Source organism: Populus trichocarpa, chromosome 14 (assembly GCF_000002775.5).
Source record: "Populus trichocarpa isolate Nisqually-1 chromosome 14, P.trichocarpa_v4.1, whole genome shotgun sequence".
Lineage (NCBI taxonomy): Eukaryota > Viridiplantae > Streptophyta > Magnoliopsida > Malpighiales > Salicaceae > Populus > Populus trichocarpa.
Window position 1 is genome coordinate 9,690,798 of NC_037298.2, and position 58,916 is coordinate 9,749,713.

The 58,916-nt window shown below is 32.3% G+C and overlaps 4 protein-coding genes across 12 annotated transcripts; 3 read left to right on the forward strand and 1 right to left on the reverse strand.

Annotated features, from left to right (window-relative positions):
* Window positions 1-14,292: 14,292 nt before the first annotated feature.
* Window positions 14,293-16,836, forward strand: LOC7466297 (F-box protein MAX2). The gene has a single exon (XM_002320376.3). The coding sequence runs from the start codon at window positions 14,617-14,619 to the stop codon at window positions 16,720-16,722; it is 2,106 nt and encodes a 701-aa protein (XP_002320412.2). The 5' UTR covers window positions 14,293-14,616; the 3' UTR covers window positions 16,723-16,836.
* Window positions 16,837-17,103: 267 nt separating this feature from the next.
* LOC7466298 (serine/threonine-protein kinase EDR1) lies at window positions 17,104-33,951 on the reverse strand. 6 transcript variants are annotated; one of them, XM_052446882.1, is made up of 17 exons: window positions 33,717-33,950; window positions 32,666-33,067; window positions 31,570-31,773; window positions 30,845-31,033; window positions 30,459-30,718; window positions 30,227-30,349; window positions 29,970-30,059; window positions 28,751-28,846; window positions 28,350-28,442; window positions 24,084-24,204; window positions 23,002-23,302; window positions 21,528-21,651; window positions 21,414-21,433; window positions 19,112-19,265; window positions 18,220-18,508; window positions 17,885-17,957; window positions 17,104-17,387 (listed from the first exon to the last, which is right to left on the reverse strand). In XM_052446882.1, the coding sequence occupies exons 2-17, from the start codon at window positions 32,912-32,914 to the stop codon at window positions 17,305-17,307; spliced, it is 2,469 nt and encodes an 822-aa protein (XP_052302842.1). In that variant the 5' UTR covers window positions 32,915-33,067; window positions 33,717-33,950; the 3' UTR covers window positions 17,104-17,304. The 6 variants fall into 6 exon arrangements, with proteins under 6 accessions (XP_052302842.1, XP_052302843.1, XP_024441052.1 ...); XM_052446883.1 differs by having other exon boundaries at window positions 32,666-33,075; XM_024585284.2 differs by having other exon boundaries at window positions 28,350-28,436; window positions 32,666-33,093.
* A 12,288-nt stretch (window positions 33,952-46,239) lies between these two features.
* On the forward strand, window positions 46,240-49,855 carry LOC7458007 (uncharacterized). Of its 3 annotated transcripts, none has more exons than XM_002320377.4 (4): window positions 46,240-46,553; window positions 47,101-48,148; window positions 48,269-49,315; window positions 49,401-49,855. In XM_002320377.4, exons 2-4 carry the CDS (start codon window positions 47,129-47,131, stop codon window positions 49,428-49,430), a joined length of 2,097 nt encoding a protein of 698 aa, XP_002320413.4. In that variant the 5' UTR covers window positions 46,240-46,553; window positions 47,101-47,128; the 3' UTR covers window positions 49,431-49,855. The 3 variants fall into 3 exon arrangements, with proteins under 3 accessions (XP_002320413.4, XP_024441288.2, XP_024441290.2); XM_024585520.2 differs by having other exon boundaries at window positions 46,241-46,553; window positions 48,263-49,315; XM_024585522.2 differs by lacking the exon at window positions 46,240-46,553 and adding an exon at window positions 46,586-47,001 and having other exon boundaries at window positions 48,263-49,315.
* A 3,865-nt stretch (window positions 49,856-53,720) lies between these two features.
* On the forward strand, window positions 53,721-58,584 carry LOC7466299 (sec1 family domain-containing protein MIP3). Of its 2 annotated transcripts, XM_024585612.2 has the most exons (7): window positions 53,722-53,997; window positions 54,123-54,266; window positions 54,789-54,938; window positions 55,073-55,573; window positions 56,361-57,899; window positions 57,983-58,051; window positions 58,331-58,584. In XM_024585612.2, the coding sequence occupies exons 1-7, from the start codon at window positions 53,950-53,952 to the stop codon at window positions 58,457-58,459; spliced, it is 2,580 nt and encodes an 859-aa protein (XP_024441380.1). In that variant the 5' UTR covers window positions 53,722-53,949; the 3' UTR covers window positions 58,460-58,584. The 2 variants fall into 2 exon arrangements, with proteins under 2 accessions (XP_024441381.1, XP_024441380.1); XM_024585613.2 differs by lacking the exon at window positions 54,789-54,938 and having other exon boundaries at window positions 53,721-53,997.
* Window positions 58,585-58,916: the final 332 nt, after the last annotated feature.

The window sequence follows — 58,916 nt, forward strand, 5'->3', positions numbered from 1 at the left end:
AAATATATAATGTACTTTTTAAATAGGATTTTACAATACAAACACTAATTTATTTTTCACAAATTAAATGGATAGTTTACAAACACACGCACATACATGGCAAAATTAGGTATTGAAATTACTTAATATACTTCAGCGTAGCCTCTACATTTAATTACATGAACACAAAAAATTAAGTCTTAGATAAATTTATGATGTGAAGAATTGACTAATACATAAATTATTTATCAAATAAAATAAGCCCTCATGAACTAAATGTAAATAAATCATTTTTTTTTAAAAAATAAACTAAATAAATCTATCTTATTTTAAGGTTCGAATTAGAAAAAACTCTTTTATATATTGAGTTGTAAATAAAAAATTAGCATGAAGGAAAACTAATATGTTCTTAGTCATGGTTTTCTTTTTCTTTAAAGTTTTTGTATCCTTTATTTACATAATTAATTGATCATCATAGCCAATTGTATATGTAATTAACTTTTTCAACTTTGTTATATAATCAGTCACTTATTTCCTTGATTCACTTTATTATTTTTATTAGATGATATTTCATCATTTACCTCAAATACACAACTTTTGATAAATTCTTTAATTAATTAGTAGGTTAAATAATATTTATGTACAAATCATATATAAAATATATCATCATAACCAATGGGGGGTTTAATTAATTTATTTAACGTTAAGAGTTTATCACGTATCATGTACACATAATATTCTACAGTGTTATTCGATTAGACTAGTATAATGTATTTTAACTTTCTTGTAGTAAAAATATTAAATCGTTCATTGATTTTTTTATCATATTATTAGCCATTATTCTAAACATCAATTTCAAAAAAATATTATATGCAATTTAAATTTACTTTCTTAGAAATATGTTGCAACAATTAGGATAGTGATTACCGGTAAATAAAGAAGTTTCCTTCCCTCTGAGCTGATCAGGGCCAGCATAATACAATATTCATATAAATAATTTGTTTTTAATTAATTTTTATTTTATGTTCTAGATTACTAAAAAAATACTTTCTTTTCCTGTTTAATTCCAATCTGGAGTTGAAATTTTTTTTTATCTTGTTATTAGAGGAAATATAAAAACAAATAATAGAAGCAAGGTATTCTTAAAAAATATCAAGATATTATTATATTCTATTTTTTCTTGCAGTCCAATGGACGATTTTAGTGGAAACTAGAAAGATGTCCTGTGCAACGTTGCGGGCTGGATCAATTTTTTAATCACATAGAAAAATGATGTTTAGATACTTCTACCTTATTTTTTTTAAAAGAAAAATATCACAACTCGATTTATAGACTGATCAATTGGGTTCAATAAAATGATTATAATTTAATTATATGATAGAAAAACAACAACATAAAATAGATTGAATTTTAAAAGAAAATGTGATAACAATGACCAAAATAAAAAGAATGCCTATCAAAAGGGAAAAAAATTACAAAATTGAATTCCAAAATAACTTAATATTAAAGGATAAAATTGAAAAAAAAATGATAAAACAAAGCATCTTGAGTCAACTCGAACTAACATTATAAACTCACAACTCAGGTCATGAGGACGGGCCAACGAATGATCAAAGATAAATATTGTAAACAAATCAAAATTTGACAAAAGAATCGAGAACAAAAATTAGAAATAAAAAGATAAGGACCAAAGTTAAAATATCAGTAAATGAGAGGACAATTGTGAAAGTTTGAATGGTCAGCGTGAATTTTGAGAGGAGAAGAAAGAAGAGGAAAAGAAAAAAGAAGAGGTCGCCTACGACATGCCATCCCATAAATGATGACGCGCGCTGCCCCGCACATCGTCAGAAGACCGCAAACACCTTCCACCTACTAGCACTAGTGCACGCAACGAATGTGCTAGCCAACTTTAGTTTTTAAATTATATTTTATAAATTAAAATACTAAATTTTTCCTAAGTCAACTTGATTATAGTTAAAAAAACCAGGATAAAAATACAAAAAAGTCTCTGAACGCCAATTAAAGAAGTTTTTTCTTTGAATAATAATTTAGTCATTTAGTTGTGCTTTAGAAATATAGAAAAACCGAGTTGTTCCTGATTAATCTGATAATGACTAATGGACCCTATAAAAAGATTATACTACCCTCAATTTCTAGTTCACCGATTTTTTAGGAAGGGTAAAATGATCATTACATTGTTCTAATTAACAGTGAATTCTCTCATAATAAACAATATTTAATTTCCTTTCCCAATTAACTTTTGTTAATAAAACAGTAAAATGAAAAAAAAAATGAAAAATGAAAAATGAAAAATGAAAAATTAAAATGATATCAATAAAATATAAAACGCATCCCTATCTTTTAGGAATTAAATAAATAACTAACAAGTAGCTCTTTAGTGTTAGTACTAGATCAATCGCTGCGACACGTTGCAAGTCAATTGAATTGTTTTTAACATATAAAAAATGTCTAAGCGTTATTAACATGCATGTTTTATAGTTAAAAAATATTAAATAGTATAAGAGAGTTAACCCTATGTAACTCTGTTGGCTTGGAAGGTTAAAATGCAACTCAAACAACCTATAAAAACATATTTTAGATAAAAAAAAATTAAGACGACATGTTTTTTTTTAAATATTGATATGGTAAAATATTAGATCGACTCAGATTATCCTGCTAAATTCGTGATCCAAGTTATGAGATATTGATAACCCTATAAAATGTAAATTGAAACTAATTATGAAACTCAATTTCTAATTAACCCAATATTGAAGGATGAAATTAAAAAAAATATAAAAAAAAATAAACTCAAGTCAACACGGGTTAACCTGCTAAACTCATGACTCAGGTCATGAAACTAGGATAACCCCATAAAAAGCAAATTAAAATAAGTTATGAATTCCAATTCTTAATCAATTCAATGTTGAAGGATGAGATTGAAAAAAAAAATTATTACAAAAAGACTAGAATTAACTCGAGTTAATCTGCCAAACATGCGATCTAGGTTATGGGATCAAGATAATTTCATAGAAATTAAATTGAAACAAATTATAAAACTCAATGTTCAATAAATCTAATATTAAATAATAAAATTAAAAAAATATCATTCTAATAAACAATACTTTATGAGAATGAGAGCACATTAAATTCACAATCTCTTTTAACTTTTGTTAATTAGAAAAGATCTAAGGCAGGATTTAGGACAAAGAATAATAAAACTAAACAAACAGGAAAATGAATCTAAGCTAAAGGAAAGTTAAAAAAAAAAATAGAACCAAAAAAATAATAACGAGTCTATTCACTCATTAAACTCCGATATAAAATTATCAAACTTATCTTCATATATATATATATAATTAAAGGAGTGTTTCTTTTCCAAACAATTAAATTATATATAAATTTGGATTCTAATAAATGTTTTTTTTTTCTTTTCAAAACAAGAACGAAACATGCTGAAAAGTAAATTGAAGGGGACAATTAATATAGTCTAGTCAAAAGTTTACTCTCCTAACTGTACTTTTTATTATATATAAGATTAAATGTGGATATGTTCTAGCTCTTTGAGCAGACATATCACTAAATTGTGCAATATAAAAAACATTATCTCATTTTACAAGTTTAATTTGTTAAATAATTCTTCACATGTGATTTTGTATTACTCTCTTACATAACAGTAGTCTATGCAAACCCCGTTTGTGCGTATGTCAAGGTCGCAAATAGTCTAGGCGCACAGGCCACACAAGATCATATTTTTTCTTTCCTGGATAATTTTAAGAGTACATCCTTTATTAATTATTAATCTAGTAATTCAGAGAAATTTAATAAAGGATGCTAGCCACAATATTCGAATCTAAGAATCTTCTGTATGTTACTGTTGGTTGATTAAGAATAAAGTAGATGGTTGAAAAGTAAAATCTCTAATTCTATCAAGAGATTTCTTGCCAAAATGAAAAGAAATAGATACTTATCATCAATTTCATTTAGTGTTTGTTTGGTATTTTATTAGCAATTGCTTTTCAAAATACTTTTTGTTTAGAAAGGAAAAAAAATCAGCTCTGTCTATTGACTTAAAAAAAATTCAAAATTTTATGTTGCTCAAAATATTTTTATTGATGTTGACTTTGAGAAGTTAAAAGATGTATTGAGAACCTGTAGACATATAGAAATCGATGAAGATGATGATATCGACGACCATCAATTCAATGAAGAAAATTATGATGGATATAACGATGATGAAATTGAATAAGAAGAAGAAGAAGACAATTCTAATTATATTATAAAACGTCAATGTGTAATGAAATTGAGTTTAATGTAATCTTTTTGGTTATTTCTTTACAATGAGCTGTTGTTAACACCGATGGAACAATTATTGTTGTGATTTTATTATTATGATTAGACATGGTGTTATTTATAGTTTGGATAGATAGGTAAAACAATAACACCTAGAAAAAAAATTGTTTTATACCGATAGACTAAGTCCCTTAAAGAGTTCTAGAGAGTGGAAAAAAATTACATGACTTTGTCACTAACCATTACAAACAGAATTACCGACAAACTTCATCAGAGAGTTTTAGAGAGTTGGAAAAAAAATATGAAATGTCATTGACCATTACAAACAGAATTACCAACGGATTAAGTCCATCGAAAAGTTTCAAAGAGTTGAAAAATATTACATAAAATGCCACTAACCATTATAGACAGAATTACCGACGAGCTAAGTCCATAAGAGAGTTCCAAAGAATTGGGAAAAAAAGTTACATGAATTTGTCACTAACCATTACAAACAGAATTACCGACAAACTCCATCAGAGAGTTTTAGAGAGTTGGAAAAAAAATATGAAATGTCATTGACCATTACAAACAGAATTATCAACGGATTAAGTTCATTGAAAAGTTTCAAATAGTTGAAAAATATTACATAAAATGCCACTAACCATTATAGACAGAATTACCGACGAGCTAAGTCCATAAGAGAGTTCCAAAGATTGGGAAAAAAGTTACATGAATTTGTCATTGACCATTACAGATGGACTAAAAATTCATCTGAGAATTATGGGGGTCTTCGATAAATTTTGGGTTTAATTGAAAATTGTAAGTTTTAGTTACTGATAGATGTTTAAAAAATATAAATATTTAATTGTTCATCGATAATTCTGTTGGTAAAAAGACCAAAATCTGTAATTTCATAAGAAAATAACATATCTCTTCCTTTCTTCTTTCTTTGGCAAAAATTTATTTTCTCTCTCCTTCTCTTCCCCTCAACTTCTTCATCCTCCATGCCTCTACACCTCCACGACTTTATCAGGTAAATATCTTGTCACTTTTAGGTTTTCAAAGCTTATTGTTTTGTTTTATGATGATGTGCTCCTCACTTGTGTTTGTTTTCTTTTGATCTCTACAAACAATTATGCAAGCCTTACCAAGTTAGATTATCCAAGTCAAAACAAAAACAAAAACAACCACAACCACAACCACAGTAAGGGTTTTCATTTTTTTTTTTTATTTGTTTGTGATGATTGATCAATGCATGATTTTATTGTGTGTTTAACTACATATTTATCCACAGGTTTTGTTTTGATCGATCGATTTGTGTTATTTTTTAATGTTTTTAAATGATTTAATTTGGAGTTCTTTCTTATATTGGGTTCAATTCACTAGTAAAAATAGCTAATGAAAAATATTATTTGAATGCATACAACTAAATATTGTTGATGGTGATATAGAACCCAGAGGACATAGTAAATTACATAGGATTTGCATACTTACTAGGAAATTCCATGCCCGACATAAGTTCATAATTACCAGTCGTGAATTTCATTTCTGGTTTCACATTCAACACCTCGCAACTCACGGGTTGGTCATGCATATTGACTACAGAATTCATGACGACGACAAATTAATGACTTGTGATCAAGAGAGGGAAACATAATATCAACCCACGCGGCATCTTTTTCTTAAGGGGTCCATTTTTGCAAAGACTTTCTTAATTTGCATGTCCATTTTCCTAGAAGACAACGAAAATGCACGTTCAAATTTGACCCTTGATTTTGAGGGTTTTTTTTTTTTTTTAATAGGACATCTTGAAAAGTTGTGCTGCACCCATCAACACAACCTTCACAAAAAAAATTTTCATTTTTTTTTTATGGTTGTGTTACTCCTAGTGGTGTAACATATTGAGTTGCGCTGTTTATTGTGCATGCATGATGACAAATCATGGTTTTTCACTGCATCATTCAACACATCTCACAAAAAAAAAAAAAAAATAATAAATAAAGATTTGCTTGCCCCTGGAGCCAGAACTCTTAGCAACATTCATGCCTTCTACCAGACTAATTGGGTTCAACTCTCCTTGTAAAACAAGATTAAAAAAAAAAAAAGTTTGCTTCGTTGATTGAATATAATAGAGAATTCCTAATTCAATACAACTACTATTGTTTGACTCATGAATTTGATAAGGAAGCTGAAATTAATGCATTTAAGAATATCTTGTATTCTTGATTTTGAATGTTATATTTCCTTGTTCAATTCACTGATTTGTTTATCCTTGTCTTGTTTATTTTATAAAATAATTAATTTATAAAAACATATTAGTTATAAATAAAATATGGTTTGTGGTTTTATTTATTAATACGTATTTGTAGGTAATAAGATTTTGAGCAATCTCTCGTACAGGGAAGGAGTTGCTGATTTTTTTTAAAAAAATAGAAATGTTATTACTTTTTTTAATGCTTTAATTTGTTCAGATGCCAAAAAAAAATAGGTCATTAGTGAGTAATACGAACGAGAGCGCTGTTAGTTCTTTTAGTAACGTTTCTGATGATCATAAGTAACTAGGAACCGACCATGACCAGACACCTGAGGCACAAGCACCCTCTCTCAATGCAGGCTCCTCGTGTGCGATGCCACCTCACAAAGAGGGTGTTTGTTCTTATGGGATGTATGTTTTGGGAAGTACATTGCTCAATGGAAGCTCGACCACTCAATGTGAGTTTGTTTTTTGCGCAATTAAAAAAATAAACAATAATGGATAATTTTTGAATAATTAATTTCAATGAACTAATAGAATTTCAAGTTTAGAAATATGTAGGTTGCTCGCACGATAACAATGACAATGAAATCATCGATGAAAGTGCCATTGCACGATAACAACGACGATGAAATCATCGATGAAAGTGCCATTGTTTCAGTGGACTCAAGTTTTTAAAAATCCTGAATGGAAACCTATGATTGATGCATGATTCAAAAAGTTCAAGGTTAGTAATTTTAATGAACTAGTTATTTTACAAATTTGACGTGAAAGGAAAATTTTTACTGGGATGGAGGTGGAGAATCGCAATGCAACTAGGTAAGATTGAATTCAAAATGTTATTTTTTTTATTTAAATGTTAAAATTTTATTTTTCATTATCTTAACCGATAATTTATTTCTACAATATAAGTTGAGTGATTTTTGGTTTGAGGCACAAAAAAAAAGATGTTTACCAGGTTAACAAGACGTCGTTATTTTGAGGGATTTCAGACCTCCGCATATCTCAGAGGCTATCTAGGAAGCTTATATCCAGCATGTGATGTCTGAGTGTTTTGTGTGGCGGTCATAATTCGGTGTGGAGAACTAGAACAATGAGGTTTCTGGATCAATTACCACACATATCGTCGAATCCATTTCGTTTGTTTCGCATGCGAAGCAGATAATAAGATTATTTTTTATTACATCCATTTTCTTAAGCTGTTTTTTATATGAAAATATTAACTAACAATAGCTTCCTTTTGCATGATACGGTTCTTTGACATGAATCATGACCGGTGGAGCTTTTTATAGAAACTCACATGTGAAATAAAGATTTTTTCTTTAATTTTTATTTTAGCCTTAATTTATAAGACTTTTTTACATTTTATTCATTTTGCTGGAAAAACAGCTTAGATGGAAACCAACTCTAATGGAGTTATATGAAGAAACTCATATAAGAAAATGAGATAGGGGAAAGGGGTTAAAAATTTTGTTGGTAGTATAACGAAAGCATTCACTATAAGTTTTTTTTGTAATTCTTTTAATTAAAATTTATATTTATTTGCATCATTAATATGAATTTTAGATTTTGGCTTTTTTTTTGTTTTGTAGGATTCATATAATGCCGACATGGTTGCCAAACATGAAGAATACCCTTTCACTCATCCTCCTCAAGATCCTTAATTGTGGTTGAAAACTGGAGCAACTGATGGACCTGATAGAAACCGGGTTTTTGGTATGTCTATGGCATTGGCCTGAAATATAAAGGCGGGTCATATTGTTTCAATGGTAGGCACACAACATTTCAGCCTGAGCCAAGCATCACCTATCATTAATGAGATGGTTTGAGATAAGGTTCAAGAACAAATGACTGAAATGAGAGCACAAATAAAAGAAGAAATAAAAGTAGCAGTCGAATTTCGTTTTCCTTTCCCTCTTAGTGTTTTTGGTTCAGGATCTTTTTCTCCTCTCCATGTTTTTTAAGAATTTTTTAATATAATTATTGTCGAACAAGATTTTTGTTATTTTTTTTTATTGTTGCTGTTGTTTTTATTGTTGTTGTGATTTTTTAGGATTATAATACCAAATGCATTTTAGAATTATAACAACCAAACAACCGCAAATGTGACATTCCAACAGAAACTCCGATGAAATTTATTATTTTGTTGGCAATGTTAGGTCACGTTTCGTTAAAAAGTTACAGAAGGTTTTAAAATTTACGACGGAAATGCCAACATCATTTTTCGTTGGCGTTTCTATCGGAAATGGTCTCTCAACTTCCAGTAGAATGGGTGATGAATTGTTTTTTATAGAATTGATGATGGAATATTTTGTCATCGCTTTAATGACATGTTTACATTGACGATTCTATTGTTATAGTAATTGTCGACATAAGTTTTTTTTTGTTAATGTCAATAGATCATTTCGTTGGCTTTTTTCAATTTTCCAGTGGTGTGTGAAGCTACTTTCCAATTAAAAAAATCTCTTACTGTAATTTTCAATCTTGGATGAGAACAAACATGTATGTTAGTAGCAAGAATTGTCCACACAATTCAACCACATTTCCTTGAGCGTTGGGGTCTTCCTGAAAATTCCACGTCGAGCCCTCAATCGTTTTTGTTTTTGGATAATCAGAGCCCTCAACCGTTCTTTACCTTAAAGACCACAATAGGACAGAACCAACCACCAAACGAAACTACTTCAGTTACTGAGCTTTTTATTCCAGCAACCAGCAGCATCAAGTCCGAAACTTTCGTGTGTCCTTTGAGAAATCCGACCACCGTCCACCGAATATCGAGCGAAAGATGTAAACCCATTTGCGAGCTTAGATGCTACAATTCCACTGTGAGCACCTTATCCACAAGGTTGTAGCTTAGGAGTAAGAGGGTTAATATCGTACGAGAAGATTGCAAGGTTGAAAAAGATTAGTATTTCTACCTTTTATTTGTTCCAAGTAAAAAAAATTAAAAAATTGGAAAGTGCCTTTTTATATGATTTTTGTGATGGAATGATCTAACAATAACTAATTTTTATCTCAGCTGGTTTTTGTGAAACCACTCGAAATTGTGTTTCCTCGAGTTCTTAAGTGAGAATCTTAAATATGCAGCTGAAACACTTAAATACGGAGCATTATATTAAGTAAATGTTTAGGCAGATTTTTTAGAATGATTATTAATTATTGCCTATGCTAATGCTCATGTCTATCCCTTAACAAATAAGTTTATATTAGAAAATTATTTTTATGAAACACGTTAACAGTCTGTTAAGAACATAACAGACTAGAAAGCTTGAAGATAGTTTTTATCAATGGTTTTTATTCTTGTCATGCGAACGTGTTAAGAAAGGACAATCAAAAGCATTTGGAGAGCAGCACTGGCAACGAAGCAAGAATGCCCAACTAGTTAAGGTGTTACATAGAGTTTAACAGCATATAATCTTAATACATGAGTGGAGTATGAAGAAGATTCTCAAAGAGAATTGTTAGTGGAAGAGTTGAAGAGCCTATAGACTCTTATAGGAAGTTCTTGTATTAACTGTTAGTAACTGAATGTTATAGTTAAGACAAAAACAGCTTGAAGATCGTCATGTGTTCTAGTAAGCTATTGCGGTAGAAAACAAAGTGGAGTGTTTGTTTTAACAAGTACGATAGTGTAGATACAAATGATTTTTAGTAAAAAAAAATCCTTTTGTAATCTTCTAACTAGTAAAAGTTGTCTATCCTGATTTTGGTTGTCTCGAAGGGTTTTTTATCTTTTAAAAAGTTCTTAAAAAAAAATTTCTCTCTTCGTAACCAAATAACTTGTTCATTTAATTTTTCTACACTTATATTTATTTGGTTACTGATTAGTTTTTGCAAAGTGTTAGCAGATTACTTCTTAACATGCATACAAGGAACAAAAACATGACTGTTAAGTTGTATCACAACATATCTTAAGGATAAAAAAATAGCAACAAAAGCTTTACTATTTAAAGTGCTTCAACAAGTACCTTTTTTTATTTTAATTTAAACATAGAAATATTGTTTAATTAGTATGCATGTTGGGAAAATTTTTTTATATAAATTACAAGTTGTATACATGCTAGAATCTTTATCTATGCTTTTTTTTTTTTGTTTATGTTGATGTTTGTCATAAAATACACACACACACACACACACAATCTAATCTATGCTTATTTTTGGCCTACAATTTAATTTCTCATTCACTCATAATTTTATTTAAATCATGTTAATGTTTTATGTCAAAGAGAATATATTAAAGATTAAATTCTAATAAAGTTTTAACTTTAAAAGAGAGTGGAATCTACTTTTAATTTGGTCTCAAATGTGTCTATTAACCATGTTTTTAAATAAATTTTTAATACTAATGAATTGCTAAAATAAAGCAAGTATAAGAAATTTAGAACATTGTGTATTTAGTGTTTTTACTTGTTATCGATGGATTTTGAAAGAAAAGAAAGACAATAGAACGTTTCAATAATTTATTTTTAACCATAAATTGCATGTTACTTTGTGCAAACGGTCCCTGCAACCTTTTAAGATTACCCTTTAAAATATTACCCTATAGATAAAAATAAATAAAAATAAAAAACTAAAATTCTCTCTGCCGTAATGAAACATAAAGCTCTAAAATCTTATAAAAAGAAAAGGAAGAAAAAAATATAGAGATAATAGGGAAACAAACACTAAGAAGTAAGAAACTTTGCTTTTTAATATCTTGTACAGCCCCCTTATTTATACAGGGAACCTAGGCTTTGATGTAAGAATTAATTGTGTTTAGGATGATTATTTTTTGTTCGGTTCGGTTTTTATTAAAAAAATAATCAAACTGAAATTAAAAAAAAAAACAACCGAAACCGGTTCAAACCGACCGGTTTCGGTTCGGTATTTAGTGAAAAAAACCGGTTCAGACCGGTTTGGCTCGGTTTTTTTTCTGTTTGGGTTCGGTTCGGTTTTTTTGGTTTCAGATTTATAAAACAGAAACTGAACCGATTGGTTTTGTTAAAATTCTAATCGGTTTTTTTTCGCGGTTCAATTTTTTCGATTATTTTTTTCTGGTTTTCTTGGTTTAATTAGTTTTTCAGTTTTTTTGCTCACCTCTGATTATGTTAATTAACATAAATAATTATCGCCCTTTAGTCACCCATCATTTTATATGTAAATACCTTTTATGATTTCCTTTAAATACTAATACATTTTAAATATATAAAAAAATGTTAAGAACAGGTATTGAATAAAAAAACTAATTAGACAGATTCAACAATTATTAGCTGACAAAAAATAATCTAAACAGTTATTATATAAAAAATTTATTTTATAATTAACTTGAGCTCAAGTTTAGTGCACATGTAATTTAAGCCCAAATACCTTAAAGTCTTTCTATTCTAAAAGCTTTAGTGCTCTGCAAGCTAATTTTAATTTCTTAATCTATTACTTTACAATACAAGAAAATTTTATAATCTTATAATATATCAAGTTGTCATTGAGGTTTTGAGTATCAAAAAATTTTGTCACTGGATGATTTTTTAATATTAATTTCTCATTTATTCATAGTTAATTTTAAATATTTTTAATCTTTCATGTTAAAATAATTATATTAAAAAATAATTTTCAACTCAGTTTTAATCCTAAATATAAATAAAACTTATATTGAATTTTATTTTAAATATGCTAATTAATCATATTTTTAAATCAATTTCCAATGAATGTAATAATCGTGCATGTGAACCATCTAGGTGGTGGCCCAATGGTAAGAGCTTGGGACTAAGAGGTTTGCTCCCTCTGTGGTCTCAGATTCGAGCCCTGTGGTTGCTCATATAATGGCCACTGGAGGCTTATATGGTCGTTAACTTCAGGGCCCGTGGGATTAGTCGAGGTGCGTGCAAGCTGGCCCGGACACCCACATTAAACTAAAAAAATAATCGTGCATGTGATACACCTGATAAATAGAATAATAAAAAAAATTAAAAAAAAATAATAGTCATAAATTAAGTTGGATTTTAATCAAAAGTTGATGATCAATTAAGAAAAAAAGGGTTGTGTAAGTGAAGTGGTTAAAAGAAAGGGAAGTCGTGGCAGCACAGGAGAGAAGCGCAAAGTGGAAATGGTTTATCCACATACCAGACGCAGCCTAGTAGTAGTCACCCACAACGGACAAGCTTTGATTTCGGCACGTGCATCACACGCGTACGCAAACAGCAGGTGGTTGATTTACGCGCGGTCCAAATAAGGCAACCCAAGCCCAGAAACGTGTATATATATATATATATATATATATATATATATATATTTTTTTTTTTTTTTTTTTTATGACTAGTACCCCATAATCACATGGCTTTTCTTCTTTGGAAGCCAACACTATCCGGCCACTCTTTATTTTATTATTTATTTTTTTTATGGTAAAAATTATATTTTAAATTACTTTTATCTTTTCATAATATTACAAATACAAAAATAATAGGAAAATTAAATTCAATTATCAACTGTTATTATCAAAAATATGATTGATAATCTCATGATTTCAAAAAAATATATAATTTTCCTGATTATATAGTTAATGTTTAATTGAGTTAGAGAATTTAGCTTTTATTAGGCAAGAAATGGCTTAAAAACATAACCTGAGTACTCCAAACAACAACAAATAATTAAATAATAATAACAATAATAAAAATTAAAATGATTAGAATGAGCTCATGCTCAAATACAAAGCACTTGAGTTGTAGTTAGTGGATTAATATTTCAAAATCAAAAGATCGTATACATAAATACCAAAAAAAATCAAGTTGTAACGCAATTAATAGCTAAAACATAGATCTCATTACAGCATATGCTCATTCTGAAAGGAAAGGAAAGGACGTGAAAAGCTAATTTAAGAGTCGATAATAATTTTTGCAACTTCTGAAAAGTATTTTTTATTTAAAATATAAAAAAATTTCTAGAAACTAAACCAAATTTTTCTTTAATTGAAAAATATTTTTCATTGACCAACTTTCCTAACGGTAAGTAAACATGAGAAAGTTTGGAAATAATTTTTAAAAAACTACTTTCCATAAAACAAGAAAGTCTTAAATTGAAAAATTGATCATGCAACCTATCTAATATTATGTCTTCAAGTGATGATTTTTTTTTCTTTTTCACAAATCAATTTCTCTCTTTTTATGAACCTAAATCACCAAATTAAATACAATTTAATCAATTTCTCACACAATTCCTTCTCTTTCATACACTAGTTAAGGAGGAGTAGTGAAGGTTTTGCATATAAAATCTCTATGGAATTCTAGGGTTTTGGTGGTGCATTAATTTTCTCTTATACAAATGAGAGAATTTGGGGGGTTTTATTTAATTGATTGGTTTTTTAATTTAATTGATTAGTGCACTAAGTCTCTTACATATTACTTACTTTTTTGTCTATAAATTTATAAAAAATTATAGAGTTTTAATTTTTCACTTTCATTTTTTTTTCTCAATGATTAAGCATAGAATTTTCTTTTTTTAGAATTAGGGTTTTGGTTATAGACCTTTCTCTTCCACTATAATAATGTGTTTCTTCAATATAGGTAAGAGAAGACTCCGACTCGATATTCTTAAAAAAAATAGAGAAATTAGAACCAAATCAAGATGATACGGATCAACCCCTTCTTCTTGCGCCAAAATTCTTGCTATTTCTGAATCTTATCATTTTTTATTTTATAAAATTTATTCTTGATATTAACATATAAAAATTATAATTAAAATAAAAGATATATGAACAAGCACTATAAATTTACATGATTCTAACTAATTTTTTTATAAAAACAAAATTCAAATTAAGAAAACTATAATTTATTAAAAATAAAATTATCTTGTTTTTTTTCAAATAGAAAATATGTCCGTTATCACGCTTCGTGTTCTCTCATCCATTCCCCAAATAAAGAAAAAAACTAGGACCACGATGACTATACTACAGTACTTGCCCCGTGTGTGCTCTCTCTCTCTCTCTCTGTCTTTCTTTATTTTCTTCTGTCTTCATCCTCTCCAAGGACCCATCTTTTTTCTGTCTTCTCTCTATCAAACCAATCCTGAAACTTGGAAGATGTAACAAAAAGCCACCACCAAATAAAAAGGAAAGGAAAAAAAAAAGGTGAATAGTTAGGATGGCCAGTTCCAGTATGGCTATGGCTGCTACCATGAACGATCTGCCGGATGTGATTTTGTCAATCATTTTTTCATCGGTCTCTGACACACGAACCCGAAACTCACTCTCCCTGGTTAACAGGAAATTTCTAGCTCTAGAGAGATCCACCCGCACCTCCCTCACTCTCCGTGGCAAAGCGCGTGATATCTACATGATCCCTACCTGTTTCAGATCGGTGACGCACCTCGACCTCTCTCTGCTCTCTCCTTGGGGCCGTTCTGATCTCCTATCCACCGCCTCCTCTGTACCTTTTCTCCTCGCCCAACGCCTTCGTCTGGCCTTCCCTCTAGTCACCTCCCTCACCGTTTATGCTCGATCTCCCTCCACTCTTCACATCCTCCTCCCTCAGTGGCCTAATCTGAGCCATGTCAAGCTCATCCGTTGGCATCCACGCTCCTCGTCCCCTCACCTTGGAAATGATGTAGTCCCTCTGTTTGAGCACTGCCAGGCGCTTAGTAGCATCGACCTTTCCAGTTTTTATTACTGGACTGAGGATATCCCTCCTGTTTTGCAAGCCTATCCCTCTGTGTCCAAGGCCTTGACATGCTTGGATCTCTTAACTGTTTCTTTGACTGATGGTTTTAAGTCTGAGGAGATTCAGGCAATCACTGCAGCTTGTCCTAGTCTAACCAGGTTCCTTCTTGTTTGTATTTTCGATCCAAGTTACTTTGGATGTGTTGGTGACGAGACCTTGCTAGCGATTGTTGCTAACTGTCCAAGATTAAGGGTTTTGCATCTTGTTGATAGGGCTTCCTTGGGGAGCACTAGAGGGGAACCTGAAGATGATGGGTACACAAGGGAGGATGCAAGGATCACTAAAGTGGGGCTGGTGGACTTCTTTACTGGCCTTCCTCTTTTACAAGAGTTGGTTCTAGATTTTTACCAGAATGTAAGGGATAGTGCTTTGGCTTTGGAAGCGCTTCATTCGAAGTGTCCTGAGTTGAAGCTGCTTAAATTGGGGCAGTTTCATGGGATCTGTATGGCCATTGAGTCCCAGCTTGATGGGGTTGCCTTGTGTTCGGGCCTGGTGTCCTTGACCATAAAGAATTCGGCAGATTTGACGGACATGGGGTTGATTGAGATTGGTAGAGGATGCTGTAATTTGGCGAGGTTTGAAGTCGAGGGATGCAAGAAGATTACAATGAAGGGAATGAGGACAATGGCTTCATTGCTCCATAAGACTCTGATTGAGGTCAAAATATCTTGTTGCAAGAACCTTAATGCGGTAGCGTCTCTGCGATCTCTTGAGCCTATTCAGGGTCGAATTGAAAGGCTACACTTTGATTGTGTCTGGGAAGGTTTGGAAGAGGATGGCGGTATCCTCTGTTTTGACCTCAACGAAGGCCTTTGTCAAAGTGTCGAGCACGAGTATGGCAGCAAAAGGAAGAAGAGCAAGTATTCTTCGGATCCTGATTCTTCATCCTCCTGTATGCAAAGCAATGGAAATGGAATGTTTAGCAAGTCTTGGGACAGGCTCAAGTACCTTTCTCTATGGATTGGTGCCGGTGTGCTTTTGACTCCATTACCAATGGCTGGCCTGTATGATTGTCCTAATTTGGAGGAAATCAGGATAAAGGTCGAGGGAGACTGCAGAACTGGGCACAAACCATCACAGCGTGAATTTGGATTAAGCTGCCTTGCTTATTATCCTCGACTGTCAAAGATGCAGTTGGATTGTAGTGATACAATAGGTTTTGCATTAACTGCGCCATCTGGGCAAATGGATTTGAGCCTGTGGGAGAGGTTTTTCTTGAATGGGATCGGGAATTTAAGCATATATGAGCTTGATTATTGGCCACCACAAGATCGGGACGTAAATCAAAGGAGCCTGTCACTCCCAGGAGCAGGGTTGCTTGCAGAATGTCTTGCAATGAGGAAGCTTTTCATACATGGAACAGCTCATGAGCATTTCATCATGTTCCTCCTAAGAATCCCCAATCTGAGAGATGTGCAGCTGAGGGAAGACTATTATCCAGCACCAGATAATGACACGTGCACTGAGATGAGAGTTGGTTCATGCAGTCGTTTTGAAGATGCATTGAACAGGCGTCAGATCCTCGACTGAAACCAGATGGTTACCGCTACTTGTTCATTAGAAGCATGATAATAAAAGGCTTCTGCAGTTTTTTTTTCTTTTTGTCTTGGCAATTCATGAATCAGCTGATCTGAGTTTTTTTTTTCCCGTTTCTTCTATAACCGAGGAAGAAATCCGAACATGAATCGCCTTTGATGGGCACACCTGATGAACCTAAACACTCATGCATCCCGTCGGTAAGCTTGCAACCCAAAACATCATCGATATAAAATCCCACCCTTTTTTTTTTTTTTTTGGTTAATCTATCCCAGATATGGTCTCCATCTTTTAAAATCTTTTCTTTTTCTGGAGTCATTGAAAGGAGCAGCATGGCCAAGGCAATTTCCAGAAACTTAAAATCGAATCTCTTCATTCTTGTCAACCGCAATTGAAACTTTTTTTTTTCTTTTCTATTTCTCTCCCAGTTTGATTACACGAAATGATTGGAGTTTGTCCCAGTGAAAATTGAAGAATTTCATGTTTTCACAATGATTGGAAAAATTATGAGGCTGCAACTAAGCCGAGAACATTGCAACGTCTCTACCATTGTTTGTATACAAGAAACGGACTGTATCAGCAAGATGTGTACTCGCAATCGAGCAAGCGAGTGAGTATCTCTCCACAGCTTGGCCGTAAATCCGGTTCTGCCCAACAATCTGCAATCAGAGAGAATTAAGGCGTTAGTTTTGTACAATTCCAGATCCCAGCACAGTATCCCAAGAGAATAGTAATAGGGTCACAATTAAATTACATTTATTTAAAAGATAAAGAAAAAAGTTCATGTAGAGAAAAAACAGAGGTGGAATTAATCTTCAAAGCCAATTATCGCATGTAAAAAAACATGTTATGGGCAGGGACGAATCTCATGGGAGGCCAAAGTTTAAGAAAGATTCAAAATCCCCAAGAACATGCCATGGGCAGGGACGAATCTAACGGGGGGACCAGGGCCAGAGTTTCAAGAAGATTCAAAATCCCCCTTATTCTTAGAAACGTTTCAAAAAGCACTAATGAAATGGCCACCAAAGAATAGAGATTTTACATTCTGGTCCTCCCAAGCACACAAGTCTGGGATCGTCCCTGATTATGGGGCTAATGCAAAAAAGCGACAATAATTTTTAACAATCTTTATTTGCCTGTCACAACAGATGGTTACCCGATATTAGCCTGCCCAGTGGACCTTCTGGAATCTCCAAACGGGATCCCTCATTAGCAACAGCATCAACTACCTAGACAACATAAAGCAAAAGAGCTACAATGGTCAAATTGCACAAGTACAGAAAACAAAATGTTTTTGAGCTAAAAAAAGAATGTCGTGATTGAAAGAGAGGGCGTAAACGATAAATCTAGAGAATAATTAAATAAAAAAAAACATAACTCAAACAAGCCATTGAGTAAAGGTCCCTGATGGAACAATATTGTACAACCATGCAACTGCCTCAGAGAGAAAAACATGATATTCAAAAGTGAAATAAAAGATCGTAAGCATACCCTCTTTGGGGGTACACCTTCCCATGGCCTACTTAGTGTGCAGAGCTCCCACATTATCACCCCAAGGCTGAAAATATCGCATTTTTCAGTGACAGGTTCATTACGGATAAGTTCCGGTGCCATCCATTCAGGAGTTCCAGCAGATGAGGAGTCCCTAATTGGTATGTCTGTCATTACTCTGGAGAGTCCAAAATCACAGATCTTGATTGTCTTATGGTTATTCACGAGGCAATTTGCACTTTTAAGATCCCGATGAACTATCTTCATTCGATGTATGCACATCAACCCCCTTGGTGACAAGCAGAAGAATAAAAGATTACGATCAGATCAGAGCAGAGCTGAATGCCAACTTGTAATTTAAATTGCCTGTGTAGCTAAGTCAAATGCTGGAACTAGCAGCTAAAGCACTCCCCATTTTTTTAATCAACTATTAAGTTGCCCAGCAGTCAGCACACACAAGCTTCAATGATGATAACAAGTACCAGCCAAATAATGGCCGGATAGGAGTTTCAAAAATAATTAGCAATAACATATATGTGCTCTCATTATCAGATAACTACATATAGAATCATTTAAAAGCATCTCTTGGTTTAAGTAGCCTATTTGTATCCTTTGGGTTGTGTTTCAACAATCAACCTTTCACAATCATGTCAAGTTTCTCATCTGTAAAGAAAGCAGCGTGTTCTCTATCTCTACTCATTACACTCCAGGAGAGATGTTAGGCATATATTATATCTTAAAAATGTGCCATGAAAAATAGAGAACTTAGCATAAAAGAAAATGGTTTAGTTAATAGCACCACTAGTTTCAAAGTTAGTCCCTCAAAAATGTAAACTTTGTAAAGATGCCCGTCCACAAAAGAATTTCATATATTAGGACATGACACACATACCTGCATATATCCCGCAACATTTTTAGCCTCCTCCGCCAGCTAAGCTTCTTCTGACCACTCGAGTGGATCAAATAATACAAGGACCCCATCTCCATGTATTCAGTAACCATCGATAAGCGTGGAGGCTTTGTGCAAGCACCCAAAAATAAGATAACTGCAATAACCAGCATCAGTTGATTCAGAAGTCGTCAAGAAACAAAATAAAATATAAGAAAGATAGGAGGAAAGGAATTAAGAAAGAGGGGAGGGAAGAAATGGAAGAGGAAATAGAGAGAGGGATAAAAGAGAAGAAGAAAGCAAAAGGGAAAAAACAGAAGTTTCAACTCTCAATAACCTTCAACTACCTCAAAATAGTAGATTAGTGCCTTTACACAGCACCTAAACCTAGTTAAACCCTAAAACGATAAAGAAAATACAATAGAGTCCAAGCAAAATAAAATGTATAATGAATACAAAATATCATAATGACCTTTTTTTTATATAGAACAAATATCATAATGACCTGAATAACTAGATCCACCTAATAGCATATGAACAAAATGGAACAAAATTTTGTTTGTGAATTTACCATACACCATACAGCAAAAAAGAGCAAGTCTCCTACTTTCCTAGAGTAAATATTCTTATAAATCTTCCATTCATTATCCAACATTCTCCTCTTTACAGAAAAAACTTAACCACGAGTTTTGAAGCATTTCAATTCTGCACTCCACAACTTGAAGTTTGAGTCTTTATTCCATTAAAATTGTTGGGTCTCAAACCCAACCTAAAAGTTCAATTGTATTATGAAATTAACTTCTTGAATAATGAAGTCAAGTTCCTGAACCTGTTTATGAGTTTCCAAATGATTTGATGATTAAAAAATTCAAGTTATGAGTTTGGTCAAGGTTGGGCTCTAATACCAAAGTTACATCTCTTTTTTCATCATACATCAATCTACCACTTATTTTACTAATAGGTTTCCACATATATTTCTTTTCTTTTCACATAAACAAAGTCAAACTAAACGCAAGCTACTGAACATACTGAATTTCAAATCACCAGCTTCATTCAGAGCAAAAACCATATTCAACATTCAATCATCAGTGCTATAGAGATCAAATTGGAAAATTCAAAAAGGGCAAAACCAGCAGCTATGAGATCACAAAAAGCCAAGGCAGGTGTAGATCAATGAACAGAAGTGAGGTTAAGAAGGCGTGAAGATGCGGTCAGTACAAATATCCTAAAAGCAAAACTTGATGACCAAATGTGAAACTGAATTGCAGCCAGCAGAATAACAGCAAGCAACAGAGATGTTGTTCCCAATATATTTGTTCTTTTTTTTTAGTGAACAGAAGGAAACCTGAGTGCTAAAAATGTGCAGGGCACAGGCAGACACAGTACAGTTTCTGTGACCTGCCCTTCTTTTAGTGGCTTTTATTAGTATTATTATTAGATGTGTTTTGGAATTGAGAGGGTAATTTTAAGGATTTGGACAGAAGTTTTGCTCTGATATCAGAATGATGTGGAATATGAATAAGAGAAAGGGGCTGCAAAGTAGAGGAAGGGGAGATGGGAAGAGAGAGAGAGAATGATAGCAATAGAAAGAAAACAGAATTCAATTCTCAATAATCATTCAGCTACTGTTAAACATGATTGTCAAATCTCTCTTAAAAATAGTTAACAGAGTCATCAAATAACTCCTGCAACTCAAATTCACCCTAATATCAAACTGTTAGATGCGTGAGTTTTGGAATATTAGGGTGAATTTGGGGACTTCGGATTTTTTTCCGCTCCATTTTGCTTGCTAAAAGAAATGCATGCAAGGCACGGAAGTTATTTGACAGTTCTGTTAATTGTTTTTAGGTGAGACTAGATGGAAGGTTGACATTGTTAAAACTAATGTTAAGAGCAAAATTGATTGCCCAAATTGGCCAAGGGTAACATTGTGAAAAAGGTAATAGGTCAGGAGTAATTTTGTAGCTTACCCTAGTAAAATCCTCAAATAATTTAAAAAATTATGATAGCCTAAAATAACTAGATTTTTCAATTAAGAAATGCTACAAAATGAAATATAATCTCCAATTTTCCTATGAAAAGAATCATGAAAATCTTTGTCTCATTCTCCATCAGAAAAGCAGGTAAAAAACTTGCCATCAACTAAACAACAGCAACAACACGATCTCTCCTGTTTTTTCTTTGATGAGGTAGCTCTTGTTAAATTCATGGTTCCAAGTTATACAAGCAGACCATCACATGCAGCAATCTTAGACAAGCAAAATATAAAAGATGCAACTTGGAAATTAGCAGGTAAGGAGAATACCATTAGGATGTCGAAGACGGCTGGAAGAAATCGCATGCACAAAATCAGAGAGGATAAAGTCAGAAATATGGGTGGGATAAAATTAAAGCAATCCACATATCAATAAGAAGAGACCTAAGAATTGATATCTCATTGCAGAAGTCTTCCATGTTCTCAGCAGTTAGATCTTGCTCTAGAAAAACCTTGACTGCAACTTCTGTACCGTTCCATATGCCACGGAATACTTCCCCGAAAAACCCTATATACAATCAAGATAGCTAAAATCACTAAACCATTTTACATATAAATGAGTTTGCACCAAACAAAATATTTATTTTATTTTCCTTATTGCATGATGTTGCTTAAATTATCACTTTAGACTACAATATTTTGATGGTTGCAAGATGAGAGGAGAGGATGAGAGGGAGATGGGAAGGATAAGGCTCTAATTTTATATGTAAAATGGTTGCAAGATGAGTTTGCATGATTCCTCCCATCAGATATGTTCTAATTTTAAGGTAGGCAACAGTAAAACTTTCTTCACCACAGTATATTCAGCTGAGCAACAGCTCTTATCTTTAGTTCAAGCTAAATATACAGTTTGGATAACCCTTTTTTTATTTTAACTCTGTTTTCTACAGCCTCCTAGGGAGTTTGCAGAGTGAGGTGGCATCAGACTCTTCATGTGAGCATGCATCTGTACATTAAATTCTGAAAGACAAAAAATGAGAAACGAATTCGAAGATGAACCATGAATTCAAGGGTACACTAGTAGATAGCTGGAGCAATCACCCATTACTAGGAAAATGAACAGAATGCCCGCTGCCAACAGCTTGAGCAAACACTGGTTATGATTTCCTTGTAATAAAACACCACCCAAAGAAATAGAAAACAGAAGATGCAATAGTTTCAGGAATGGTATGCATATAAGATATTTGCTTAACTACTTGGATTGATGTCAAATCTTTAAATCAGATTGGCAGTTTATGAGGATATCCAGTGAAACTTCAACCAAGGTCATTGTCCAGCAGTGTATGGAAGTTTAAAGGAGAGATAACAATCTCAAAACCCGTACATCATTGAAAACATCAATGAATCTAACCATTCCATTTCAATTTATCAAAGAAAAAATAAACAAGTACAGAAGAGAAGATTCTCAAGTCATTAGCATAGGTAGCAAAACAAAACTCAACCACAGAGAAATTTATCAAAGGAAACAATAAATCAAAAAATAGGAATTCATGATAAAACTACATGGCCACAATCCAAAGATTAGGACACTATCACAATACTTGAAAGTTTTTTGTAGTAAATTAATATTTCAAATTCATGCAATGCGTGTCGCCTGTTCCTTTCTTTCTATACAAAAATATTTATTAAGATTTTAGACAGCCACAGTACATTGGAACCTTCAATCCAAGCAAATTGTGTGCTATCACTGCAATTACAAAAGAGAAAGCACTGTTTCACCAAGTACTTTTGGAGGATTACAAAATTGTAACTCGTTTTAAAAAGATACAAAACTGGAATAGGTAAATGTGTACTGCAGCACTGACAAACAAAATTCAAAGCTACAACACGGCTGAAAATTATAGGTAGTGATGCTTACCAATCCCAACACGAGTTCCAACAGTTAGTTCTGAGAAATCAATATGCCATTCCTGGAAAGGTAGTGGGGGGTTATTATGGAACAAGGGAGATTCAAGAACTTTATTCCATGTTGAAACTAATTGATCATCTGCTACAAAGCCTGAAGGTCCACTCCTCTCGGAAGTTTGACTTCTATACTCATGGGGAGATGATGGTAATGAGATTGCCTTCTGGGAATTTATGCGGTTCCTTTCAAGGGTATATAAAGCAGACCTTCCACCAGATATTTCATCACGACCATCAAGACTGAAATTTGATACCTATCCCATGCGCAAATTGATTAATTAGTACTGAGAATGCTAGGAGGATGATTACAAATGTGGTTCAATGACACAGGCCAAATTATGCATCTGGAAGATTTTCAACCTAACCTCCTCTTATAACCAAACTAACACGTGGAACTTACCGTGAAGAAAAAAAAGTAAGGGAAAAAGTATAACAATGGATTTTCCTAGGCATGTACAGAACCTTTGTTAGGATGAAATTTATGATATGACTAGAATCCAGTAACTTAGAATGTTAGTGGTGGAAAAGACCAAGTTCAATCCATGGTATCACATCTATATGAGGCATAATATATTAGCGAATCTAAACGCTGTTTCATATGCCAGATATTTTTAGATGACGATGTACACTTGGGCATGGTATCATGGCAATATCGATATGTCAATGGACTAACACAAGAGTTGCTATGTACTCTGACTGAAAAGGATAATGATCCATCAAAGTGGGACAGACAAGGCCATAAGATCTACTTGGTTTGATGAAGCTATTTGTCCAGGCTACCATGTTTGGCCATTGAAGTGCCCAAATTCAAACTCCATGCTCATGAATAGTCCCAGAGAAGAATAAATGACAATTAAACCCCAAAAACATTCGTGTACATATGAACACAAGCAATAATTGACAAACAAACCTCAGAACAGTTAAATTCATGTACATAAGCAGAGAACAAAGAACAAATTGCCCTTGTCAAGGAAAAGTTTTTATGTCAGAGAAAAACATAAGTATATGGATCCATTTCACCAAAAAGATACTTACATTTTTCTGAAGATCTGTACCATTGTCCTTGTCGCCTAAATTATTTGTAAATAACCTATCATCACCTTGTTCCATCAAAAGACGATTTTGCTTCAAAGTTTCATTCATAGCACGTACAGCCCTGAAATTGTTAATGATGGATAGATTAATTTGCAATGTAAGAACAAGACATTTTCTCCAAAATTAATCAAATCCAAGCAGCTTGGGCAATTCTGTCAAGAAATATGAAAGGCTAATTGAACAACAGCACTTATCATTGAACTTGATAACCAAATAACCAATGTACACACAGGGATAAAGCAAAGAATGGAGAAACCCAACCAAAGAAGAACCAAATTCTGCTAAAGTTTATCTCATCAATCAATATTAACCCAACTTCCAATGTCCAAGGTGCCAATACAAATTAGGAAAATTTAGACCTGATAAAATTAAAATCCCTGGGAGCAGTTTGAGAAATAAATATTAGGAAAACCAACTAAATATGAAATAGAAGTAGATTCCTAGTAAAGGCTGCTTATCCACTAGATGGGAAATAGATCCACTAGATGGGAAATAGTTGGAACTCTGAAAAACTACTAAAAATCTTGAATTGTAGAAAAAATTAAATCGAGCAAATACTAATCCTAGAAGCCATGCTGACGACTCCAAGGTTGAGGCTTTCAGTAGTCACCTGGTGGTTTTGTTAAGGAAATGATGTGGGGAACTTTCTTTAATATTCTTGGCACAATAATGTTGTTGCATTATTTCATTAACGGTTAAGATTTTTAGGTTTTGAGAAGCTTAAGAACAGTAGTCACCTGGTGGTTTTGTTGAGGAAATGATGTGGGGAACTTCTTTAATATTCTTGGCATAATAATGTTTGTTGCATTTCATTAAGATTTTAGGTTTTGAGGAGTTTAAGAAGAGTTCAAGATGTAGTTTGCTAAATCAAGCATAACTTTTTAATCTGATTGTGGATCGAGATGAAATCTTGATAGAAAATTATGAAGGCCCTATTTCCTATTAGGTTAAAATCCCATGATGATCGAAGATCAGGAAGGCCTTCAAATAAGACTCAGAAGTTACTAAGCAAGATTATCTTTATTTACCTTGTTGTATTTAGATTATTTTTTTTTATTAGCTTAAGATATTTAGTTTAATTAGTATTTTACTAGTTAGGAATTCTAATGCTAGATGGATTCTATTAGTTAGACAAGTTTCAATTATGAATCATTTCCTATAAAGGATTTATGTCTAGAACTAATATAAATAGGGATGTCTATATTGTTTTATGAACATTCCAATTCAGACTATTATTCAGACTTCATAAAATAACATAGATTTCTCTCTAAATTTCTCTACAACTTAGGTATGTAACCTTAGAGCTTGAGAACCATAGTTTTATCGACATTATTCACCGCGTCAATTGGTATCATAGCAAATTGGCCTCTTTGATGGATGGAGACAGTAGCAACCCATTTCGCAATACAGGAGTGGAGGTTGTGCAAGCTCAGGAGCATAAACTAGATCATTGGGGACAGGTGTTTGATTGCTTGTATCAAGCCATAATAGATCTAAATTGGCTAATGGATGACACAAACAAGAATCACAAAGAGGAGAGGTACGTGCTTAGAGACTTACCTCAGGCCGACCTTAACTTCGACCTATTCCTCAAATTCCACCGAGACAACCACTTGTCTATGTGGGAGTTTGGTGAACGCAAAATTTCAAAGTTATCTAATCATAAGATAACGTTACCAAAGAGGGTGCTGACAAACTGTTTCAATCTTTTGACCTTAAGTTGGAGAAGAATTTGGCAAACGATGATCTTTAAGTCATGGATGAAGATCTTACAAATAAGATCATGGAGAACATGGTAATTTTTTACAATTCTCATTAAGATATTATGGAAAATTATCTTGTGTTCCTTTACATACAATGGCAAATGATGATGAACTCGAGTTTAAAGTAAAAAAATATGGGAAGAAACTACAAGTGGACTTAGAAAGTATAACATTAAATATGGATTTTTCTTTAGCATGCACACACCATAAATTAAATTTTGAAGTTCACATGTCAAAGACATGCTACATCGCGATTAAGCTAGCTACAATGCTATATTTGAAGTATCTATGATTCTATTCCTTTGGAGTGTTCAAGTTCAATTTATGACAATTAACTCGAGGGCGAGTTTTTCATAAGTAGAGGGGATGGACGTGGGGAACTTTCTTTAATATTCTTGGTCTAAAAATGTTTATTGTATTATTTCATTAATGGTTAAGAATTTTATGTTTTGAGGAGTTTAAGAAGAGGTTAAAATCAAGCATAACTTTCAATCTGACTGTTGGATCAAGCACGAATTTTGACAAAAGATTTTGAAGAACCTATTTCCTATTAGGTTAAAATCCCATGATGATCAGAGAATGGGAAGACCTTCAAATAAGACCCGGAAGTTGCTACGTGGAATTGTCTTTATTTACATTGTTGTATTTGGATTCCTTTTCCTACTTAGCTTAAGAATTTTAATTTAATTAAAAATTTTACTAGTTAAGAATTCTCATGCTAGATAGATTATGTTAGTTAAGTAAGTTTTAATTAGGAATCCTTTCCAATAAAGATTTTAGGTCTAGAACTAATACAAATAGTGATGTCTAGTTTATTTTCTAAACATACAAATTCAGACTTATAAAATACCATTGAGTTTTCTCTAAATTTCTTCATAGCTTAGGTCTATAACCTTAGGGCTTGAGAATCCTAGTTTTATCCATGTTGTTTGTCGCGTCAAGATAAATCCTAGAATTACTATTTATCAAGACAATAGTTATGGAATAGGATATTGTTGCTAGACCTTTGTGTTCTGGGTGCTTTTAGGTTATTTCTCTAACTAGTATTAGGTTATTTCTCTAACTAATATTCAGTGACCAAGGTTAGAAAGGCTAGATGGATGGCTCCCAAACTTGCTCAAAAGCAACCAACTCTCAAGGGTCCTTTTATTCCCTTGATAGAAGTCTCCACTAATTTTATCTTTCCCCTAAAGGTTAGGTGTCGATATGTTATTCTTGGTTTTCACAAGGGACAAAAAAGAAACAATGTGGAATTCAACTCGACACTTGTCACCATGGTGATAGAATAGTTTGACTAAAAGTTTACAAGAATGAAAAATAAATGAAAGGGTAAGGAATCACTTCAACTCATAAACCAAATTGAAATAAAATAGCTTGGTATAAGAGAACAAAAACACAAGAATAAGAAGACTGGAATAAGGTTGTTGCCGTTGTAGCTTGATTGTGTTGTAGTTGTAAGTGTAGCTATAGCCTATAGTGATGGTTAGAAAGAGAGAAAAGGTGTTTGATTAAAAACAGTCTTAAGATAGCGATTACAAATAATAAAGCGCTAGAAAAGCTCCAAAATGAAAGAGCTCCAGAAAAACTAACTTCTGGATTTTCTAGCATGGGGCATGCACGGGCCCCACGGCCAGCTTTATGTGACCTGTGAATTGGGTTGGGTTTTCTGCCCAAAAATCCATAGAAGGCAACCTCACCCAAGGAGCCAAAAGGGCAATAAGAAGAATGGGAGAGAGGAACTGAAAAGTTACTTGCCAAACACAAGACACAACTTTTCAATAAGATTCAGGGTGTGTTTGGAATTGTGGTAACGACTGCGGTTAAAAGTGTTTTTTGCTTGGAAATACATCAAAATAATATTTTTTTTATTTTTACAAAATCATTTTTGATATCAGCACATTAAAACAATCTGAAAACATAAAAAAAAAATTAGCAAAAAAACAAAATTCAAAATTTGAGGGAGCGCGGTTTGCAGTTCCCAAACAGACTCTCAATTATCAATCCTGACTAGAACATAGAATCATTGCTCTTTTATAGACACCAAAACCCTAACAGTCCTAAATTAAGTAAAAAATGAAAATCTAAATAAGAATAATTCTTTTTTGGGAAAAGCTCCTGATATCCTGATATTCTAGATAAACTAATTCAAGAATTACATAGATATAATTGAAGAAAAATCATAATATCTTAATTTGTATTTTCTACAACAACAATCATAATAGCATAGCATAAGATCAAAGCTTACCACAACCACATCATAGCTTACTTCAATCAAGGTATATATAATATTGTAATTTGTTTTTCTACAACTACATCGTAGATTACTCCAATTGTAACAAAACAAAAATCAAAGTCGAAATAACTAGAAAATGATAAACACAATAATAGCATAGTTGCATCAAATCATAAAGTCAACACAGGTCATAATGAAATAAACATCAACCTTACGATATCATCACCAATTTCTGGGGTCATGCTAATACTTCTTCTTCGCATTCTACGAGCTTCTGACATTGATGCACCCTCTGACCTGTGGCTACAAATGAACATCCAATGTGAGCATAGTTCATTATTACCAGATGCATAAACAAAGAAACGGGTGGATAAAGCATGTACAAGCTACTAGGAGAATAAAGCGTAACACTTGTTGAGATTAATGGTGTGTTTTAAGACTAAAGAGATTGCTAAAAGCAATGGCATAACGCAGCCTCCACCCTTCCTCGTATCATCCATTTTCTTTGCTTTGCCTATATTCCTTTTTCCACTCCTCATATACAATCCATAAGTCAGAAAATTATAAAGCTCCTTAGGTATTCAAAACAATAGGAACGAAAAGGTACAAACCTTGATATAGCAACATCATCAGCGTAATGTCTAATTGAATGTCTATCACCACTTAACATGGACCGTCCACGCCCTCGAAATGAAGGATGCTCTGGACTGCAGAACAAAGCTTGATGAAGACACCAACTAAAACTTCACCAATAGAATTTAAAGTTTAACTTTGACAACACCACAAACAACCATGTTTAGAACTATTGAAAATGAATAAACAACACAACTTTGATCAGATCAATTGAAACAAAGTGAAGAGAAATCAATGTGTATATTTGCATGCATGTGAACGAAACCCCTAACCCCGTGTATGCCCAATAGAATCAACAGAAAAGAAAGACAACCAGGCAACTCAAATAACAATTAAGAATCCACACATGTGGAGTCAGGGTACAACCAACCAATCTCCGATGTTGTGTTAGAACATCCAACCTCTAATCTTTGCCATTGAAAAACACCTGAGGATGCCCTCCTATTCACTATTTGGAAAACAGCATTTTCAACCGACATGCTTTCTAATTTTCAAAGGAAAAAATAAATAAATACTAGAAATCAGGCAGTAGGATATGTTCCCTCCAAATAAGCAGTCAAGAGCACAAGTTTTTCAATAAAGCAAGAAAAGGCATCAAATCATGCTAGCTGAAAGACACGCACCCCAGCATTAATCATGTGGTCTAGAAACACCCAACCCTATACTAACCTAGTTAATCATTCCTCATATAATAAATCCATTTGGGGTAAATGTTAGAAAAACAAAGCACAATTTTCAAAAACAAAAAAAAAAACTACACGAGACAAGAATAACAAGTATGGTATCAAATGCCATAATAAATTCCAAGCCTTTTGAAAAAGTCAGAAGTGAGGAAACTTGCAATCAGGCCTATATGAAGAGTATGGATTGTATTCCGGTATATTTTAATAAGTTCATAATCCCCACAACACCTTAGCCCAAATATGGGGGAATTCTTTTAACCCGTGGCTGTTAATTGATAAGAGATCATTCCTCGAAGGGAGGGGGAAAAAATAAGAAGAGCCAAGAGAGTGCATGATATCAGGACTCACGAACACCATCCTACAGCAAACCTATTTAAAGGCTTGAAATTGCCACATAAGAGAGTAGTGCTCTTTTTCTATGAACAAAAGCAAAAATTAGACTTCCAAACACATGTTCCTCCCCTATAAATGTGAAACCAACTGACAAAGTATTCAAAGGAAACCATGCTAACACCTTGAACTAGCAGTCCGCTGTTCAGCAATGACCTTTTTCCGGCTACGTCTCCAAAAGGTTGTTGCAATATTGGGTTCACTATGTGATAAACTGAAGGAGAAAGGAAAAGAATAAGTTCAAGTACAACATTTTGCACTATAGTATTCTCTCAAGTCAGAGAAGAAACTAAAATTTGAAAAATAAAAGACAAACAAGAAGTGTCGTACAAAAGTCACATTGCAATAAGGATCTTCACAGGACAAGATACATATTATTACCTCAATTTTCTGTCAATAGAGGTAGCAGATCGCAACATCATATTTCGCAATGAAGGACCTAACACATTCGAAGATGCCTCTAATTTCCTATGGACTTGAAGGCTTCCTTCATCTTTTTCAGCACTATGGCACAGAAAATATGACACAGCAACTTAAGGATTTCAGAACTCCAATTAACAGATTATACAGATTCATTGTTTGTGAAAAGTCATGTGACGGGCTGTTTGCTAACCTGTCAGGATCCACTCTTTCTGCAAAACCATACATCGGACTGTTTGGTTCAAGTGGAGAATCACAGGAATCATTTTCTGCAGAGTCACTCTCCCCTGCTGCTGAAATATGAGTCATAAAAATAGCCCTGGTTGACCGCGGCATCAACTGACCAGGAGACCGCATAAGATCAACAAGTAGTTCCACAGAATTCAACATAACAATCACAGACATGTGTTTATATGAGTCCACACACTCAACAATCCCATCATTTGGTAAACCCTGGGGAAAAAAGCATTATGAAATTTTCAGATATTATGTTAATTAGCAATAAATTGCATCTTTGACTATTTTTTGGCATTAAAATGGAGCAGAGCAGTTGAACTCACTGGATGAAGTTAAACTTACCACCACGAGTCTACTTTCAAGACCTACAGAATCTGCTAAAACTTTGAAAAAGATTGCCCTAGGACGGCATGATCCATGCCTTATTTGCCCCAGCAACTGAACACCTCGATTTTCTAACATATGAGAGGCTTCTTCTAGTGCAGCTTTTGCTGGACTTTCCACATTTGGCCTTTTATAAAAATCAGCAACCTGTTCAGAGATGAAAAATGAAAATGGAATGAGCAATTTTTTGACTAAAAATGGAATAAAAAAATTAAGAAGATCGGCAAAAATGCCTTGGTAGAATTTGATCCCTGAATTGGCTTGAAAACAAAGAATATAACCTTAAAATATTATGATTAAATTACAAGTCAAATGGTGAAAATTAAAGTAAATATGAAAAAAAAATTCATTGTAACGCAAATAGTTAATGACATGTGTGGTTTGAGAAGCCTGTACCACCATGCATGAGAAACATCCTACGTAGTTGCATAGGCCAAGAAAAAACAGTTTTTGCCGAGATGTAAAGGGATCGGTAACATGTCTTGACAATAGGTTATGGATATGTATAGATTTCCTTGGCATAACCAAGACATAACATCACAGTTAAAAAAAACCTGAAAGTTGGAAAGGACAACGAAAAAAGAAAAAAAGGGTCAAAGATAATTAAGGGACAGAAAAGAGCAACTGAAAACTTCAAATGAGATATCCATATAATAGAACAAAGGTTATTTAAGAGTTCTTACCAATCCGGCAATCTTTTTTATCATTGCAGCTGGATTTGAGTTCAACCCTTTTACTAGGGGCACAATCAATTGCTTCAGCATGGATAGCTTTTTATCTTTCTTAGCATCTACAAGAATTATATCGGCCTTGCAACCCTCAGCTCCCAGAGAATGAAGCTCGTCTAAAGTTGGAATATTAACAAAGAGCTCCTTTAGCCTTTTATCCTGTAACAATCCATGTTATTAAATTAACTCAAGATGAAGTGAAAAAAAAAATGCTCTAAGTGGATACAAAACAAAGAGTGCAAGCTGGAAAGTCGATTCTAAGTTAGGACACAATCCATCAAGTAATTTTGTCCTCCTTGAAAATACCAACAATTTAAATAATCCAGGAAGAAATGCATTTAGCATTGTTTGAACCAATAATACCTGGAACGTGGTGCATTATAGTATGTAGTACTGGTACTGGTACTGGTTCACTACCCTCCTTAGAAAGCGGTACGAGGGGGGTGGGCCTAGTATGGTCGCTATTTCGGGTAGTGGTTTATTTTTATGCTGGTTTTCCATATGTGTGTGTGAGAGTGTATAATTAAAACATAAAAGTATCATATGAGTGCATGTAGACTAAAACTTCAAAACAAGATATTGTCCATCCTTGTCTTTAGAAAATAGCATGTAAATGAGAAATTTTGGAGTACTACCATCAGACAGGGATAGACATAAGGAGGAGAGGGATATAAAAGATCCTTTTTGTTGTAACTATATGGAACCACAGAACTAGTAGTAGTACAGTTTAACATGCAACTTCTAACTCTTTAGTTAAGAGGAGAGGAGAATATTTGCAATAGAACATAAGAAGTTGAATGTTAAACAGAACGGATAGTTAAATCATAACCAACATAGTAGAACATAAGAAGATAATGATCACAAATTAAAAGCAATGATTATTAAACACAAGTATAAAGAAAGGAAAAAATCATAAATAAACTTTTTTTCCAGCCACATCACTAATTGATCTCTCAAAAAGATGAAGTTCCAGAAAAGATCAGACTCCTCAACCAAAAGAACTTGCAACAAATAAATAGGAACAAAAATTAAAAAGTAAATCAATTCTCACCGGTATGACAGAGTAGAAACCATTTGGTATTTGTTCAGAAAGCATCCCAGTGCTCCAGAGAACTTGTGATGCAGTCTGGGAAGATAAACCATCTTCCTCATAATTTTTATGTGATTCTTTATTTCTCAAAGTATCTTCTTGAGAAAGCAAAGAGACAGATTCAAATTTCTCGATAAAGTCTGAACCCCACCACACAGAATTTGAAGGTCCTTGCTCTGCTGGCCCCGAATCATCTCGTGTCTCCTCCATGTCCTTAAATATTTGGGATGTAAAACCATTTCTGTCCCTCACTCCTCTTACCCCATAAAAGACCTCGCCAATCACAATATAGTTCTTACACAACTGGACTCTGTATCAAAAATCTCTTCTGTTCTGACTTTGTTACGCTGGAGTCCATTTGTCCTGCAAAGCTAAAACCCTATGTGAAACTAGAAAGGTCATAATGTCAGTTCAAATTTTTCTTTTATCTAAAAAAAAAGTTAGAGAGATCACAATGCAAACGCACAACATCCTATCATCAATACAGAAGTGCAGAAACCAAGACAGTTTAAATTTATCAATAAGCATGACATATAGAGAAGTAGACTACTCTAGCAAGCTTAAAGGACTAAAAAAATTGTCAATTGAAAAAAAAAAAAGCGCCACAATCTACCCTTAAACCTAAGCAGTAAACTGAATTTTACCATTTTCCTTGCACTTTTTCCACCTTCAATAGTCAATAAATAACTAAATTAAACAAAAATATTTCAGAATAATGTAAATAACCTAATTGATAAGGACGGTAAATAATTATATGAATCCGCAATGAATTAAACCTGAGTAAAGTAGTGATTAATCAACAGAAACAGCCACAATCCAGGCTTAAAACCTAAGCATTGCAAAATGGAATTGGTAACCTACCAAGCCTAATCAAATCAATAAAAATCAGATCCAATTCTAAATCTAGAATGATAATAAAAGAGCCAAGTAAATCAAATTCCGCAAAAAAAAAAAGCAGTGGGAAATCAAATCTAAAGCGAGAATGAGAAAGAAAAGGGCAGAAGTGTAATACCAGCAGATCGAAGCATTGAAAGAAGCAGTTGCCACTCCAGCCAATACCATTTGAATCTCAACTCTTCGTTTTAAAACAAATAATACTCATCACTCTCTCTTCTTCTTCTTCTTCTTTCTAGAAGGATATAAAATAATAAATATTATTTTTGTGTATAAATAGAAACAGAAAGCAAGAGAGAGAGGCTATTATAGACCAGAGTGAAATAGAATAGGTCAGAGAGAAAGAAATGGAAATATACAACAAACAGACACTTATATTTATTTATTTCTATTTGTATTCATATTTTTTAAATAAAAAAAATTATAGTAAGTATTGAAGATACACAGTAGTACTATGTTTTTGGTTATTTATTATAGTTGTTTTTTAAAATAATTTTTTGAAAATAAATTAAATAATATTTTTATTTATTAAAAATTATTTTTAAAAAACAATAAAAATTATAAAAATAAATTTTAAATAAAAAATAATAATTTTAAAAAAAAATATCATTTCAAACATGTTTTTAAATAGCTTTTTAGAGGTGGGAGAGTGTATAATAGAGAGAGAAAGCGAGGGAGAGAAGAAGAGATAAATAATAAGAGGGATTCGCTCGATTCACGTGAGCAGTATTTTTATTTTTATTTTTTTTTAGATTTGAGTGATTTTATTTATTTATTTGTTTGTATGTGAAAATAGTTAATGAGGATTGAGAAAACGTTTTTGTTTTGTGACGAGGGAAGGCAAGGGAGGTGGGTCACGTGCAAGAGAGCGGGGGATCTGGGGACCTCTTTCCGACAGCCAGCTGGCATTAGCTCACCACCATCCACACAGGCAAACGCGTGAGCACTCTTTTTCTCTTTTTTTATTAGTTAATTAAAAATTGAAATTGATTAATTAGTTTTTATAGCGTTCAAACTAAAAAGGTGACTTGCGCTTCACCATGAACCAGCTAATTTTTTTAACATAAAAACATAATATTTAAATATTATTAGCATGTTATAAAGGAAAAATAATAATGACTCACGCTGTAAACTCTACTAGGTATAGTAAGATGATTTTATTTGATTATATAATAAAAAAATAACATTAATAAATGGATTAGATTCTAAAAAAATATGTTAATGATGACTAGTAGAAAAGAAACACTTGTTAAAAAAGAAAAAACTACAAAGTTGAGTTCCAAAATTACTCAATATTAAATTATAAGATTGTAAAAAAAAAAACACATCAAGAAAGTGACCCAAAAAAATATCTGAGTAAACTGACCAAACTTATTACTCAAGTCTTGAGATTAAGGTAACCTAATTGAAATAAAACTAAAGAAAATCATGAGCCCATAAAAAAATAAGTGAAAAAATTTATGCCAACCCGTACTAATTTTTCAAACCAATTACCCAAATCACTAAAATGAAAGCATCCTGTTTGGAAAAAATCATAGAATCTAATTCCCAACAAATCAAATATCAAATGATAAAATTGAAAAAATAATCTATTATATAAAAGGAAAAAAAAATAGCAGTTAAGAGAATGGTGATAAAATTTAAGATAAAAAATAAATGAGAGCACAACTTAAAATTTTAAATTAAAAGGAGAGATGGAAAATTAAAATCAAATTCATGGAAGGATCAACAACAAAAGAATGAGGACCCGGTATGAAAAAATAATAAATCATAATAATGGATTCGGTAATAAAATTGAAAACAAGTCGAAATTTGCCAAAAAAGTCAGGAACAAAAATCACAAATAAAAAAATAAAGACCGAAGTTGAAGTATCAATGAATGAGACGACAAATCTGAATTTTTAAATGGCCAACGTGAATTTTAGGGGTAGAAGAGAGAAAAGAGAAAAGAAAGAAATAAGAGGTCATTAACAACATACCATCACTAAATGATGAAAGAAAACGTTGATGCTTCCAATATCATCGTGAAAGTTGTCATTTAGATGTTGGGAGACGTTGCATGTGCCACCATAAAATTGTCTCTCACCCACTAACATGTGTAACTAGCTTTACATTAGTAAACGGGGGAGGATGATTGCTTTGTCATAAACAATCGTCTTACTAGCCTGCAAGATAAATTATTTAGGCAGGCATCCATCCATTCAAACTTGTGAGACAATACATTCAGGCAAGCCTCGCACCAATAACATGTATCATGAAGAATTTAGTTGGGCATTGCACTAATAGTTTATAAAATAGAGAATCCATGAGGGTGTTACGACAATGCTTAAACATTGTTTAGAGTGTCATGTTTGTAAGAACAAAAGTTGTAGTTTTTAGAAAATGAAAGAGGATTGATTGGCTTTCAAACATCATTATGTTTGGCTTTGGCTACCCTTTTCTTTTTATTTTGGATTAGACTTAATTGGACCTTTTTTCACCTTCTCGATTTTAACGTTTTTTTCTTCTTTTCTTTAACCTTTTTTTCTTCTTTTCTTTCCTATTTGGTTATGCTTGTGTTGTTTGGTTAAACCTATATTGTTCGATTGAGCTTGTTATCTAATTGAGCTGCGATTGTTCAGTTGGCTTTTCTTTTTACATGTTGTTCAATCGACCTTCCTTTGCTTGCATCTTTTTTGGTTTCAACCTTTTTTTCTCTCTTTATCTTCAAGCTTAATTTTGCAACTCTATCAATAAAAAAAAACAAAAACTAAAAGGGAAGGGTCATTTGAATAGTAGTCATTTACTGTAGCTATACAATCAGATTCACTATGTATTGCAATGGTGATTTTATGATTTTACCTCTAAATCCAAAAAAACTTTGGTCTTGTTGATGAGTCAGTAAAGTCTTTTTCTTTTTTAATGAACATGTAGTGACATAAATGCCATTAGAGATAAGAAAAAAATAATAATAACTAGGCTTGTTTTGTATTCACAATTAAGTTATTGAAATGCATTTGATACAAAAAAAAAAAACTTGCCTTCAGCCTAGGGTTATTTTTGTCTTTTTCTATATATAATTTTTGGTATTTTCTTGTTTTATCGAGGGCAATTTGGTCTTTTAATCAATATTAATTAATTTTAAAATATAAAACGTTTATGATACATATGTTGCATAAGTCAGCATGTAGGAGGTGCTCGCGCACTTTGGGCAGCATGTATGGTGTCTCCCGATGGTACAACTTGCCTCTTTTTCGTGTATTTAGGTGCGCCACCTTTTCCTCTTTATAATGGTGCAGTGTGTGTCATCGGTGAATGAGTGATTTGTTGTCGATGAGTCTTTTTTTATTTGTATATTTTCCCTCTCCTAACCCTAAAAATTGCATATTGGTCTTCTTTCTTTTAGATATTTCTATTTCAGTCCTTTTTCTTTTAATTTTTTATTTTTGTCCTTGACCATTTGGTAAAATATTCATTTCTTTTCAGTTTAATCCTTCAAATCCAACTTGTCATATATTCTGTTTTTCAATTTTATATTTATTCTTTTGATTTTTAATTTTTATTCCTTAGCTCCTTTATAAAAGTTTCATTGGTTTTCAGTTTCACCATTCAATCCATGTTTATGTTTTGTTATTTTTTTTAATTTGGTTCTTATTCTTTTAAATTTTTTATTATTTTTGTTGCAATTATTTTTCTCTTAGATTTAACCCTCGAATAAAAAAATTGTCATTTTTCTTTTAATCTCTTATTTTTGTCCTTAGCTTTTTTGTAAAGTCTTCAATGGAGTCATTCAATTTCAATTCCTTATATATTTTTATTTTCAATTTTATATTTATTATTTTGATTTTTGATTTTTTTCCCTTAGCTCTTTTATAAAAGTTTTATTGATTTTCACTTTTACTTTTCAATCTAAGTTTATGATGTTTTATTTTTTAATTTGGTCCTTATTCTTTTAATTTATTTTTTGTGGAGTTATTTTTCTTTTCGATTTAACCTTTCAGTTGAAAATTTTTTGTGTCCATCTAATTTATTTATTTTATTTTTTGATTTAATATTCAACATTAGTTTTTTTAAAAAAAATTGCCTCGATGGTTTTCTTTGATTTTTGTTTTCTAAGTTATCTTGGTCTCGTGATCTAAATCATGGATTTTACGGGTTAACCTAAGTTAGCTCGCCCTTTATTACCCAGGTTATATGTTCATCACACTATCTCAGGTTATCTCAAGCTGGTTTTTTTTTATCTATTTTTATCAAGTTTCTTGCTTCCATGTATTTTTTTTGAGATATCGTGTGTTTTTTTATATAAAAAAATTGTTTATATGCTATCATTATTTATTATTTTATTATCTAATTAAAAAAAATTAATTTATTAAACTCGGCTGATACTATAACTTAAGTTGTTGATTTTTTAAAATTTTCTTTGAAATATACTTATGATATCTATATGTGATTTTTTAAGATAAAAAATACAGATTCGCGATGGAGCGCAAGTGTGTGTTATTTTACTATGGAGGGTCCAGATTCAACAAGTGAAAGCCAATTCCTGTCTTTGTTGCCATGAATTAGGCTTCTCCTAGGATGACCCAACAAGTGCGCAGGCTCTAATTACTTGGACTTCGGTGGCTTCGTGGTGACTTGATTATTTCCGTAAAAGTATAAAACAATTACTTTTTTATTTTTTAACATAAGTATATAAAATATATTCGGTCATCAAAATCCAAGTAAGATTTATTAACATTAACAAAAACCTAAAAATAGAAGGAAATTTATTGTACAAAACATAAAATATTATTACTTATAATAATATAATGATAAAATTATCATCAAGCTACAAGATATTTAAACTAGATATCGTGGGTAAAATAATCTTTTTACCAAGATACAATTATTTTATACAAATTATTAATGGCTAGATTAGTCATTTCATGTTTTTTTGCACTTAAAAACCACTCATATAGCCTTGGAATAAAAAAAAGATACCTTTCAATCAGGGCATTATGGTCTTTTCAATACTTTCAAAAGAGTTAAATTACTGTATTACTTTTCAAGACAAAGTCAATTAAACTCTCTTGCATAGCACGCGTCAGTAAATGACTATCCTCTTTGCTTTTTTGGTGATGTGTGCAGAGCTGTTTAGAAACTAAACACCACATTTTCACAGTGGTGTTTGATAGGTCTCGGTATTCTCTCCGTGATGGGGCAGCGTGTGCGCCAAACACACGCACATCTAGTTTGGTGCAAAACACCATTCGTTTTCCCTTTTTTCTTTCTTTACCTCGAATTTCACACCAACCCTTTTAAAATTTCAAATCAGCCTTTTTAATTTTTTTTCCTTGACATTTGATCCTTGTTTTTTTATTAATATTTATTTTATTTTGAATGATCTATAAAATCATAATTCTTTTTCAATTTCACTCTTTTTTTTTTTTATCTTTCAAATTTATTCATTATTCTTTTAATTGCTATTTGTTTTGTTTGTGATTATTTTTAAATTAATTTTTTTTAGCAGTTTCATCCTCCTTGAGTTTATTTTTCCAATCAAATTTGATTTATGTTCTTTTTATTTCTATTGTTTTTTATTTTAGAAAAAAAATAATGAATTTCATCCCCTTCCATTTTTTATCGTTTAAATTTGGTCCCTATTGTTTTTTATTACTGTTTGTTTTGTTTCAAACCTTTTTTAAATTGATATTTTTATGATTTCATTCTCCTTAAGTTTATTTTTCCTATAAATTTAATTCTCATTATTTTGATTTACTCTGATAAATTTTTTAAATTAGTATTTTTTTCTAATTTTATTCTTAAACATTAAAATTAATTAGTAATTAAGTTTCTTGATTGATCTTAGGCCTAGCATTGCACGAGTTACAAATTTTAGAGAATAGCCTAAGTTTAGAAGGTTCGTCCGTGTTTCCTTGATTTTTTTCCTTTTTTTAAGATAATGTTTTTTTTTTTTTTCATCATTTAGAATTTATTCAATAGAAAGCTAGTCTCCATTATTTTTATGGGAGTGTTTGGGAATGCGCTGCAAACCGCGTTCCTAAAAATTTTGATTTTTTTTGCTTAAAATAAAAAAAATTATGTTTTTAGATCGTTTTGATGTGCTGATGTCAAAAATAATTTAAGAGAAATTAAAAAACTTTATTTTGATGTATTTCTAAGTGAAAAACATTTTGAATCATCATCGCTACCACAATCCCAAACAAGCCCTTATTTGCTTTCTGTAGAATTTCTCACTAGTTTTTTTAAATAACCCAGGTTATCTCGGGTCTTTTTATTTTTTGTTTTTTGTTGAATTTTTTTGGCTAGTTTTTAAAAGTTATGATTTTCTTTGTACGATTTCATCATTCAATACTTGAAATAATTGTTTTTTGAATAATTTATAAAATTAGCATTCTTTTTCAATCTCACCCCTCCAATTTTTAAAATTTCAAATTTGGTTTTTATTTTTTCCATTGCTATTTATTTTGTTTAAAATAATTCTTTTTTTTTTTACTGTTTCAACCTTCTTAACTTTTTTTTTCTATTAAATTTGATTTTCATTCTTTTGATTAAATGAATTGATGGTACGGTAACAACAAATAAGTGCATCAAACTAATTTAATCTTTGAATGAGTATTGAGTAGGATCCACTAACACATATTACAGGCTAATCAGTCTTGAGTAAGATTTGATTATGAAAGATATTAACTAGTTTAATATTTTTTCAAGTTAGTAATAATAATAAAAGTGCATGTTATATATTTCACCAACTCACATGTGTGTGTAAAACTTTAAACAAGTCATGAGAAGTAAAATTCACATGAAATCTCAATTCTCAACCTGATTATATAATTAATGTTTAATCGAGTTAGAGAATTGAACTTTTATTAGACAAGAAATGGCTCAAAAACACAACCTATAACTAAGTACTGCCAGACAACAACAAATAATTAAATAATAATAGTAGTAGTAATAAAAATTAGAATGATTAGTATGAGCTCATGCTCAAATATAGAGCACTTGTGTTCTAGCTAGTGGATTAACATTTCAAAATAAAGAGATCGTGTGCATAAATACCAAAGAAAATCAAGTTTTAAGGCAATCAATGGCTAAAACATAGATCTCATTAGAGCATATGCTCATTCTGAAAGGAAAGGAAAGGACATGAAAAGCTAATTAAAGGGTCGATAATAATTTTTGCAACTTCAGAAAAGTGTTTATTACCCAAAATATAAAAAAATTCCTAGAAACTAAACCAAAATTTTTTTTAACTAAAAAGTATTTTTTATATTGACCAATTTTCCTAACAATAAGTAAACATGAGAAAATTTGAAAAATAATTTTTAAAATCTGCTTTCCATAAAACAAAAAAGGCTTAAATTGAAAAATCGATCATGCAACATATCTGATATTCTGTCTTCAAGTGATGATTTCTTTCCTTTTCACACACCATTTTCTGTCTTTTTATGAACCCAAATCACCAAATTAAATACAATTTAATCAATTTCTCACACAATTCCTTCTCTTTCAGACACTAACTAATGAGAAGTAGTGAAGGTTTTGCATATATTATCTCTATGAAATTCTAGGGTTATGAAATTCTAGGGTTTTGGTGGTACATTAATTCTCTCTTATACAAATGAGAGAATTTGAGGGGGTTTTATTTAATTGATTGGTTTTTTAATTTAATTGATTAGTGCACTAATTCTCTTATATATTGCTTACTTTTTTGTTTATAAATTTATACAAAATATTATAGAGTTTTGGCTTTTCACTTTTATTTCTTTTTCTCCGTGAGTAAGTATAAGATTTTCTTTCTTTAGAATTAGGTTTTTGATTATATATGTTTCTCTTCCACTATAATAATGTGTTTGCCTTGCTTTTTGTAATTTATGTGAAAGTTGATAGATTTACGGATAGATTGTAAGAACTTCAATACACAATACGTGTGAGGATAAGGTGATAATTAGGCTAAGTCTCAGTCCTAGAAGTACCAGAGGATGTCTAAGAACTAGTCTAAGAAGCAAGCAAGAATCTTCAAGGTTAACTAAAAACTAGGTTATGATCAAAATTTGATTTTTTGTCAAAAATCTTGATAATTTCTTTAAAGATTTACTTAAATATATTGTAGAACTCTACTTTCATGAAATTGAAGGATCAAGAGTGGTGCCCCTAAAAAATCTTTAATGGGGAAGCTATCGACAACTTCAATATATTGTACGTAGTGTGTGTAAAGATATTTCTTTTTTTAAATTGAATGTCTTTCCCAACAATGCTAGTGGGTGAAACAATGAGAAAAATTCTATAAACAAGTCAATTTACAAGAGAAATTGTGGCAATTGTTGCTTGCTAAACTAAGAAAACTACCTTAAAGATCCTAAAACTCTAGCGACCAAGAAACACAAAGGCCTTATCCCGCCAAATTTAAATCTAGAAGGAAGAAGGAAAAACAAACTAAACCATAGTTTATTCTATCATAATTGATATTTTTTTTAAAAAAAATCTAGTTTAGCACCTAATTCTTGTCTAAATTCTTTTAATTATAGGAAAATATATGTATGAGAATTAAAATTGCATTCAAGATATTTGATGAAATATCATATTTTAGTTCTTTTTCTAGTTTGATGATAAAGTTGTAGTATTAATATTATAAAGGCTCTTTAGTCATTAAATGAAAATAATAGTATAAATATTCAAATATTTTTTTGTTGATTTGTTTTGGGAGCATCATACAAAGGATGTAAAATGTTACACATGCTACAAAGTTCATGATGTAAAGTGTAAACAATAATAATAAAAAAAACAAGAAGAAAATATAAAATAGACCAAACTATAAAATGATAAAAGTGATTTTTCCAATAATTTACTAGATTTAACATAACATGTAGGGGTGAAATTAAAAAAAAAAGGTCTAAAACATATAATTGTTAAAAGGCTAGAAAAAAAAGGACTAACTCTTCTTTGTAGCATTAATTCAGTGCATGAATATTTTTTGACATTACAAATACAATGCATTATGTGAGTCAAAATATTTTTTTGAAATTGCAAATATGATGTATTATGTGAGCTAAAATAAATTATTAGGTTTAAAGTTGTGTTAACATAACATAATAACATCTAAGAATTAAATTAAAAAAACAAAAATTTATGAACACCAAACATATAATTATTAAAGGACTGGTAAAAAAAAGAAATAATTCATGTGCACTATAACAACTAACAATACACATGAGTCATGGTCCATGATCAAATGAATAGTAAAAAACCCTTGCCTTTTAGTTTATTATACTATATCGGTGGCTCACGTTATGTTATGGATCTAATAAAAAAACTTAAATGCAGAAAAAGAATATCATGGCATTGCCAACTTGTTTTTCAAAGAGCATTTTTTTAAAACTATAAACACAAAATCTAATGTAGATGTTTAATAAAATAGTGCGAGGATTATATGCATAAATAAGTGTAAAAAGAGATTCTAACTTCAACTAAAAAGTAAGTCATGAAGTTGAAAAACATAAAAAAATAAAGATACACAATCAGAAGGCGGGCCATGTGACTCGTCAAGACTTTGTTTGACTTAATACAAAATTTAAAGACTCTATATTTTTTTCAATATCAAGGCGACAACATCTTGGATTGACATGGGTCGCCCTTGATTAACTTACCAGACCCATAACTCAATTCATGGATCTAACTGGGTTTAATAACTTTGTTTCTCTAAAATCATTTTTATTTAATTATATAATAATAAAAATAGACGATCATAGTAAAGCAATTGAATGAAATATAAAAAGAATGATTATGATGGTCTGCATAAAAAGAATGCTTGCCAATAAAAAAAAAGAATGCACATGCATTTCCAATAGGTTTTTTTTTTAATAAAAATATTAATTATGAATAAAAAAAACTAATGTATACATTTAACTAAATAAGTCAAGAATTATATGCGCTAATAAATACAAGAAAGAGTTGTCAACACCAGGAAAAAACTAAACCGAAAAGTTGAGTGATAGATGCATATCAAAATATATAATCTTGAATGATAGCCCATGGATAGTTGGGTTAATGATAAAAAAATAAATAAATTAGAGGACTAAAAAAAAAGGCAAGTTACTATGTAAATATACATTGACTTATAATGCGATGAACATTGAAAGTTATAGCTATTTTAGATTTCTTCTTCTTAATAATATTAATAATCAATAGTCAGCTTAGGTTGAAGATTAATTTATGATTCTTAGGACAACTTGCACAAAATATAAAAGGATAAAAAACACACAAACTAAATGATAGAGATATGATTAGTGCCCTATTATGTCATGAGCCAACCCAATTTCTTTCAATTTTTAAAAAAGATGCTAAGGTGATGCTAACATTCCTAAAAAGATCCAAGACTTAGATCATTGATTCGATTGAGTTTAATCAGTTTAGTTAATTTAATAATACTAAAAAAAATACAATGATGGTAAATGTCGTGGAAAACAAAATGACAAAAAAAAAGATAAAAATATGGTCAGGACTCGTCTTAGTTAACATGTTAAATATGCGACTTGGATGTAGTAACTCTATTGAAAGGAAATTGAATAAAACTATAAAGCTCAGTTATTAAACAATCTAACGTCGAATGAAAAAACTGAAAAAAAATATTATTTTTAAAAAACAACAAAAAAACTTTGAGTCGAAATAGATTAACCCGCTAACCCCACGATTATGGGTATTAGATTGGGATGACCCTATAGAAAGGAAAACAAAAAAAGTGGAAACACGACAACCAATTCTCAACTAATCAAATACTAAATGATAAAATTGAAATAAAAAAATTCAAATTTTTAAAGTTAAATATTGAAGGATCTTATCTGATAATAAAGAAGAAATTAGATAAGAACTCAATAACCCTACAGAAACTAAAATAAAAAATAAAAAATTCAAAGCTTAATGTTTAGTAAAAAAAATATTGAATGATGAAATTGAAGAAAAAAATATAATCCAGAAAATATCAAAAAACCCTACTCGAGTTCACCCAGGTCAGCATGCAAAATCTACGACCTGGTTATAATACTGGGGTAACCACATTTAAAGTAAATTGAACAAAACTATGAACCTTAATTATCAAACAACCCAATGTTGAAGGGCGAGATAACCTAGATTATTTTTAAAATCAGCAAAAAGTCCAAAAGAAAAAAAAGAAAAAAATAAAATGGAGTTCAATTTCCAATTAAATAAATGTTGAAGAATGAAAATGAAAAGACATGAATTTAAAAAAAGAAAAAAAAAACTCAATCAAACATAGACCAAGCTCCTAAACCCGAGTTAATTTCTCAAATTCAAACTCGTTAAATTTTAGACCCGGGTTTAATTAAAAAACTCAATTCCCAACCTATTAAATATTAAATGATAAAACAAAAAGAAATATTAATTTCACCTTGTTTTAAAATTAAAAAGATAAAAAAGCTTCTTTACACAAGTTTAATATATTTTTGCTTTAAAACATAATTGAGTTATTTTACCCTTAAAATAAATAATAAAACCAATTTATCCAAATATACTTGAAAATTATCAATGGGCCATAAGAAAAAGATCTTATAACGATTTCATTCTTCCGGTCTACAATAAATTGTGACTTGGTATACATTGACTGATGACTTTTATTTATTTATTTATTTTTAAAGGAATTGTTCATTGAAAGATGACGGCACCTTAGAATTGGGAAATTGTAAAGAGACAAGTCGGTGTACTTTATGCTCAATCATGTGAATCATCATAATAATTTGAAAATCCAGCGTGGAGCCCCTTCCCTATTTTCTTTATTAAATAGGTTCACATGATCCCAAGCAACAAGTGTCCGTAAACAAAATGCAAAACGACACCATGCAATTAAACAAAAAGCAACCAGGTACTACCACCATTATAAAAATAATAAAAAAATAAATATCATGGCTGTGTCTTTCTCTCTCCCTTGTTAGCCCTGATCTCGAAGCTATCCACGCCACAATTACCATCAAGTCCCTTTTCTTTTCCAAGAAAACTCTACGAACCACAAAAAATACAATGGCAGTATTTTTAAAAAATTTAAAATTATTTTCACTTAAAATTAATTTTTTTAATATTTTTTTAAATTAAAAATATTTTAAATGGTATCCGCCGCATTACCTACACTACGATTGATTATTTTCAGTTTGGTTTAATTTTTATCTATAAAAACAATCAAATTGAAATTTTAAAAATATAAAAAAAATCGAAATCTGTTTCAACCGACCGGTTTTGATTATTTTAAATTAAAAATCAAAACCCTACGGACTAATTTTGGTTCGGTTTAGTTATTTTATATTAAAAATTAAAAATTATATTGTTTTTTTGGGTTTTTTGACATTATAATGTGTTCTTTTCCATTCGGTTTTTTTCAGTTTTGTTTATTTCTTAACTAAACCGGTTCGGTTCGATTTGAATTTTTTATTTCAAGATATAAAACTGAAACTAAACTGAACTGATTTTTTTAAAAAAAATTCTAACCAATTTAATCAGTATTTTTTTCATAATTTGATTTATTCAATTATTTTTTTTTAATTTTTTCAATTTAATCACTTTATCTGTTTTTTTACTCCCCCAACCTACACAGTAAATATCTATCGGAATGCTATATGCTCACGAGGATAGGAACCCAAAAAGCCAGTGGTAAAGGGTTGAAGAATAGTATAATTCTTTTCGTTGTCTCGGAAAGAGAACTTTTTAGACTTTTGGATTATTTTAGAGAGCGTAAGAGTTCAGAGCTTACAAACTTGTTGTAGCTAGGCTTGCAGGGAGTTAAAGCACAAGCGTACAGAGTAGTTAATCCTTCGTCCAGCTCCTCACGACTCTCCTTCTCTCACTCTCTCTCTTCTTTATTCTCTGCCTCTTTTTTGAACTTGCAGTTCTTGATCTGGCATCGATTCTTTCTTATTCTTTCCAAGAAACGAACAGGGTTCTGTTCTGGATTGGCAACATCTCACACCCACAGGTATGTCTGTCTGTTGTATTTTTTACATGTCCGAGGAATTTGGTTTCTTTCCTTTCTTTTCTGCAACTTACTGAAGCCTGTCTCATTGTTACCAGAGAAGCAATAACTGTATATAAAGGATTCATTTTTCTTGATTTATTTCATTTATTTCTTCGTGAGTTCAATACATAACCAAACAGAAACCAAAAATCTGACAAAAGAAATCAAATTAGCAAAACCCTCCCGCACACACACACACAAAAAAACCAGACTGATGCAGGCACCGCACTTTTTTTTTATTTCTTGATAAACTCTGTTTCAGTAAAGAACCTGGTTTTTTTTTTTACTTGTGTTAAACAATTGTGGAAGCAAGTGCAGATGGTTCTATAGGTGTCATTTTAAGGTATTTTTGTGCCTTTGCATTTGGTTGAGTGATAATCAAGTTTTTGTAAATGCCTGGAAAGGGAAGGTGGGTTTGATCTCAAAATCAATTTTAGTCTCCAGAAATTCCATTAATTAAGGTTTAAAGTTTTCATTCATCTTGACGGGGTGTTGTTTTGATCTGAAGGTGGTTCAGTGCAGCAAGAATATAGTACATGTTAGTGAAAAATCTGATGGAAAAAAAGCAATTGGATTTTAATCAGCCGCTTCTATCAGTGAGGAGGTTCTCCTCAACAGCATCCACCAAAGAAGCCAAGATCAAAAGGAAAACTGATGATGCTCTATCCAGAATATCTCCTCCACCTGTTTACAAATCAGAATTGAAATCAGGTCCACTGAGGAACCCTGGAACTGTTCCTTTTGTATGGGAGCGAAGTCCAGGAAGACCCAAGGATGAAAGCAAACCACAAAATCGGGCTCTTCAACGGCCCCCTATTGCCCCAAAGCTTCCGCCTGGCAGGATTTTGAAAGATCAACAGCAAGCTTCAGTTAAAGGTTCTGAAGGCGCTAAACTAGCTGATCGTTCCCAAACAAGAAACGGCCATTCCAGTTTTCAAAATGAAACTAAAGAAGAAATTTCCAAGGAGGCAATAAAGGATGCGTCGAGTTCTGGTTCAGAAAGTGGAGAAGAAGCTTATGCAGATGCACTTGATATCCTGTCACGAAGTGAATCGTTCTTCTTGAACTGCAGTATAAGTGGCGTGAGTGGCTTGGATGGTCCGGATTTGAAACCTTCTGGGGCTTTCTTTACAGATCAGCATGGTCAAGATTTCATGATGGCTCGTTTCTTGCCTGCAGCAAAGGCAATGGCTTCAGAGACTCCTCAATGTTTTACTAGGAAGCAACCCGTCGTGCGAGAGCTACCGAGACAAATAGCCAAGGCAACAGGTGTGGAAAGGCATCCTCTAAATCGATATAGTCCAAACAATATACCAAATTATGCTCAAGCAGATGCAGTGGAAGATAGTGAAGATGAGGATTGTGATGATGACAGACCCGATGATCCATCACTTAAACTTTGTGGGTTGTTGCCTCAGCTATGCTCACAGAATTCACTTTGCTTTATGAATCCTGTACTAGGGATGAGAAAGCAGGTCCCGGTACCCATTTCTTCAGTCTGTACAACGAAGTCTGGGTCTTCAAATGCTGCTTCTCGTAATGTCACTGCACATGAGGTATTCAAGTCCTCTCTTCATTTGTTATTTATCTTCTTCATTACTTGTATGTTTCTGTCTTGCTACCATCATGTTAAAGGGATAAGTTATTTTTAGCACTCTGTTTTTGTATAGCATCAGAGGAATGCCATGTATGAGAAGAGAGAATCCATCAAAATTGCTTGCAAAACTGAGAACAAAAGGCTGGATGAATCATCTGCGTGCAAGGGTTGGCATAGTAAAGTGGCATCACCCACTGACAGTCAATTTCCTCAACCAGTCCATGAAGAACGAAGATGCACTGAGATTCCTGATAAATGTAGGAATTCTGCGGCAAGTGACTTTATTCAATGTGCAAAAGGCAGCACAATTTTTCGAGAATTATTGGCCACTGAGAGCAGAGAATGGGAATCAGTCTCTGCAGTTTCCGTGGCTGAGAAAACTCTGTACATAGATTCTATGCATATGGTAAAACCTCAAAATTCTAATTCAAGTTCGTCTGATGCTAGAGGCTTATCTGAATGCTCAAAGGATGACGTGGAGATACTTGTAAAGAATAGAGAAATTGAAGAAACTGATGATGTGAATTCTTCACTCCTGGATTCCAAGCACTTGAGTACTGTGGATGAGAAGAAAAAATTGCGACCTGATAGTTTGGAGTCTGTAGATTCCTGTTTTCTATCGTTATCTGACAAATCCATTCATGATGTGCACATGGCTGTGATGGATGGTTCCCGACAGGATGAAGACAACATGCAAGTTTCTAACACATTGACCAGCCCGAAAGTGGACAAAGATGGGAAGATTGACTTAGAAAGCCGATCGGATAAAAAATTAGGTAACCTCGAAAGTTCTCATGTCTTTATTCAGGATTCAAATGGAGTAGTGGCTGGTAATGGCAGGATTGATTTAGAAAGCCAGCAGTGTAGAAAGTTAAGCAATAAAGAGAGTTCTATTGGCTGCTATACACAACTACTTCTTCCCCCACCTTTGCCAAAATCTCCGTCAGAGTCTTGGCTAAAGCGTACTCTACCTATTGTTTCCTCAAGGAATTCGTCCTCAAGGTCCCCTCTTGGTATGCATTTACATTCTAGAGTCCAAGCTTCCAAAACACTCTCCGATGACCCGAAGTGGGAAACAATTGTCAGGACCGCTAATATACAGCATGGGCATTTGCGCTTTTCCGAGGTAAATCATGTAACTTGTCTCCTCCCTGTTTAACTCCTTTGTTACCTGACTGCTTGTGCTTACACACAATTTCTTTTATTATTAGGATTTGCTTGCACCAATACCGGAAACTTAGAAGACAAGGTTCCTCAAGAGTCCGATGGCGCAGGCATTTACTTTGCTAGAGTGTCCACCGTTACTGGTCTTGATGTTCTGTAAAATATTTGCCATGTCCATATCTTTCTCTCCCAAGGTGCTCCTTCAGTTTCTTCAAGAGGATACATTTCGCAATCGGAAATCAAAATCCCCTGCTCTTATCATCCAATAAGAAGCTACGCCATGTTATTTCCTTGTAAATCTTGTCAATTTACTTGCACAGAAAAAGATACTGTCCACACGTTTATGTATCATTCCTGTATATGTAGGGCTTATCTGTAAAGCATTGGAGATTCATTTGTTTCTGTGATAAAAGGAGTGGAGGGGGGATCTGCTTTGTACATGATCTGTTCTTCACGTCTTCGATCCAAATAATGTTATGAAAAGAGATACTGTTGAGGCTTAGCATGCAGGGTTGTTACTGTGTAAAATGCAGTTACAGTAGGCTGTGCTAGCAAATGCCCTGCCCCTTGCTGCAGGTCCGTCCGCATAATTTTAGTGTTTTAATTCACAATAGTTAATTGTATATGTAGTTTTTCTTTCATTTGTCTTTCCAATGTTTTATGAGCAGATAATGTACTTTTCACATTCTGAACACTAAATTGACAAATCAATGATAAAATCTATAATTAGGTTTCAAACTAAATGTTTCGTCGATTGAATTCAGGATTTTTATGGTTAATTCCAAAAACATGGAAAACAAGAAAAAAAAAATAATTAAAAGAATTAATTTTGCATAGGCTAATAAAAACGTGTTTAGAAGTGTTGTTGTGGTTGTTCTTCAAAATATTTTTTACTCAAAAATATATCAAAATAATATTTTATTATTATTATTTTAAAAATATTTTTAACATTAGCGTATTAAAATTATTTAAAAACATTAAAAATATATTAATTTAAAACAAAAAAAATAAATTTAAATATTTTAAAAATACAAAAACAAATAGTATCTAAGTTTTACACTACAAGCATGAATTTACTCATGTTAAGATTCACGGATGGAAAAACAAAGTAGATTGATTTTCGCATATCACCTATTTACGGAAAAAAAACACTATTGTTTCAATTAAACTGAGTGTTTTTCCTTGTAATTTAACTTTTGATTTATTAATATTAAAATTAAATTTTTTTTAAAAAAAATATTAAAAATAATCTCGTTACAATCACCCCGACAATATAATATATCTATCTCTCAAAAAGCAAAGCTGCCATCAAAATCAGTACAATTACTGGCGTACGATGAGAAAGCTTGTAATAATAAGGCTAACCATTGAATCAGAAATCATGCACCAATATCGATGCAAGGACTGCACATGATATGATAAGAAAAGGCTCTAATGAAAAACAAACAAACACGTGTTAACTTTAATGGCCGTGTCTTCAGCACTCGTAACATCATCATGCTCCAGCTCTTTTCATTACCAAGGCACAGAAATACCTTTGAAATGACTTTAAAAGCTTTCTAAAATCTAGGGGACCTTTTTTTTTTTATTATTATTATTATTAAGATAAACGAGATTGGTGACTCGTAAGTTACGTTGTATATTCATCATTTCTTTCTTAATTTACTGCAATGATAATATTTTAAAACAAATATAAAAAAAATTCAAAATTCAAATCATTAACTTGATTGGATCCAATAAAATCATGTAATGCAATAATCTGATCTAAAATTTTAGACAACAATAACAAACAAATTATATAAAAAACATTTAACAATAATTAAATAATTAACTGAAACAAATAAATTGCCGATATCATATTTATATATATAAAAAAAAAAGATTATTGAAGACTCGTTATCATTCCACTCCAAACATCGTCTACCATCAAAAAAACTTATTAAAACGATTCAAACCCCATTATAAAAGCTTGTTGAAATTTATTTGAACAAAAAACAATAAATAAAAAGACTTGTGATAACCCAATTAAAAAAAAACTTCAAAAAGATACTTTTATTTAGAAAAATACTAAACTTCCTCACCCCAACCCATTAATTACACAAAACTAACAACACAATAATAGAAATATCCTCTGACCAAAGGGTTAAAAACTTAAACTTCATGTTCATGGGCAGTCTGATAGTTTAATTGTGCATATCAAATGGAAATACAAAAAAAACCCTCACTCTTAGTTAAACTTTTTTATTATTATTTTAAGGGTAAATAAATTATTTAACTAGGTATATTTTATATGAAAATATAAAATTAACACTCAATGCTAGCTTAACAATTCATTTTTTTAAGTTAGTAATGTAAATATACTGCCATCAAAATATAAAACATCCGTCATGTACCCGATCCATTTAAAGATTCCAAAATGTTCTTATTGCAAAGACGATTCTACCCTTAACTATTAGCCTATTAGCTTTTTTTTCAGAGGGCAAGAAGGTGAAAACATTGTTCTCATCTACACTATAATGTGTTTAGGTGAACAATATTTATTTTTTATATATTTTGATTTTTTTTCAATTTTAAGTGATATTTTCATAAATATTAAATTTGACATCTGATCACGCATAAGAAATTACATTAAAAAAAAACTTGGTCTTTTTAAGTTTTTTCATGAATATTTTCTATTCGTATCCAAATTAAGTTTTATTTGTTCTATATGAAAAATTAAAAACCTCACCCAAAACAATCCCACCAAAACTTCTATTTATCCATACTGCCCGTATATATGTATATAAAAAAACCCATCTAATGTTAGTGCTACACTAATATCAAAGTAATATAATTGATTAGAAATAGAAAGAAACGGAAAAGAGAATAATTTATACTACCATTTTCCCAATTTCAATATTTAGCATCTAATAAAGCAAAATAAAGCATAGCAAAGGGCGACATAAGAAAGTCCAACTAAAAAAACCTTTGATGCATTAAAATAATAAAATACCACTAAATAGAAAAGGCAATCCAATAAATATAGCATAACTACGTGGCATTTTCCTTCCTCTTTCCCTTACCTTCTTCCTTTTCACCTTCTTTATGCCAAACACTAAAAACCGACTAAATTGTAGCCCAAACAACCACGACCCCCCTCCCCACAAAAAATCCACTCCCACGATTATCCTCGCGATATATCGAAAACAAAGAAAAGCTAAGGGGTTAATTTGAAAAATTACAGAGGCAGGGCACAAGAATCAAGGGAGAGGGAGGGAAAATAAATAAATAAATAAATGGATGCGAAGTTAATCCAGGATTCTGTTTTCTGCACGCACCACTTCTACATAAAAGAGACATCGAGATGAATCTAATAACGTCCCTAAATGATATTTTTTGGTTTTCAAAATTAGTTACACACATCATCTGAAGATAACAGAGCGGTTGATACATGTCCGACATGCGCCAATATTGTTTTTAATTCCCTTTTATTTATTAAAATACAAAACTAATCCTCACGTTATCTCAGTCTTATGACCAAAGTTCTGAATTTGGCATGTTAATCCAAGTTAAATCATGTCATTTTTTATTTTTTTCTTTGAGGTTATCTCGGTTTAATTTCCTGGGTCATGAGTTTGGTGGATTGACTCAGGTTGTTTTTTATGCTATTTTTTCATTGATTTCTTTTTTAATATCATTTTTTAACATTAACCTGATTGAGAATTGAAATTCATTGTTTATTTCAATTTGTTTTTTATTGGGTTATCTCAATCTTATGACCCGTATCGCATGTTTGACAAGTTAACTTGGATCGTCTTTTTAGGTATTATGATATTCTAAAACACATTTATATGACTAGAAATATCTAAGGTTAATTGAAAAAAAAAGTTTTGGATACTATAGATTTAGATTTAGGGGGTGTTTGGGACAGTGGTAGCAGTACTTTTTAAAATATTTTTTGCTTTGAAATGTATCTAAATAATTATTTTTAAAAAATTATTTTTGATATCATTACATCAAAAAACATAAAAAAATATTAATTTTGAAGCAAAACAATTAAAAAATTTGAAAACTCAGGTTGAAATAATATCTCAAACGGACACTTAAAACGTGTTTAAAATAGTGACAGTGACAGTTTTTCAAAGTGTTTTTTATTTGGAAATGGATCAAAATAATATTTTTTTTAATTTATTTTTAATATCAATATATTAAAAAAATTAATTTAATTAAAAACAATTCAAGATTTCATGAAACTTCAATTGAATCATCAATCAAATGGGCTTGGGCTTATGGGGGCTCTTAGTTGTACAATCCATTTGGTTTGATCTTACAGTTTACTTAGATGATTAGCTAAAAAATAACCGCAAAAGATTTTCTTGGTGGACCCTCGACCGGACGCAGGCCCATATGCTAGTTACATCCTATTTGGGTTCTCCCTGCGGTGTTTCTTTCCATCAGCACTGCTCTGTAGATTCTTAATGCTTTTGCTTCCAGTGGAATTTCCTCAGCTATCGGTCATTGGAAAATCACTTCATAGAAACCTTCTTTCTGTCCAAATCTTGATCTGGGAGTCACAACGAGTTTAGGCCTGTAAGACAATTGGGTTTCATTTTAAACATGGCTGTGGTCGATGTAATCAAATCATGCCTTGATTCCATTGCCCAAGTAAGATTTCTTTTCTGGTCAATTTTGGTTTCTAGATCTTAGTTATTGGGTATCATTGAATCATTTTGTTTTTCTTCAGTTACAATTCTGATTATATGTATCTGAATTTTATGTTTGATGGTTAGATATCAGAGCATGTTGAGGGTGCCATTCTTTATCTCGATTCTGGATGCACGGAAAGTTTCCAATTCGCCGGAGCATTTCCTGTGCTACTCGAACTTGGAGTGAGAGCTATTTGCAGCCTGGAAAACATGTGTTCGCTTGATTCGGTCAGCATTTGTTTCAAAATATATATATATATAACATCAATGTAGTAAATCGACATTTTCATTTGCTTCGTTTGATAGTTCCGATCATCAAGTGCATGCCGTTTAGTTCTCCCCAGAAGCTCTAAACTGAAACCAACTCGCTCAGCAGAACTTGTTTCCTTCTCTTGTCTCTGAATTAGGCTGTGATACTAATCCTAGAAAAAGATGGAATCAAATTGACGAAACAAACTATTAGTTTTTTTCTTTTTAATTACAGTATAATTGTTTAATGTCGAACAATCTCAAAGCTCTAAGAAACGCTTCTTGTATATGAAAAATGCACCACTAATTAAACATTTTCACACTCACAAACGCCTGTGTGTATCCATGTTTGATCTATGATCGGTTTGGACGATGCCAAGTTACTTTTCTAACTAAGATAAAGCTATCTCACTACCACATGTCATGTTATTTCTTCCTTTTTTTTTTTTTTTTTAATTTCAAGTCTCATGCAGCACTTTTGCACATGGATTCTTTCTCTAGGTGGTTAATTGGAACTCAAATTCCGATCCTGCATTGAAAATTGTGGTTATGACATCTCGTCTACTAAGCGATGCACATCGATATATTCTACGTTGCCTGAGTACACATAAAGGTGTTCATCAATGTACAGTATTTACATCTATCTCTGAGGTATTTCTTTGGAATGCAACAAAAATTAAGTCTCAATCCCAAACTTCTTATATTTGAGAGGATATCTATGGATTCTACCATCTTATAATTTGCCTTGTGAGGTTAAATCTTACTAAATGCTTTGCCAATTGTAGCTAGCCCAATCAGCGTACCCTGATTCACCTCTGGGACCAGATGCATTCCATGAGTACGAAATCTTGCTTCTTCAAGATTATGAGGAGATTGTGAAGAAGAGTCAGAAAAAAGCTTCGCACCCAGAGGCTAGCAACTTCCAGGAAAGTTTAACCTTTGAAGATGAAGGATGGTCACGGCTCACATCCAGTGAAGAGGATGTCTCTCACTCTGAAGCTACTTCAAGTGGGAAATATTTTTTTGGAGACAGCCATACAGAATATTTAGGGAAAAAATTGGTCGTTTCGGTGCATCACTTTCCCATGATTTTGTGTCCCTTTTCTCCTAAAGTCTTTGTGTTGCCTTCAGAGGGTTCAGTTTCTGAAGCATACTTGTCAGCCAAACATGATGATTCTCTGAGCCCTGGATTACCTCCCATAAGTACTGGAGCGCCTCCTGATGGTGACGATGTTCCTCCTGGGGCCCTTCTTACAGCGCATTTTCTTTACCATCTGGCTGCTAAGGTAGCGAGTGTGCATCTTCTTAAACACATGCGAGTTATTTTCCTCCTTCAGTGTACTAGTTTATTTATTATAGATATTTTCCTTGAGAGTTTTGTGCAAATACCTCTATAATCACAGTGTTCTTGTTCTTTATATTATCACAGTATCAAAAACATTGGATTCTATGAGAGCTGAGATGATGAAAACCCTGACAATGTTATTTTTTTTTTCTTGTTTCAAAGGGATGAAATCTCTAAAGCACATTTAGAGTTATTCTCTGTGAACAATCTTACTTCTTTCAGAACTGAAACTGGTAAATTCCAGAAGCATTTTTCCTTTAGGAAAAAAATAATGTTAGTCAAGTATTCTCATTATGGAAAGCATTGGTCAGACATGTTCTTGACTGGCAGCTGAGTACAGTTTGGAGGCGGGATCAGTGATTTTTGTATGTGCTCTGGCAAAGTTCTCTTCAGCAGAAATTGCATCAAATCAATGTTTTCTAGGTGGTTTTTTGATGGTTTTGATATGGAATGTCAAAACCTTCAAAAAAAAAAAAAAAGAACATCAATTTGATGCATTTTCAACTAGAAAGCACTTCGCAAAGTATTGCCAAACACACGATCATTAAAGTAGGCAGTTGTAGAAATCTTACAATTTATGGGTTTTTCTAAACTATATTAAAGCTTGGAATGCAAATTACAAATCATCTCTCCAATTTCTTTCCTGCATTTATTTTATTTGGTTACTTATTGTGACATCATTGACAGTACAGTGTAACAGCTTTGGTTTTGGTTTTTGAAATTTGCAGATGGACCTGAAAATGGAAATATTTTCCCTTGGTGATTTATCAAAGACTGTTGGGAAGATTATGACAGACATGTCAAGTCTTTATGATGTGGGGCGCCGTAAACGTTCTGCTGGGCTGTTACTCATTGATCGCACACTTGATCTCCTTACTCCATGCTGCCATGGGGATTCACTTGTTGATTGTATGTTTTCATCTTTGCCTCGAAGAGAAAGAACAACATCCTATTCCTCCGTGAAAGGCTCAAAAACCCAACTCAAACTTGTTCCTTCTAGCCTACAACGTGCACCTCTTGATGTTCAGATACCACTTGGAAAAATATTACAAGAAGAAAAATCCGATACAAATGATTCTCAGCTTGCAGAAAGAATTGAAGCTTTTCTAGGTGGGTGGGATGCCTGCAATTCTTCTCCTGAAACTGTGGACTTAGTAAATCTCTGCAATAAAGTTCATGATGGGAAGTCTTTTCTCTCTGAGATTCAGCTGCTCAATGGATCCTTTGTTTCCAATGAAACATTTCGTGGAACACCATATATGGAAGCTATTTTGGACAGAAGAACAAAAGATGGAGCATTGCTGGTAAAGAAGTGGCTTCAGGAAACCCTACGTCGGCAAAATATCACTGTTAATGTAAAAATTCGTCCTGGTTTTGCTACAAAATCAGAGTTGCAACCTATGATCAGAGCACTAGCAAAAAGCCAGTCATCATTAATCAGAAATAAAGGAATAGTTCAGTTAGGAGCAGCTGTACTTGTGGCGCTTGACGAATTACATAGTACCAGATGGAATGCATTTGCCAGTGCTGAGAAAATATTGAGTGCCACTGCAGGAGATACAAGCCAGAGTCTTGGCGCTCAAATTGGTGATCTTATCCATAAGAGTACTATGCTGGGATCAGATGGAGACAAGAAAACAGAGCATTTGCAAGGGTTACTTTCTTTTAAAGATGCTTTGCTCCTTATGACAGTGGGATATATATTAGCTGGTGAGAATTTCCCTACGTCTGGGTCTGGTGGCCCATTTTCTTGGAAAGAGGAGCATTTTCTAAAGGAAGCTATTGTGGATGCGATTCTAAAAAATGCACCAGTGGTGAAACTTAAGTTTCTCGATGGTCTAACAGAAGAGCTTGAGGCTAACTTAAACAGAAAAAAGTCTGAAGACACAATAGAAGCATCTTCTGATCAGTTAGAATTTGATGATGATCAATGGGGCAAATGGGGTGATGAAGAAGAAGATGATGATAAGAATGATAAAAAACAGGCATATAGTGACATGCAGCTGAAGCTGGAGTTGCTTGACAGGGTGGACAACCTTTTCAAATCTCTTCACAAGTTATCTACTGTGAAGAGGAATGTATCACTGCGAGAAGGGACATTTTCTTCGGAAAGTAACTTCACTGGTGATTCTGACTCAAATAAGAGTTTAATCTATAAGCTTCTGACCAGAGTGTTGGGAAAGTATGATGTACCCGGCTTGGAGTACCATTCCACTACCGTGGGGCGACTTTTTAAAAGTGGATTTGGAAGATTTGGTCTTGGACAGGCAAGTTCCGATCTCGTAAATTCTAAATGAATATACTTCATGAATGATGATACATATTCTGAACTTATTTTTGGATTCTGCAGACAAAACCAAGTCTGGCCGACCAAAATATCATTATGGTTTTTGTAGTTGGGGGCATCAACGCGGCTGAGGTATGGATTTTATGAGCTTTTCCAACCTTTGTACCTCTAGTCATCTCTCTCTCTCTAAACGAAACAATTAAGTCCTTGTCCTGAAAAAGTTTCAGGTTCGGTGACTAGCTCACCATCACCATTAGCGTCTCTTATCTTTCTTAAACGCGTTTTTTAATTGAACATTTGGTATCATAGATTACTTGCATGTTAACAGCTTCATGTTTTTCCTGTAGAAATATAGCTCTCGAGTAATTGAAAGCTGAAAAATTAACCATTTTTTCCCTGTCTGTTGAGAAGGTGCGTGAAGTCCAAGAGGCATTATCTGAGAGTGGAAGACCTGATGTAGAATTGATTCTTGGTGGAACAACATTCTTAACTCCTGACGACATGCTCACCTTACTAATGGGGGACTCTAGCTACATGTGATTCTGTAGAACATTTCTTTAACTTATTAAAGATAGATACAAAGAAAATAAGAGGTAAAACTCATTTTTTACGCCATGTGCTTTCACCAATTTATCAAAAAGCCCCTTCATTATCACTTTGGTCAATTGAGCTTCTGTATTTTCGATTTCAATCAAGTGAACATAGCATACCAAAACAAAAAAAAAGCACTCAATGAAGAGAGTGAGTGATGATGATATTAACGAGAATAAAAAGGTAAGTTAATGATAATGACTCAAACAGTGAAGAAGACTACTGAGATAAATTTTCAATTTTAATAAATTGTATTTAACTGGCTGAAATGAAAAATACGAGGGCTCATTTGATCAGATTGATAATAAAACGGCTCGTTTGATGAAATGGTGAAAATACAGGGTGCAAATAACAAGTTTATCTGAAAATAATGTGTTGTCTTGCAATTTCCAGCTTCACTCAGCAC

What these genes read in the sequence shown, in the direction of transcription:
- LOC7466297 (XM_002320376.3), top strand. Translation starts at nt 14,617, where the DNA reads ATGGCCAGTTCCAGTATGGCTATGGCTGCTACCATGAACGATCTGCCG.
- LOC7466298 (XM_052446882.1), bottom strand. Translation starts at nt 32,914, where the DNA reads ATGGAGGAGACACGAGATGATTCGGGGCCAGCAGAGCAAGGACCTTCA. An exon ending in GATGATGTTGCTATATCAAG is followed by an intron (nt 28,443 to 28,750) that starts GTTTGTACCTTT and finishes GTTCATTTGTAG; the next exon opens with CCACAGGTCAGAGGGTGCAT. An exon ending in CCGTCTTCGACATCCTAATG is followed by an intron (nt 19,266 to 21,413) that starts GTATTCTCCTTA and finishes TGGTTATTGCAG; the next exon opens with TTATCTTATTTTTGGGTGCT.
- LOC7458007 (XM_024585520.2), top strand. Translation starts at nt 47,129, where the DNA reads ATGTTAGTGAAAAATCTGATGGAAAAAAAGCAATTGGATTTTAATCAG. An exon ending in GTAATGTCACTGCACATGAG is followed by an intron (nt 48,149 to 48,262) that starts GTATTCAAGTCC and finishes GTTTTTGTATAG; the next exon opens with CATCAGAGGAATGCCATGTA. An exon ending in GGCATTTGCGCTTTTCCGAG is followed by an intron (nt 49,316 to 49,400) that starts GTAAATCATGTA and finishes TTTTATTATTAG; the next exon opens with GATTTGCTTGCACCAATACC.
- LOC7466299 (XM_024585612.2), top strand. Translation starts at nt 53,950, where the DNA reads ATGGCTGTGGTCGATGTAATCAAATCATGCCTTGATTCCATTGCCCAA. An exon ending in GCCTTGATTCCATTGCCCAA is followed by an intron (nt 53,998 to 54,122) that starts GTAAGATTTCTT and finishes TTTGATGGTTAG; the next exon opens with ATATCAGAGCATGTTGAGGG. An exon ending in GGGGCATCAACGCGGCTGAG is followed by an intron (nt 58,052 to 58,330) that starts GTATGGATTTTA and finishes TCTGTTGAGAAG; the next exon opens with GTGCGTGAAGTCCAAGAGGC.